General features: G+C 38.5%; 1 protein-coding gene and 1 long non-coding RNA gene across 2 annotated transcripts in view; one reads left to right on the top strand and one right to left on the bottom strand.

Moving 5' to 3' along the window:
• LOC131272944 (uncharacterized) overlaps positions 1–2,945 on the top strand; it is a 5,148-nt gene extending 2,203 nt beyond the window's left edge. The window contains exons 2-3 of the long non-coding RNA XR_011647187.1: positions 1,726–1,894; positions 2,870–2,945. This is a non-coding gene — a long non-coding RNA (uncharacterized lncRNA). The remainder of the gene's footprint in view (positions 1–1,725; positions 1,895–2,869) is intronic.
• Positions 2,946–18,702: 15,757 nt separating this feature from the next.
• LOC131275662 (transport and Golgi organization protein 1 homolog) lies at positions 18,703–36,177 on the bottom strand. Its single transcript, XM_058286715.1, has 12 exons — positions 36,100–36,177; positions 32,114–32,236; positions 29,849–29,959; positions 26,241–26,321; positions 25,970–26,048; positions 25,071–25,126; positions 24,890–24,977; positions 24,591–24,729; positions 22,041–22,141; positions 20,857–20,936; positions 19,761–19,917; positions 18,703–18,806 (listed from the first exon to the last, which is right to left on the bottom strand). The coding sequence occupies exons 4-12, from the start codon at positions 26,292–26,294 to the stop codon at positions 18,793–18,795; spliced, it is 768 nt and encodes a 255-aa protein (XP_058142698.1). The 5' UTR covers positions 26,295–26,321; positions 29,849–29,959; positions 32,114–32,236; positions 36,100–36,177; the 3' UTR covers positions 18,703–18,792.
• Positions 36,178–72,089: the final 35,912 nt, after the last annotated feature.

The raw sequence follows: 72,089 nt of genomic DNA, 5'->3' as shown, positions 1-72,089 counted from the left end.
GTGATGCCCACTCTGATTCAGATTTAGAATGGGAGTCAGATCCCATGGGGCAAGTGATTGGTGGGTCTTCCTTGCAGTTGTGGATACTCTGTTTAAGGGATGGGTGTTGTCCATCATCATCCTTGTGTTAGTTGTCCTGGGCAAGTCCACTGAACTGGAGAGTAGGTGTTGCAACTCTGCTGAGATTCAGAGCTCAAATGGCACATGAACAGACCCAAGATTTAAGTCTCTGGGACATATATTTAATGAGTATAGTGCTAAGTATAGGTTCAAATAAAAGGGGCAGAAGAGCCATGTGTAGGGAAATGATAAAGTAGTCTAACTCGTTACATTGGGGAGCAAATATTCTAAAATAAGGCTCACTGACAGGGTGCCGAATTCCTGATATTGTCTGCCCTGCCTATAGTGTCTAGATGTCTCTAGAGCCCTCAGAGGCACCGCTGTTTGAAGCACTGTTTACCGTGACTATCAATGAGATCCTGCTGAGATATGCAGAAGCATAAACTCTGGAATGACCTCCCATCTCACTTTGAAATCTCTTAGCCATAAAAACTCATTTGTATTTAATATTTCCTCCTTTTAGTCATGGTCTTTTTCCCAATGCATTGCTAGTAGCTAGTTGGTGCTTGGTAATAATGCATTGCTAGTTGGTTACCTGGCAATAATCCCTCGGTTCTAGGTTGGCTTTTCCCTAAGAGACAGGTCTCACCTGGGAGTGGTGGGTGGGATGTAGTGCATTTATATGCTTAGTTCGCCTTAGAAAGAGTCCACATTTGAGCAAAAGGATGCTTTTAAAGCATTTTTAACTGGTCTCTAGAAAAAAGAATGAGCAACTATTTCTATACCAAATAAGTGTAATTTATCTTTGGCTAAAGGTAAATTAGATTGTTCACATTTTTATTATTTATATAATTTTATGATAAGTTGGAATATTATAAAAGGAAGTATTATTAATAAAACTGTTTGTTTCACATACCATAATGCTAATTAATGGGGAATGGGTTATCTCTAACCATACTGGATTCCAGATTATTTTGTTTTAAAAATTAACTTATTAGAAAATTTTAAATTAAGAAATCACACTTAAAAACTTAACATCTTTTCATGAACTATATATATATATAATTTAGTCACAATATCATGTATAATACAATAATTTCTTGTGTTCTGTCTCCTATACATGACAAACATGAGAGAAAGACATGTGAATTTGTTGGTTTGGTTATTTGAATATTGACTAGTGCAGTCTCATAAATATGGATTGTATAATAGAATTTGATAAATAAAGCATGCACATTTGTTAACATCTTTGCATTAGAAAAATTCACTGTAGTGAAATTATTTACTTTAGTGAAATTATATTACATACTCTGTTAGGTCTCTGTAATGTATCTTGAGTGTATTTTGTAAGATACTAACATAATCATAAATGAAAACATATAACCTTTACTAATATAACATACTATTTTGCTATTTCCCATTTATTCACTAGGTGATACATTCAAAGAAAATTTCCTGGACCATAAATGAAGTGTAGTTATAATTGGTACACAGAATACAACTAAAAATTGTACATTAAAAATTAACTGATTAATTATTAATCAAAGAAATTGTTAGTTGTTTCTCATTTTAAATGTGGTTTTCATGCATGCTTTCATTCAAGAATACTTACTGAGTGCCAGGGATTGATAAAGTATGTTATAGTTTTATGATTTTTCTTACTAGTGGAAAATGAAAATCACCGTGACTTTGTGAAGCTCCAGGATATGCTCCTTTGTACAAATATGGAAGACTTGAAAGAACAGACCCGCAGTCGACACTATGAACGTTACGGGTGCTCCAAACTCCTTACAGTGTGCTTCACAGATGTGGGCCCAGACAACCAGCCAGTCAGGTGAGTGGGGGGTCTTGTGAAGACAACCAAATGCCTAATTTAGGATTCCCCCCACAACCATGAGACAGAATCGTTTGGAAATGAGAATAACTGTATTTCTTGCATCCTGGCTTTTAGGTTTTTAATCATCTTCCGACTTAGATGCAGATAGCTCCTAGGAACAGCCTAATACAAGGTCTCATTTATTTTAGTGTATGCAGAAACATGTATCTGAGAGAAAACTACATTATTTTGCTCTATTTTATATGAATTTCATATAAATATATTTCTTATTTTTATATGAAATATAAATATAAAATAAAGACTCTAAAAGGCAATTGAGAAAGATCACACCAAATTGGCAAAGAATATTGCAAAGGGCTGCCTGGAGGAAAGAGGAAAAGCAGTGACGTAATGTTATGAAAGCCCAGTGAAAAAAGTTTGAGGGCAGATGTGGCTAGCCACACTGGAGAGGTAGAGGATTTATGCTGTAAATTATGGCGGTGCATGACAATCCAGATGTATCAGTTATGGTTCTTTGAAGATAACCAAAACTGAACTGGCTCTTTTAAATGACATTTGGAAAGATGCCTGGCTTTATGTAAAATTTATTTGAGAATAGTCTCATAAATTAGAGGTTTCCCCAAATTTTATTGTCAAAAGATGTGGAGGTATGTGATATAATAGAAAGTGAATAGGAACAAGAAAAATCACTGATATAAGTGTTTCAAAATTCTACCACTCTTTATATATACTCCTATATACTTTAGTATAAACTTATGTTAAAGAGAGCACCTTGTTTTTTATGTCTCCTGATACAGAATGTTCCCTATATTGCATTGCTACATGAGAGTATAATGTTAAATGACCTTATGTGGGAATTGACATTCAAAATAGACATGTTTGTATATGTTTATTTATATTAACACATTAATATGAGAGTATAAAAATACCTGTTGAGTTCTATGATCAATAGAGTTCTATGATCAATATCAGATGGAGGAAGAAGTGTTGAAACAGAGGTTTATGCAGCGAGTAAAGGAACAAGAAACTGCATTTAAAGAAGCTGAAAAAGAGGCAAGTAATGCTAGTTTAATGTAATTTGTACTCATTTGGAGGTGTCCTATAAATTTGGGGGCTTCAATCTCAAGTGCTTTGTTAAGGCATTTTTAGCACTTGCTGTTCTTCAAAACTTAGTCATTTAACATGTTTTTAACAGTGCCTTTAAAAATTATAGTCTATAATGTTATTTTTTCTAGAGTACTTGTAGAATTTATTATTTCAATGGGTCCTAAAAATCATTTCAAAAAATGTACTTACCTTCATCTTTATAATTTGAGTTTTCATCATAAAGTTTAATTATAACAAATTCAAGCTTTCAATTTGTGCGAAGGGCCACTTAATTTCTACCATTCCTACTACAGTAGGAATGTTCTTCATGTTTACAAATAAGTAAATGTTGACTAATGCAAGCCTTAAGTAACTAGAGAATTTTAGTTGGTGAATTAAGTGTATTCCTTGTTCACTTCATTCCATTCTGTTTCCAAGAAAATGCAAAAAGAGGCTATTCATGACTTCTAAATTATTCACCATAAATAAGTTTTTGGTGGATGAATATATTTGGAACATAAATCTCTCTCTCGAGTATACGTGCTGTTCAGTTTAAGAAAATTGAGTTTTAGTAGGGGGTCTTAGTTCCCTAGAGCCACCATCAGAAAGAACCACAACCTGGGGCTCAAAACAATAGCATTTATTGTCTCACAGGTCTGGAGGCCAGCAGTCTGAAGTCAGATGTCAAAAGGGACATGCTCATTCTGAAGTGTGTAAGGAAGAATCTATTCCATGCCTTTTCTTGGCTTCTGGACATGTCCGGTAATCTTTGGCGTTCCTTGGTTTGTGTCAGAACTCAATCTCTGCCTCTATCATTACATGGCTGTTTTCTCTGTGTCCATCTGTGCCTCCTCTCCCTGTCTTATAAGGACATCCATCCTATTGAATTAAAGATGAACCCCACTCTAGTATGACCTCATGACCTCATTTTTATTTTGCTTTTCCAAATAATTCTATTTACCTTAACTTTTTTTTAAGATTTATTTTTACTTATTTCTTGGCAACCCACCGCCCCCCCCCCCCCCCGGGAGTTGTCTGTTCTCTGTCCGCTTCTGTTGTTGTCCACGGCACAGAAATCTGTGTCTCTTTTTGTTGTGTCGTCTTGCTGCGTCAGTTCTCCATGTGTGCGGCACCATTCCTGGGCAGGCTGCACTTTCCTTTGCACTGGGTGGCTTTCCTTACAGGGTGCACTCTTGTGCGTGGGGCGCCCCTATGCGGGGGACGCCCCTGCATGGCACGGCACTCCTTGTGTGTATCAGCACTGCGCACGGGCCAGCTCCACACGGGTCAAGGAGGCCCCGGGTTTGAACCACGGACCTCCCATGTGGTCGATCGACTCCCTAACCACTGGGCCAAGTACGCTTCCCTATTTACCTTAATTTTTAAAAATATTTTTTATTACAGAAGTTGTGATCTTACAAAACAATCCTGTGCATGTGCAGAATTCCCAGACAACATCATTTCACCAACACACCATGTTGTGACGGAATATTTGGTACCGATAACTGAATCAGACTATTACCACTATCCATGGTCCATAGTATACATTTGACACACTTTTTCCATACCTCCCCCATTATCAATACAGTACATCTTTGGCATTGATGCAAGAATATTACAGTATTGCTGTTAACCATGGTCCATAGGTCATACCAATTGTATTTTTCAGATGCTTATCCACATTTCCACTACTGTGCAAGAGTGACGTACATCTGCTCTAGCTCAAAGAGGGCACTCTTGCATCTGTACCTTCAACAACTATTCTCATCCACCTCTGGGTTCACTGGGATAGTCAGACCCTAGATTATTCCCTTCCATATTTTCTTTTTTTTTCTCTTTGTTATTTTTAAATGTTACAATAAAAAAATATGAAGTCCCCATATACCTCCCACTCCTTCACCCCACTCCTCCCATATCAACCTCTTTCATCATCATGGGACATTCATTGCATTCCATACTTTCAATTGACATTTACATCCCTAGACTACCCTTTTCAGCCTCAATCCCATTTATAAGCCAGCTGCTACTCACTATAATGTGTTCCCATCAACTTTATCCATTTCCACACATTCACAGTCAATTTAATTAAAACTTCTACATGCACTAAACATCAATAATAGTATGGCCTCATTTTAACCATCCTAATTCCATTTGTAATGTCCTATCTTCAAATAAGATCACCTCCTGAGGTACTAGGGATTAGGACCTCAACAGATCTATTTGGAGGGCACATTTCTCCCCTTACCAGTAGGTAAATTGGAACTTGGACTTTCTTTTTTAAAGAAGCAAGATGGCGATTAGGTGCAGTAGTTGACCAGACTTCTCAGTCAGGGACAGCCAAACTGTAAATCACAGAAATTCCATTAATTTAGATATGAAGGGAAAAGTTTGGAATTATACAAAAGTATCTTTTGGCATCCCAGAATGGGAAGCATAGCTGTGTCTCTTAAGGACTTAAACCCAAACTAGGAAGCAAACAGAAAACAAAGAAACCATTTACATTTTTCTATTTCTCCGCTAGGGCATCCATGGAGAACAAGGTGATAGGGAAATACTTGCTCAGAAAAGAACAATGGAATGCTTTTAATATGATAAGTAAACAGCAACTCCGACTGACAAGGACAGTAGAGGCTCACAGATGTAAAGTACACTTTCCAAGCATAGCTAGCAGATGGATCAGCCAAAATTCAAGCCCAAGCCTTAAAATTTTCAAATATCAAAAAAATTGATATGTTTTAATATATCCCTCATTAATAAAGAGCTTGTAAATGAGTTCATCATGTTTTCATGCTTTAATTTTTTATTTGTATTTTTTCAGAGAATTGTCTATTTGTCCACAGTATTTTCCTATTAGACTTTCTCTTATGTTTGCATTTCTTTATATATTATACTGTTCTTTTGTTTTATAAATTTTGCAATAACCCTCCTAATTTGTCTCCTGTCTTTTACCTTAATTCACAATGTCCTTTGTTGCATAGAAGTTTTATACTTTGACATGGTCTAATGCACTATTTCTGTCAATTACAAATGTTGCAATTCTTTGTATTGCTCTATGAAGGCCTTCCTTACCTGAAGATTGTAAATGTATAAAATGTGTTATTACAGCCCAGTTACAGTGCATCTCATTCTGCATCATGCCCGTGGTCCATGCCTCAGACCATGTACTTTTCTTGTGTTTTTGTTTCTTAATAAACCCTTTACTCCCTTTTATAAAAAAGAAAGAATGTATTGGAAATTTGGACCCAAAGGGTATCAGGAATGAAAGAAAGAGAAAAGGGGGAAAGAAACAAAGAGTAAGAACAAGCAAGAGAGCTGGGATCAGGGGGTCTGTGAGTAATAACTCCTCAGACTCCTTTATTATTTACAAGGGGCTCTCTATATACCCCAGTCTACGTGACAACAAGCAGGAACGTGTACCCTACGTGATGACAAGCAGCATTACCTATAGTCTAAGGAATTTTTAAAAATCTTATCTCAAGGTACAAAGTCTAAGTGTTTCATTCACTACAAAAAGTATGTGCTCATCTTTTCTTTCAGCCTTTAACAGCTTCATCCCATTTGTCGGGAACTCTTAATTACTGCATTCCTTAGGTTGCAAGAGTAGCCATGGAGACAGCACATCTCTCTTTGTGAGGCTGCTGTGCCTCAGTTTCCAACAGAAAGAAAGAAAGGAAGGGAGGGAGGGAGAGAGGGAGGAAGGGAGGAAGGGAACGAACAGGGAGTCCAGAAATAAAACTCATATGGAAATTTAATATGGTAATATGATAAAGTTACATTTCAAATTGACAGGAGAGCATGGTCCTCTCAAATGATATTCATATTATTCGTTATGATTTTGTGAGGAAATAAACAAACATAAATTGATATGTCCATGTTGATTCTACCCAAAGCAGTTTCCTGACTTTTATAACCCCATTACAGAGAGTAAGGAAAAAAGAAGTCAAGGAACATTGTTCTTTGACTGTAGATTTTAATTTAGAACCTCTTCAAGACACATATGGCAGGCAAATTGGGAAAAAGGAATATTATTTACACATTTAAATACTAAGCACTATTTATCAAACTAAATTGGGTTAGTAGATTAGTTGCCGGCTTCTAAGCTTATACAATTTTTACATCTTTTTCTACAAACTAACAATATCACAAGAGTTACACACTTATGCTTTGATTGTTTTTTCCCCCAATTTTCATCTGTCAAACAGAAAAGGTGAGCTTGGAGTACACACTCGTATTCCTCCACCTAAATTCAAGAATTACTATTTTGCTTTATTTATCCCTAGGTGTGTATATTTGCATATGTGCCTGGTGTGGGTGTGTATGTGGAAACATACTGAGACACAGGAGCTTCTTTTCCCCTGCACCATTGGAGAGTAAATTGCAGGGTGTATGACACTTTAATCCTAGGTACTTCCGTGTGTGTTGGCTGAGTAAGGACATTCTTCTACCTACCCAAATTAGCCATATCACAAGTAAAAATTAATAGTAATTCCAAAATATCATTAATATCCAATAGACATTCAAACTCCCCAGTGGTACCAAGTTGTCACTTTTATCTCTTTGGTTTTAAATAAGAAACAATCACAGATCACGTATTGCCATTGGTTGTTAGGTCTCTTTATTAATAAAGGACAGTCCCTAATTGAGTTATTTCTAAATGTAGATATTAAGGAAAGTAGTTTTGAGAAACAAGCAATAAGGATGATGATTTTTTTAAGATTAGTGAGTCATACAGAGAACTGATGATATTTTAAAGATGATTACTATAGTGAAATACAGGAAGTCATTAATACAAAGGTAATTTTGCAAACACAAGACACTACAAAATTCTATATGAGAGAGCTCTGATATTAAAAATATATTTTATGAAGCTTTTGTGGAACAAGCATTCACCCCTTACTCTCCCTTACATATGAATCTGGATATATGTATATGTATATTCATATATAAGTTGATAGAGTTAATTGGATAAACATATATACTAAGAGAATATTACCTGTTTAGATAACTAAGAAATATTGTTCAACTATTGTTTTAGTGTTTTGTACATCTTTATTAATATTCCTCTAGATGAGTTAATAAGGCATAAGTGGCATTCAGTTTTCTTATACTCCATCTTCCATATCAAGAAAAATGGGAGTATATTTATTCCTCAAATAAAATACATAACCATCTTTCAAGTATTAATATTCTCCTTAATATATGTAAGCCTACCCACTAGTAAAATTGATTCATTCAATATCTATGTCTCGCCTGCTTCCAAAATGTATTCTAGCCAATTTACAATAAAAATACAGCTACAGGAGAACCAATAAAAAAGAAAATGAAATAAAATCCAGGATCGGCGCCTTGGAATGCGTGGCCATAGGAATTGGCTTCAAGTGAGCAAACATACTTGGTCCAACTTTCAGGCACTGCAGACAATAAGGGAGAACCCAAGATACAGGGAGCTCATTATCAGATTAAGTCACCTATATACAAAAAGAGATGCATTTTCCCTAGCTTTACTTTCTATTTTCTCAAAATGGATTTATTAGTAAGGATCATGGAACAACAGTACATATCTTCAAAAGCACTGCTGCCAAGGATTGCAGCAGGGTCCCGACTCAGTTAGCATGTATCCTTCAAAGCATGATGGCTAGTTATCAGTAACCCCCAACAAACTATTGCTTATTAATTGATTGAGCATTCAATGAAAGCCTGATAGGCTTGTATTGAATATTGTTATCAAAACCTGTGAAACACGTGAAATTATAATCACTTTCTGCTGTTTTATTGAAGCTTTTCTGTTTCCCTGAAGTTTGTAACCTACCTCATGGATGGACAATAACCAGGGGAAAAGATAAGCATGTTCCAGGGATGTGCCCTCACCCTTTGCTTTGAGTCACAATCGCACATTTATTTCATAGCTACAGGACAAGTTTGCGCACCTTAAAAAAGTCCAAGAGGAGACAATAAAACTTGAAGAAGAGAGAAAACAATTAGAAGAAGAGATCATAGATTTTTATAAAATGAAGACTGCCTTAGAAACACTGCCAGCCTAGGTGTTGTACCAACTTAAAGAAGGACAAAGATGGTAAAAAGTAGTCCTCTGACCATCACGCCTACCCCAACTTCCTGTTACTGTTTTCAATGCGTTTCACTCTGTTTGAAGTTCTTCTTCTTCAAAATTAATCTGTTCATTTGCTGTACATTTCTCCAACTGGAAGGTGAACTCCTTGTGAGCAAGTTCTGTTGGCATGTTGTTAGGTGCTGAATTCCTACCACTTAAGACAAATACGAGCACAAAATTGGCGCTCAAGAGATATTTGCCAAAATGAAAAAATAAAAAGATCAAAGAATATATGGGATAGTGTTAAAAAAAGTCTGTTCAATGGGGAAATTCTTTTATCATAGCCCTGCCTGGGGCTCCCAGGCACAAGAAATGACTGTTTAATAGAAGCTAGAAGATTTGTTGGGGACTCATGCACATAAAATATTGCTATAATAAGCTAATTATTAGCTGAGAGCAGTGACATGAATGGGGATCTGCATCCCAGTGTCCATAGCTGCGTTATTGACAACTGCCAAAGATGGACACAACCCAGTTGTCCATCAACCAGTCAATGAATAAACATTGTGGTGCACTCACATGATGGAATATTATGCAGCTGTAAGAAGAAATGAAGTCGTGAAGCATATGACAACATGGATGAACCTGGAGGACATTATATTGAGTGAAGCAAGCCAGACACAAAAGGACAACTACTCTATGATTGTGCTATTATGAACTACATGTACTGTGTAAACTCATGGAGTTAATAGTTAGAATATATGTCACCAGAAAATAGAATGTGGTTAGAGAATGGAATCCTGAAGATTAATCTGTGCAAAATTGGTAATAAGGTTGTTAGGTAATCTTCGGAAATGAATGGAAAAAGGTGAAAGCACATCATAGTGTTTGTAACTAGCAGTGCTACTCTATGGGTATGACAGGTTGAAAGCGAAAGTCTAAGGTCTGCCTCTTCCTAGAGGAAAGCTAAAAAATTTAACATGGGACCGTATAGTATAGTGAAACCTCATGTGAATTATGGATGTGGTAATGTTGCTTATATATGACTGTTTTTCTTTGAAACTGAATAAATGTATGTTACTGTTATGTTCATGTCAGGCAAAAATACTACCAAAGCAAACTATGGACAGTAATATATAGTAATATATTAACAATCTTCTAGTAAGGGTAAAGGAAAGAAAAGAAATATACTAAGGGAAAGAAACTAGACAGAAGGTCCTACATATTGTTTGGCTCCATCTATACAAAATGTAAATATGAATAAACTAGAAAGATAGAAATAGAATAGTAGCTATGTTCAACAAGAGATGTATAGAGAGATTGAGAGATGATGAGTTTGTGTTTGTTTTTTCCTAATTAATATTATTATTATTGGAATAAGGAAAATGTTTCAATAATGTTTGAATTGATGGAGAACAATGTGATTATACCAAATACCATTAATTGTACACTTTGGAGGGATTGTATGGTTTATTAATATGTATCAATAAAATTGATTTGCTTAAAAAAATTGATGTAAAATAAAACTCTGCTTTTCTCCCCTGAAGAAAATAAAAGCTAATTCTTAGATTTTTTTTCTTTTCAAATTCTACTGATAATGCTTCTTTGATAGTTTTTATTACAATAAAGGACCCAGGTTTTTAAATTAGAACTCCTACCCTATGCTTTGATGTCAGACCTTGTTAAAACAATATTAGAAGAAAAATTTCAGAGAAAAAAAAGAGAGGTAGAATACAATGGGCAAGCGTGGATAGCATTTGCATGATAATCTCAAATCTTCTATCTTTGAGTATGTGTTAAAACTAAAGTCAAAAAGGTTATACAGACAAAAGTCACCAGGGTTCTAGAAACTAAGATGGTTTTTTTTTTCCATTTTCCTTCCTTTTGATAATTTCCTTCTGATTTTGTATCCTGAATTTTCACATTTAACATGGCTTTGTCAATTCACCTTTTTGAGTGGATTGAATGTCACCATGACATTAAAAAGTATCTTTGAGGTTGCAAAGAGACATAGAGAGAGATAGTAGATTATAGACAGTAGATTATAGGTTACCAGTGACAGGGCAAGGGGGCAGAGTGGGAAGGGAAATTTATTGCTTAATGGGTGCAGAGTTTCTGTTTGAGGTGATGAAAAAATTGGAGTAATGGATGTTGATGATACAATATTGTGAATGTAGTTAATGCTATTGAATTGTACACTTGAAAGTGGGTAAAATGGGAGATTTTAAGTTTTACATATGTTATAAAAATAAAGAGGATTTTAAAAAATTTCCTAGTTTAATGTTGTATATTCATCCTCCCAACTTGCCCAACTGGCAAGTTCTCATCTTTCTGCCCCTATTGATTCGTTTATATTTTCACGAATTTTGTACTACTAATATCATTCAATATGCATTTTTTCCTCTAGTTTTTTCAGTCAGCATAATTATTTTGAGATTAATCTTTGCTGTTATGTGTTTAAGTATTTCTTTACTTTTTATTGATGAGCAGCATTCCATTATACGAGTAAATTAACCTTTGTTATCAATTCCAGACTGATGAATACTTGAATTCTTTCCAGTTATGGATTACAAAAAAAGTTGCCGTAACATGAGTGTACAAGTCCTTGTCTAGATATTTGCTTTCTTTGGCCTAGGTAAATATTTAGGAGTGCAGTGTGTGTGTTATACAGTATTTGTTCATACATGTACCATATGAAAAAATATATTTCAATTTCTTATAAACATGATTGGCAGTTCTGACAAAATACTGAACACAAAACTATATTTAAGTTCAAAATTATAAGAAATTGTCAACCAAGTAGTTCTTGTAGCTTTTTTGTAGATTCCATTGGATATTTTACATAGACAACCATGTCATCTGCAAAAAAGATAATTTTATGTCTTCTTTTCTAATCTACATGCATTTTGTTTGTTATTTGTTTGCTTGCCTGTTTATGCCTGCTCTCACTGGCTAAAACCTACAAACAATGTTGACTAGAAGTAGTAAAAGCATGCCAAGCTCCTGATCTTAGGCTGAAAGCATTCAGTCTCTCAGCATTAAGTCTGATGTAAGGGAGAGTATTTTCTAGATGCCCTTTATCAGCCTGAGGGAGTTCCTTTCTATTCTTAGCAGACTGAGGGTTTTATCAGGATTGGCTGTTGGAGTTATGCAAACGTGTTTTCTGTGTTTGTTGAGATGACCATATTGCTTTTTCCTTTTTAAGTTTATTAACATAGGGAATTACATTTGTGAATATTTGAATATTATGGCAATCCCTCTTTCCTAGGATTTATCCTAGGATAAACAGCCTCTGGTTATGATGCATTACCCTTTTAATATTTTGTTGGGTCCAGATTGCTAAACTCTTGTTTATAATTTTTGCATCATAATGCATATTGGTGTCAAAATTCAGAATGTGTATTGGTCTATAGGTTTCTCTTCTTATCCTGTCTTTTTCTCATTTTATTTTTATTTATTTTTTAAGTTTTTTTTTTTCCTCTCCCTGCCCCACACCCCAGTTGTCTGCTCTCTGTGTCCATTTGCTGTGTGTTCTTCTGTGACTGCTTCTATCCTTATCAGCGGCACTGGGAATCTGTTTCTTTTGGTTGTGTCATCTGTTGTGTCAGCTCTCCGTGTGTGCGGCACCATTCCTGGGCAGGCTGCACTTTCTTTCGCACCGGGCGGCTCTCCTTGTGGGGTGCACTCCTTGCGCGTGGGGCTCCCCTACGCGGTGGACACCCTGTATGGCACGGCACTCCTTGCGTGCATCAACACTGCACATGGGCCAGCTCCACACGGGTCAAGGAGGCGCGGGGTTTGAACCGCGGACCTCCCATTTGGTAGGTGGATGCCCTAATCACTGGGCCAAATCCGCTTCCCTTTTTCTCATTGTAGTATTAAGGCAATTCTGGGTTGGGAAGTAGTCCTTCCTCTTCAACATTTGTTGGAAAAGTTTCCATAAATTTGGTATTATTTATTCCTTAAATATTCAGTGGAATTCACCAGAGAAGCCATCTCAGCCTGGAGTTCTTTTTTGGGAATATTTCTATGTAATTACAATTTCTTAATATGTATAGGGCAAATCAGGTTATCCTTCAGTGATTTGGATCATTTGTGGCACTCTAGGAATTTGTCTCTTCTATCTAAGCTGTCAAATCTATTACATAAAGTTTTTGTTTTAAAGATTTATTTTTTATTTATTTCTCTCCCCTTTCCTGGCCCTCCCCACCAGTTGTCTACTCTCTGTTTCCATTTGCTGTGTATTCTTCTGTGTCCACTTATATTCTTGTCAGCGGCACCAGGAATCTCTGTCTCTTTTTGTTGTGTCATCTTGCTGTGTCAGCTCTCCATGTGTGCAGCGCCACTCCTGGGCAGGTTGCACTTTTCTTGCACTCCTTATGGGGTGCACTCCTTGCTGTGGGGCTCCCTTACGTGGGGGATACCCCTGCATGGCACGGCACTCTTTGCATGCATCAGCATTGTACGTGGACCAGCTCATCACACGGGTCAGGAGGCCCTGGGTTTGAACCCTGGACCTCCCATGTGGTAGGTGGACACTCTATTCATTGAGCCAAATCCGCTCCACATAAAGTTGTTTTTCATATTCCTTTATCATCCTTTTCAATAACCACAGAGCTGTTAGAGATTTCACATCTCTCATTCCAATAATGGTAATTTGTATATTCTCTCTTATTTTCCTGATATCTATGACTAGAGGTTTTTAAGTTTTATTGTTCTGATAATTCTCTATTGTTTTTATGTTTGTGATCACATTGATTTCTATGCAATCTATATTATTTTCTTTTTTTCTGCTTATTATGGATTTGATTTGCTCTTTTCTAGTTTCTTGATAAAGAAGCTAAATCCATTGTTTGGAGATCATTTTATTTCCTGTTATAGATATTGGGTGCTTTAAATCTTCCTCTAAATACTGCTTTAGTTGCATCCCACAAGTTCAGATGTTGTGGTTTCATTTTCATCCAGTTCAAAATAAGTCATAATTTCCCTTTTGATTTCTTCTTTAACATGTTTTAGATGTGTGTTAATATTTTCCAAGTTTTCAGGGAACTCTCTATTATTGATTTTCAATCTAATTCCATTATGGTCCTTCTGAATTTATTGAGGCTTGTTTTATGGCTCAAAATAGGGCCAATTCTGATTATTGTTACAGATGTACTTGAGAGTGTTTATTCAGGTATGTTTGCATGCAGTGTTCTATAAAGATCACTCAAGTCAAGTTGGTGGATAGTGTAGCTCAAGTCTTGGCTGCTTTTGCATCAATTTCTAAGAGAGGATATTGAAATCACTGACTTTTAACTGTGCATTCGATTATATTTCCTTGCTGTTGTATTCATTTTTGCTGTTGTGTTTTGAAGCTCTATTAGTAATTGCACACATGGCGTTTAGACTAGTTGCAGCCTTTTGATTAATTGTCCCTTTTTATTAAATGACCTTATCTCTGTCAGTGTTCTTTGTCTGATACTAATATAAACACTCTGGCTTTCTTTTGACTAGTGTTATCATGGGACATCTTTTTCTACCCTTTTACTTTTAACTTTTATGTGTCATCTTTAAAGTGAAGTTCTTCTTGGCCATATAGTTGGGTCTCAATTTTTATCCAATGTTATCATCTCTGCCATTTATTTAAGGTCTTTAGACTATTAATATTCATGTGCTTATTGATATGTTTATGATGCAATTTATTTCCGTTTTTCCTCTCTGTTCTTTGTTATCGTTTTTTTCACTCTTTCTGCCTTCTTTTGGATAAATGTTTAAAGTGTCCTTTAATCCTATATCATCTCCTTATATGAGTTATTAGCCATGACTTAGTTTTTTATAATTTTAGTTGTTGCTTTGGGGTTTATAGTATAAATATTTTTTTGAAGATATATTTATTTCCTACTCCCCCACATTGTCTACTTTCCTTGTCCATTTGCTATGTGTTCTTCTGTGTCTTCTTTTCTTCTCTTTAAGTGGCACTGGGAAACAATCCTGGGACCTTCTGGACTGGAAAGAAGGTGCTCAATCCCTTGCACCACCTCAGCTCCCTGGTCTGCTGTGCCTCCTATTGTCTCTTCTCTTCGTTTCTTTTTGTTGCATCATCTTGCTGCGCTAGCTCTTTGCTTGGGTCACCTTGCTGTATGGGCCAGCACTCTTGTGCTGGCCAGCACTCTGCTTGGGCCAGCTCCCTGTGTAGATTAGCTTGCATTCATGTGGAGACCCCAGAAATTCAATCCTGGACCTCCAACATGGTAGATGGGAGCCCAATCGCTTGAGCCACATGCTCCATGTAGTATAAATTTTTTTGCATTCTATCATGGGCCATCAGTATGTGTGGGCCAGCTCATCGCGTGGGAGAGCTTGACCTAACCAGGCAACCCTGGGTGTCGAACCCTGGACCTTCTATATGGTAATTGTGAGCCCAATTGCTTGAGACACATCCACTTCCATGTAGTATAAATTTTTAACTTATCTCTGTTGGTAGAGGCATTATACCACTTCATGTATGGTATAAATCCTTTAATATAGTATCTTTCTACTTATTTCCATCTCACCTTTTTATGCTACTATTGTTAAACACATTAAATTTATATGTTATAAACCCCACAGTAGTTTGTTGTTATTTTAAAAAATGATCACCTTTAGAAGAAATTTTAAAAGAAGAAACGTATCTTATATATTGACTCATGTATAAACCATTTCCAGTGCTGCTGATTCTTTTGTATTGATCTAGATTTCTCACTGGCATCTTGTTCCTTCTGCCTAATGGACACCTTGGAACATTTCTTGTAGTGTGGATCTGCTGGAGATGCATGCTTTCAACTTTTGTATGTTTAAGTACTTATTAAATTTACCATAGTTTTTTATTCATTTGAAAAAACTTTGAGGTGATTTTTATATATTTCTGAATTCCATTTCCTAATGTTTTGTCAAATGTTATTAAAAATTCCTTATTTTCAAAAGGATTTTAAACTTTTCTATAATGAAAAAGCTGGTGATAATATTGGTATTGTTATTCTGAGTTGAGCGTGTGTTGTGGTATAAGGAATAAGAATGTATGTTGGTAAGATTGGCAACTAGAATTTTTAGCATAGAAGAAAAACAAATGCATAAAGATGCCCAAAGAAGTCAAGTAAAAATCCTGTAGTCCTGAATTTGGTTTGAAGTCTAAAATAAGAACTGATGATAGATTTTTATATTTCGAAAAAGAAGGAACATAAAATTTCTAGATACACTGACTTACCCAGAGCAATCAGCTCCCCTAGCTCTCAGATAATGATCACTAGATATAATTTCCCACTGAAGGAATTATGTCTGGGAACCCCAATCCTGGGAACTGCCCAAGATAATCCACTCAAAGAAGCTCTCAAAGACTTCTTTGTTGAGACAAAAGAAGTCAGATTACACTAATGAAAGAAGTTCTTGATGTGGGAAGAGAGGAGGGTGTGGGGAGTAGGGTACATGGGAACCTCTTATATTTTTTGATGTAACATTTTGTATGATCAATGAATCTAAAATAATAATAATAATAAAAAAAAGAAGTCAGGAGCAAGCTAGAGCCTCTTACTAATATTTTAGAATCAATTACAATAACTTTAGTGGGCTAAAACAAATCATGTCTATAAAATTCATGCATATATAATGATACGTAGAAAGAAAACTCCATCAGTTTTGGAGGATGCTAAGCAACCAATTCATTACTTTTCATTATTTTGAAAAACCACTAAATAAAGTGAAAGAATCAAGCATCGTGACCCCCAACTATATATGCAATGCACATAAGAATCTGAAACCCCTGGAAGTTTATTAGTTGAAAATTCCCCATATGAATTTGTTATGTGCCTTGGTTCATACACTTTTCCAATTTGGACTATTGTGTTTCTGCATGTGTGTGTGTGTTGGTAATAATTTTTTCTTTTCTTTTTTTATGTATCTTCTGACAGTAAAGAAGATAATCGTTCCTCATCAATGGTTCCATTTTATTTACTTAAATTAAATTGTTAGTTTCTCATAGTTCTCACTAATCTTTTCAGTTCTGGTTCCTTTATCTTGAAAACGACAATTGAATTTACAAAGCAATTAATGTACGTAGTGTAAAAGTCATACAATATAAGGTTTACACTGAAAAACAGGAATCCTCCCTTCCCACCTCTCCCAAACCCACATTTTTTTTCCTGCCACTTACTTCCCTATTCTAAATGACATTCTTATGTTGCAATTTGTTGATATTTCTACTTTAAGTTATTTTCTACTACAGTGAAAGATGAGGGTCTTTCACTCCTCTTTCACTCCAACTCTCTCCCACCCATGTAATTTTCCTCCCTTATTCTTCCAAAAGACCTATATTCATTTTTAAAAAATAATAGGTGCTTACATGATCATTCCTATATGAAGACTGTGCACCAGTGAACAACACGGTATACTTGAGTTATTTTTCTAAAGGAGACAATGTTTTCTCTGGTGTTGTAAATTGCCTCTTTTTTCATTTGTTTAGTTTTCGATGTGTTACTAGATAGCTGGAAACTTCTCTGTCCCAGCTGTCAAACTCCTCTGATTAGGTCACAGTAAGTAGCTCCCTTGTTTCTTTGGGGATATCCCTCCTGGGGCTCTGCCCTACTGCTCCCAGCTTCCCTGGGTGAACTCTTGGACTGCTGCACCACTGCTATCCCTGGAAGTTGCTTCTCATCATCCTAAGGATTCCCCTCTTCCCGAGAAGCAACAACTTTTACTTTTTTCGTTACTCCCTCATTTTTTTCTGGGCTTCCTGAGAAAAAATAGTTCATGGAAAGCAAATGTTTTTGACCTTGTGTCTCTGATAACATCTCTGTTATACCCTCCTATTTGATAATGCTGCTGGTTATGGCTTTTTAGGTAGGAAATTTTTCTGTTAAAAGACTGAAGGTGCCGTGCATTGTCTTTTTTTCTTCATTTCTTTTGGTGACTCATTCACAGCCTATTTTTCTTCAAATGTCTGTTGAACCTTACCTGTCTGTATTAAAAGCAAAGTGCTAAAAAGCCACGGGAGTGAAGCGGACTTGGCCCAGTGGTTAGGGCGTCCGTCTACCACATGGGAGGTCCGCGGTTCAAACCCCAGGCCTCCTTGACCCGTGTGGAGCTGGCCCATGCGCAGTGCTGATGCGCACAAGAAATGCCCTGCCACGCAGGAGTGTCCCCGCATAGGGGAGCCCCACGCGCAAGGAGCGTGCCCCATAAGGAGAGCCGCCCAGTGAGAAAGAAAGTGCAGCCTGCCCAGGAATGACAGCCCACACGGAGAGCTGACACAACAAGATGATGCAACAAAAGAAACACCGATTCCCATGCCGCAGACAAAGAAAAACAGGCAGAAAAATGGACACAGAGAACAGACAACTGGGGAGGGAGGGGAGAGAAATTAAAAAAAAAAAAAGCAATGGGAGGCAGTGATCAGAAATGACTAACACTGGGAATTCAGGGGTACTCTATTGTAGGTGATAAGGTCCAAAATGTAGAAAAAGGGTCATTGACTAGAGCGAGAGCCAAAAAACACAAGTGTTGTCCATCTACTAATGAAAGGATTTAAAAAATGTGATATATCACACAATGGAATATGATTTGGCAGAAGAATGAAGTACTGATATATGGTATGGCATGGATGATCTTTGAAAGCATCATACTAAGTGAAAGAAGCTTGTCAGAAAAAGACCACATATTGAATGATTTCATTTATGCGAAAAACTTTATTTATATGAACATTTAAAATAGCTATGGTATGCTGACGCCACTGGGGGTCTGTCAAATCTCAAACTGGTTGTCCTGTAAAGCAAAAAGGTTTTGATTATTTCAGTCTGATCCTATTTTTTCCTGTATACATTTTCTCTTTTATAATATTTCTGGGCCCCCTGAAGATATTTTAGTGAGTGCCCACATCTGTGTGTCTCTCTGTAATGAAAACAAACTTGTCTTCAGATAGCAGATAGAGATCTCTGAATTTAAATAACTGTGTACACATCTTAAAATTATTTATCTTGTGGAAGCTGAATTTTAATAAAAGAGGTCTTTCCCTTACTTTTTGAAGTAGTGATTGCAAATCTCTGGACCTACACTGTTGATAACCTTAGTTTAGTTTAATACAGTTCAAAAACATCTTTTAATAATTCTCTGTGTGGAAACATTTTTACTTAAACTGTGAGAAGAATGTCCAACCTATACCAGATATTTTGTCAGACATTTTCTTTAATGTCCTGTATCTCTTCATCCTCACAAGCCTCATACAACAAGTATTATTCCTGTTTCATAGATAACAAAACTGAAGGTCTTAGGAGGCTGCACAGAAAGTCTCTTTTGCACACAGGAGCCATTCCCTGGTGCTTCCATTACTCGTGGTCACACCTTGTGTAGTTTATCACGTGTGTCTTTCTGACAGGACATCTTCAGCTCTTGAAGTTAGGAGCAGGGCTTATCCCTTCCAGTTTCCTGGAACTATCTGCGGATGTTTAACATACATCCCCAGAACTGACATTTCTGGCTTCCTATAAAGAGCCTCTTTCCTTGTCTACAGGAGATACCTGCTGCCTGGCTCTGTGGGGGGAGATGATGCAGCCCAGTGTGTGTCTTAAGAAAGTTGAAGAAAGTCACAGTGTCCTCGGCCAGGTTTACCTCACATTGCAAAGCTCTGTAGAACTACCTGTGACATTTTCTAGAAGGAAGGGATGAGAGAAAGGAAGAGTCCATTTTATAAGTCCATTCATGCTGTTCTGATCATCTTACCAACTGGTGGAGGTGGAGGCAGCAGGTCAGACCCGAGAGGCCACCAGGGAGGCAGAGATGGCCCATATCGTAGCATCGCTGACAGAGGACCTCCCATGGGGTAGCGCATGAGGGGGGATCCTGGGAAAAAGGGGGATCCTCTTGCATCTGTATTGATCTGCAGGTAAAGTTTTGAAATATTTTGATGTCACAACAAAAGCACCATTGTCGCCTAAAGCCAAAACCCAATGCAGCAGGTGTCAGCACCTGGCACATCCCTTCCACAAGGTTTCCAAAGAGCAGAATCAGTGCCTGAAACTGTACTCCTCCCTCTCGGTCCCAATGACAGCCGAGGGGAGGGGGCCAATGACACCACACGCGTCACTGCCTGTGTCTGCAGAGGCAGGAAATGGCAAGAGCCTGCCTAGAGGATGAATATAATCTCCAGCTGATTAACAATAAGAAAAAAGCTTATCCCAGTGCTGGGAAGGTTCCCAGCCCTGCCTTCACCATCACCGTAATAGATGGTTATTTACAAAGGATGAACACAAAATGAAAGGAAGTGAAAACTCTAGGCTCTGCACAGGGGAGTCCAGATACTCTTTAGAGCCCTTTCACAATCTTATCATGTCTTCTCTCTGATTCTCAGAAGTCTGCAAGTTTAGGATGACCACCCTGCTGTAAATTTGAGGGAACAGGAGTTCTCAGAGGAATTAGATCACTTGCCCAGGGCCACACAGTCTGCCTGCAAGCCCCTGCTCGTACCCGCTCTGTTGCGTTCCCTGACAAAAGGGTCCCTGACCAAAGGGTCACCTACTCTCTGGAGGTTTTGCCTGCATGAAGTTCTCTCAGAGAGATGTGGAGTCCTGCAGCACTGGGAATGTATTTTCTGACAAAAACAATGTTACATATGGAAGTTGCTATGTAGAGCGAACTCATTTGGGACAGTGTCAGATTTCAGAGTTTTTGTTTTTGTTTTTTACAGAGAGAGAGATGGAGAGAGAAAATTATCACAGAACACACAAAATAAGTAAGGCCAGAAAACAGGATTTGAATAAAAGAGAAAAGTTTCGTTCAATATTTGTTCCAGTTGAAAACAAACAAGGGCAGCGTTTACCTTGCCCTCTGCCACCTCCTCAGGGGGGAGTGCACTTCCAGAGCTGCTGTTCTTCACGGGAGCTGCAGCAGGTTCAGGATCTGAAAAAGGCCAAGAACTGACTGAGGTTTATTCTGACCCGTGTCTCCTGTGAGGAAGGATAACAAACCCTCTACCTCTTTCTCCATCATCTTAAACCCTCGAACCCACTCAGTCCCTCACCAGAGGCAGAGGGTTTCCCAGACCCCCGAGATGAATGCTGAGAACACAGGGGAAGCCCGTCCCCTGAGCTCCACAAAGCTCTGGCTGTAGGTTCAGGTGGCTTCCTAACAAACCAGCCGATTCTGGGCAGGGCAGGTCAGGGCTTCACTCTAGCAGGAACTCAGCACTAAAACCAGGATCTCCCAATGTATAAAGGGAACTCACTTAGAATTTAAGCACACATTAAAAATTAAAATAACTGCCGTGGATGGGAAAACTATCAGGAAACCTGAGAAATTGGTCCTTTCTTCAAGTCACAGGAAGATTTTTAAAATTCTTTCAGTCAATATAAAATCTGACTTCCATATCTGACCAAGTAACATAGAAATATTCACGACCAAAAATGGACCTATATGCATGAATGCATGGTAATGAGAAGAGGAAAGACCCATGAGGCATTAATAGAAATTTATTACCTTGGTGAGTAAAATTACAGGAAAATATAATTTATGAGTAAAGTGTTGTGCTACACAATAAACAGGTAAAACAAAATGAAAGGAACCTCCCACAACAGTAAGAAAATCCTCCCTCTCTCCAACAGGCCTTGCAGTAGACTATCCACCAGGGGCTATGGAGAAAATTCCTATTTTCATCAGGGTAAGCAGCCCGCATACTAAAATGTTGTTTGTATTAGAGTTCTCACATAAAAGGGAAAATACACCCTTTGTACAGTTAACTTTAAGGCGGGAAGTAGGCGCTAACCAATTCCTCCTCTGGATTTCTACTCAAGTAAAAGTAACCTCGAGGTCCTGGTGGGGGTGTCCGCTGTCCATGGGGGGTGCACGTGCCACCCTGCCCAGGGGTCAGAAGCAAGAGCCATTCAGGCTGCAGTAAGCGCTTGGGATTGTTTCCAGGCATCGCAGCGATTACTCATTGGAACTAAAAGCCCTTGAAGTGGATTTTGCAGTAGAAGATGAATTGTGCATCCACGAAGAGCTCCCTACCTCTCTGTGGAAGTTTCCGTGCATCAGGGCTTCGCAGAGTCGGTTTCATAATCTTGCTTCCCTCCTGTGGCCTTGAGTTTTTGTGGATTAACTCCAACAAGCTTGATTATAGAAAAAGAATGCATTGTACAATACCAAAAAAGTCTTGCATGGCTTAAAATGTATATAAGGTTAAAATACACTATCATGATAGCACAAAGGCAAGAGGGGAGTAATAGAATTAAATATCAGGAAAAAGAGATGAAAATATGACCTGTTAGGAGATTAAATCAAGGATACAGATAATGACTGAAAAAAAAAAGAAAAGGAAAGGAAGAAATAACTCATAACTACCCAGTTTAATCAAGGGAAAATAGAATAACTACAAATCTAAAAGACAGGAAGAAAATAAAAGAGAAAGGATTGCATACACCTGATGACGAGAGGAACCCTAATGTATTCAGAGGTTACATTACAAGTAAAAGGAATGAGCCGACATTCAGTCTCCATGTCTATCCACCATTTTGTTTATATCCATCTCTCCAGAAGAGATTTCGAGGCAGGTAAATATCTGAGTGGGTAGGAGATTGCCAGGTGAAGAGCAGAAAATATATAGTGTACACAAAGGCCAACAGGCTTCCGGAGGCCCAAGGGACCTGAGCAGAGTGGCTGCAGCTTGGGATGCATCAGAAGGAGCTGCAGAAAATGCACAAGGAGAGGCCGCCAGGGACCTGCTGAGGGGAAGCTCCCCAGGCCCCATGAGGAAACTGGAAGTGCCCCTGCAGGGCATGGAATGCCCCGGAATCCACCAGAAGGCAGGAACGGAGGTGTAGCCTACAAAGAACACTCTAACAGCTATAAGGAGAATAATCAGAGTTGGAAAGTTGCTTAAGGATGGGAAAATGGAGATAAGGAGAGGAGTTAGAAAAGCTGGCCAATATATTCACTTGCTGTGGCAGCTGCAACAAATGACCAAAGACTGGTGGCTTTAAACATTTATTTTTAAAAAATTATATTCTCAGAGTTCTGGAAGCTAGAAGTCCAAAATTAGTGTGATGGGGCCCAAATTGAGGTGTTGGAAGGGCGGGGCCACACTCCCTGCAGAGGTGCTAAGGGGAGTCGGCCTCTTCCCGCTTCTGGTGGCTACATCTCTCCAGCCTCTGCCTCTGTCTTCACATCGCCTTCTGGTGTGTGTGTGTGTGTGTGTGTGTGTGTGTGTGTGTGTGTAAGGGCCCTCTGCCTCTGTCTAAGAAGGAAACGTGTGATGGCATTGAAGGCTCACCTGGATAATCCAGGATAATTTCCCCATCTCAAGACTTTTATTCACATTGGCAATATCTCTGCCACATAACGCAACAATCACAGGAGCCAGGAATTAGCACCCAATTTCTCTATAGGTCATAATTCAGCCTCTCCAGGCAGGAAAGATGATGGGGGCCTGAGCTAATGCAGTAGGCAGACAGGGGTGTCAGATGAATGTGGGAGAAGCTGAATCCATATCAGGAAGAAAAACAATTGCCATTTAGGTAAATCAAATGCTTAATGGTGGAAGAGATAAGCTCTTCTTAATGACTTCTGAAATGAGAAATGGTTCTTTCCAGTGGGTCAGACATTTAGTGAGCCACTCTGCAATGTTAGGAAAAATTAAGCTTGTGGTTGCTCAATGAGCACAGGAAGAGGGAAAAATTAGTGGTCCAGTTTCACAGAAGGAGGGAAAAATTAGTGGTCCAGGTCCAATGTTTAATAGCATCAGGCAGTAGCAGCCTGAACAATGAGCTATTTTCTCAGCAAGACATGCTTTCGGGGAAATTTGTGCTGCTGAAGCATCATGTGTAGGAGCAGAGAAAAATAGCAAGAGCTGCAGAAAGCCCATTTTCCAGGAAATAAAAATGGAATTTTATGCAGCAAGAACACAAAATGCTCCAGGAAAGTTTATATTTCAAAAGTTACCTCACTCCCAATTTGAGATATAACTTCCAGATGAGTAATGAGTTACCCAAATCTGTCAGGGTCACAACTCCCACCCTCCTCACCACAATGATGTTATATAATGTGTAGTCTGAATATTTGTTTTCTATTTAGTACAGAATGTAAAACATCTTCGATAGCTAAGAAATCCTTAAGGTCTGTGAAGATTTTATTTTACTAAAAAAATCACCTCACACCAGTCACTCAAGATTTTTAAGGGTCAAACAAATGGAGGAGAAATCCAAATCCAGTAACTTGGTCAGAGAGAAAGCAAAGGTGAAAAACAAAACACCAAACCAAACCAAAACAAAATATATAGAGCACTGGATATTCAGAAAGATGGAAGCAGTTCAGTAGCTGTAAATGGTGTGGTACCTGGAGCACCCCTCTCCCACCCACCCCCTCAATTATAGACCAGAATCCCTGTAAAAGAACAATGAAGGTGATGGAACTCAAGGCAAAATGGAAGAAGCACAATTCTGCATTGATTAAATATGGTAGACATATTATGGCTATTGTACAGAGAACAGATAAAATTATGTTCATGGGTCTTCAGGTTTGTTCATTACAACATTTGAAACAATGAACATATAAACCTCTTACTCTTGCATGGTCTTCTTTCTCTGCTCACGGACTTCCTGGAGAGACTCTGTTTTCACCGTCACGGATCTGCATTCCTCTTCCATTGACGCTTTCAAAGACAGCAATGAATTGTAGTCATTTTCTACTTCCTTTAAGCATTCTGTAAAGGACAAAACATTCTTTAGCTGCAACTTGTTCACTTGGACATGCAAATGTGGATAGGGGGCTGAGGACAGAGGTAGAATCCTGAAAGCATTCTTTACCTTCACAATGTAAAATCATTTCCACTGAATGGGAATTTCTTCTCAAAAGGAACCTACCTGCCACATTATCTTTATTGATCGTCAAGGCTCGCAGCCTATCCTGTAACAGGTTTAGATCTTCATTTTCTGATACCGCATTTTGGGCCTAAAAGTACAACAGGGAGAAAGTTTTGTTACAAATGAGGCATAGTAGGAACTCCCAGGCAGCAGTTAGGGTACTTTGTAGAAGGAATTATACCTGCAAGACATCCACCATCTGAGGCATTTGATTGTCCACCTTCCTGTTGCAATCACCTAAAAAAAACAAGAATTTAAACTTTCCAAGAAACTGAACAATTATTTCATCATGTTCAAACATTGAAAAAAAAGCATAATCAATAAGGAGGCAAGATTCATTAGGGTAATTTACTTTTAATATAATTGAAAATTTAGGAAGAATGAAGACTTTGTGTAGAAGGAAAAGTTCTCTCTTTTGACCTAGGGCAGGAGGGATGAGAATGGCTCCCTTCTCACCAAGATCTGCTTCTGTCTGGAAAAAGGGCTGATTCCAACATTCTCTCCTCTGTTCTGCCCTGAACTCTCCCAGGAGTGGACCTACAGTGTACCGCAAGTGACATTCAACTTGGGGAATAGCTCTAGTAACATGTCCACCACCAGCAGAGAAGGGCACTGTTGTTCCTTTATCCCCACCTCCAAGGCCAATACCCAGTGGGTGACTCTCAGCACCTCTGTGTTCTAACCCTGGCTGTGGGTCTCGAAACCACACAGATATTTGGAGGTAATGAGCACCAACAAAATGACCATCTCCATGAGTTGAGAAGCAAGTCCATCCTCGCATGAGACCTGACAGGAAAATGTGCAGGACGTAGAGGGGCAAGATCCATCTCATGCTGCTGTAACTTCCCCTCATGTATCTAATTTCCATAGGGATGGGGAAAGGGTTTAGGGTTCTGTGCTTCTCCAATGCTCCCTAGTGCCCAGCACCTACCTCAGACCGACACAGACAGACATATAAATAAATCCAAGGATGAGACTCTACAATGTCAATACTTAAGAGGAGATACATCAAGTTCAAGAGTATCAGGAGGGTACTTGACTAAAGGCAAAGTGGTCTAAGCTCCCTGACAATGATCTTACCTGTCAGTGTTCTATTTCTTAATGTATCTCCTCCTGTCTTTTTGGCCTTAGATTCCTCTTTGCCTTGTAGCAGGATCAACTGCAACAAGCAATTAGTTAAAGCCAAAGAAAGGAACAAGAGAGAATGAGAAAGAGTCTCCCACTTTTAATTAGATTTCAAACTGTGTTTGAATATTTCAAACAGATTTCAATTAGAATATTTCAATTAGATTTCAATATTATTTTTGGGAGTCAGAGCCCCCTCAATATTATCTTCCGGAGTCAGAGCTACCTTTAAATCTTTCTGAGATTTCCCCAAGGATTTGCTTTCTTCACTGAGCTCCATGTGCTCTTTACAACAGCCATTGATTTCCTGTTGCAAGAGAAGAGAAGAAAAAATACCCATATTAAATAAATTGGCATTTTTTCCTCAAGAGACACTAGTACCACAAGACTAGAGCAGGGAAGGAGAAGGCATGCCCCACTCCCAGCTTAGCACTCTAGAACCTAGCCTAAAGCCTTGATTAAAAATTAGCAGATCAGGTGCCTCACCCTCAGTGCTAGAGTGGGGATAGAAATGGGTATTTGCAGCCCCAGAAATAACTGTTGCCTTAGTCTGCAAAGTACCCTAAACTGCGTGGCTTCAACCAACAGAAATCTTCTCACAGTACTGGAGACTACAAGTCTAAAATCAAGATGTCAGCAGGGACAATGTTCCTTGCAATCCATATTGAAAAACCAGTTCTGTGCCTCTTCTAGCTTCCAAGGCATTCTCTGCCTTAGTCATCACATGGTGTCCCCTGCTCTTTCTGTCTGGGTCCAAATTTCCTCTTCTTATAAGGACACCCATCGTATGACCTTGGGAATCTTGGACCCTTGGAGTCATTCTTTCCTCATTCTACAACATCTCTGTCCCTCTCAGTCCAGGATGGCTGCCTGCTTTCCTGCTGATACAAAGTTGTCAAAAATCTTGTTGGTCTTCTGTCCAATTTGGGTTATCCAAGCCATTAGATGAGAGGACCCTCTGCATGTATTTCTTTGATAATTGCATCTCCCTTCCTGGCTTCTGTTCAAATGGTTTTTGGATCCGCAAGTCACACACCTCATCTTTATAGCAAATGGCTGTCCAGCCACATCCTAGGCCCTGTTTCCAGAGCAAACTATCTGGATAGGCTGAGGATTTTCCAAATGACATGTTGGTTCCTTTTTGCTTAACAGGTCATTCTTCAATTTATCTCTTTCTCCTCTTATTTTATGATAAGTGGCAAGGAGCAACCAGGCTGCATCTTCCATACTTTCTTGGGAAATCTCCTTAAGTAAATGTCTATGCTCATCACTTGCAAATTCTGCCTTCCATCCAACATCAGAACATAATTCTCTCACGTTCTCTGCCACTTTAGGGCAAGGATCACCTTTCCTCCAATTTCCAATAACACACCAATCATTTCCTTTAAGTTCTTACCATTAACACCATTAATACTCCTCTTCCTAGCAGAGTTCCATTCATGATGATCTACATATTCTCTAAGACAATATTATCTTTGTCTACAGGTCCCTTCTTTCTGAGCCCCCAACGGAATCATCTTTATCATCCATGTTTCTATCAACAATCTCTTCCAGGCAATGTAGGTTTTTTCTATCAAACGTCTCAAAATTCTTCTAGCTTTTACCCATTCCCCAATTCCAAAGTCACTTCCACATGTGTAGGTATTTGTTACAGCAGCACACCACTTCCTGGGACCAAAAATTGTCTTATTTTGCTAGGGCTTCTGTTGCAAAGTTCCACAAACTGGTGGCTTAAAAAACAGAAATTTGTTGTCTCACAGTTCTGGAGGCTGAAATTCCAAAATCAAGATGTCAGCAAGCCAGGCTTCTTTCAAAATCTATAGGGAAGAATCCGTTCCATGAATCTTTTAACTTTTGCTGTTTTGTTGAAAATCCTTGTCATTCTCTGCTCAGTCACCCCCATTGTGTTTTCCACTCTGTCTGTATCCGAACTTCCTCTTGTTTTAAGAATCAACCTACTCCGGAATGATTTTATTTTAACTTGTTTACATCCATTGGTACCTACTCTATTTCCAAATAAGGTTACCTTCTGAAGTAGTGGGGATTAGGACTTCAGCATATAGAATTTTGTAAGACATAATTCAACCCACAACAATTGTCTAGCAAGTTGAAACAGGGCCAATTTGGAGCATCCTTCAGAAAACCCTGTTGCACACAAGCAACTGTTTAATAAGCAGGAAAATCACATGATTTCTTTCCCTTGTCAAGTCATGAGCCTGTCAGTGTCTCCAGAAAAAACCTGTACCAGGCCTAGAGTTCCACATGATGACACCTCACCTGGTCAACTGAAGCAGTAACTGCTCAAGGAGGCTCTTCAAAACCTTGATTCTTTGGCCTAATTAGCCTGTCCATCATCACCTCCTGAGAGCTACTTAGGTTAGTAACTGGTTGTTATATGACAGAATAAAGAGTCACCTTCCTGAAGGCTACAAGAAATTGTGCATGAGAAATGCAGAAGAGATAAGTAATCTGCACATGCCTTGATCCTGAGGCCACATTTCAAAATCTGTGAATCTGTAAATGTGCATCGAAATCTTGCACTCACATCTCTTGACCAAAGAGATTTGAGAAGAGACATTTAAGATGTGATGCTTCTCAGGACCCTGATTAACATCATCACTGGAATTAACTGTTCTTTATCTGTTCCTTCTCAATCTTACGGTAAACCCTTTCTTTTTTATCTCAAAGTGTTTAACAGTTTATCTTTGCTTCACTACCATGAAGAGTCACGATGTTTAATTTTAATCCAAAACAAAACATTCCTACTAGAGAACTAATTCTCAGGAGCACATAAAACATTGTGCCTTATTCCAACATGATATCATAATTTTGTGTGTGTATGTGTGTGGATTTTTTGGTCTCTTTGTTTTTTAAGGAAGTACTGTGGATTGAACCTGAGACCTCATATATGTGAGCCAGGTGTTCAAATACTGAGCTACATCTGCTCTGCCATCACACAGTTTTTATATTCTAAGACACAAAACACTTATTTCTCATAAAAGCTAAAGCATAGAATGAAATTCTGAAATAAATATAGACAGCTTTGCCCCTGTGAATTCTGAGGCATTTGGGAAAATGATATCTTTTAATTTTTCTCTAGATTTTTCTTAGTCTGTCATTTGCATATAAGGTAGGAAGAAAAATGTATTAGAATTTCAAAGGAAACACTGGGGCTTAGGCTAAAAAGGAGAAACATCAACTCATATTTCAAACCTATCCCTTATATTTCAGGTTAAAGGAATTGATCCATTTTGCACCTAGTCGAACAATCACATAAAGAAGTAAAGAATGAAGGAAATACTTGAAGGCATAAAATTTCATGGCATCCACAACCTTTCTGTTTACAACATAGTTTGATGAATGCACGACAAGGGGAAAGCAAAGAAGATGGAAAGTTTTTAAAAGTGAAATAGCACAAATGAAATTTTTATAATGGTGATTCAAAACATTGCTAAATTTACTTAAAAATTCTTTCTTTTTCATTACGAGGGGTAGGACTATTCCATTTGGGGAGAAATCTCAAGAATTATCACTTAAAGTTTTTTTGTTCTGATTCATTTCTGGGAGGGCAATGCTGATTGGTGTGAAAATTATCCACCGAATTGTGGGAAAACGTACCTCTTAAGCCCTTAAATATAAATATAAAAAGCCATTAAAGCCATTCTGGTAGTAGTACTGGGAGTTCTAGAGTCAAAAGAAGCCTCGGTTTCCCAGACTCCCAAGACCCCCAACTCATACTGCTTTCAACAGCATGGAAAAACACAGGGCTCGAAAGACCTGGTATACAAAAAGGCTCAAAAGGCAAATAATGATTAACAGCAGCAAAACTCTTACCAAGTCCTGATGTTTGACATTTTGATGTCTCTTAGATTCTGATGTAACATGCAGAGATTGACTTACGTAATGCAGGAGTTTATTAGGTCCTGAAAGTGTTGTGATGTTAACCTAAGGCAAGCCATATTGAGGTCAGTAAAAATTAATTATTACATTTACTTATAATTTTAGACTGGTGCACTAAGGCAGATACATTATTTTGTAACTAAAGATCTGTTTACTTATCCCTTACACATGCACGAATCTACTTATTGCTCATAATGGAAAAGTAGGAGAATTTAAAAGAAAAATGCTTAAAGCTTCAGTTTCAGAAATCATTTACATCTCAACTGCAATAGCCATAATGAGGTCCAGAAGCACAAAGTGTTTTAAAAAAAAGCTGGAACCAAATAAATGTAAAATCTTTAGACTGAAATATACCTCTTTCCCTAACCAGAAAGCATTGTAGAAATTTTAGTGAGAATTAGCTAACTTCGAATTGAGAAAGAATTCCAACAAGCCAGGTCCTATGGTTTTCCCAGACCACTGAAATCAGATCATCCAATCGCAAAATGAATAGGACACTTCTAGGGAAAATGCATGGACAACAAAAGAAATGTTGGCCAACATCTTCCAGAAAGGACAAAAGTGCTTCCAAATCTCTAGTCATTCCCTGAAGAGATAAATGAATTATGACTCCGTAAAATTCAGCCTGGACCCCATTTAAACCCTTGTAAAGGGTCACTGGGAGCATATTTCCACATTTAAATGTTAAAAGTGGCCATCAAATGCTGAACCCAGCCCAAAACCTTGCTGAGATATTGGAATATTATTGTACATCCAAACATCATTTATGATAATGCTGTCTTTGGAAAATGCATCCAGAGACAATGGGAAAGTGATGTATATACCTCTAACATCACAGCTTCTCTCAGAAGGCAATGAGTTTCCTTTCTCCCCATGTCATGCTAAGCAGAAGACAAGGGAGAGCAGGAGGAGACATGGGCAGGCAGGTGAGAGCAAGAACAAGGGCTTCAACAGCCAAAAACTGTGCTAGAGCAGCAGGCTCAGGATAAAGACAGCTGATTTCTGGGAAAATAGGAACCGAGGTTGGGTGTTTGAAAGGAGAGAAACAGGGAGGGAAATAGGACATGCTTTCCCCTTCTACCTATCCATTCACCTTTGTATTGTGCACTTTTCCTTCTTCTGAAGGAAACTTAGATTTCTAAGGATTTTCCAATCTATATGCAAGGAGGAAAATTCATTTACCATGTTAGGACCATTTCAATAAAGAAAACAGGGAAAGTGCACCCAACTTTAGGAAGATTTGTAGACAAAGCATCTGGCCATTTTAACTGGTAAGTTGCAGTCACCTGCAAAGCTCATTTTATGCAAAATAATGTTTTCCAAATCATGTTTTAAAACTGAGGCTTTAAGGCCAAATGTACTAAGGTCTTACTTTCTATTCCATTAATGTTTTAAAAAGAGCCTAAATTACAAATCAAGTCCAAAGTCCCCTCTGTCAGTTAAATGTGCTAGAAAGATTAGGGAATATGAGAAAACATGAACAGGAGACCCTACTTTTATCTGGAGTCTGAAGTCATTTCATTCCTTAAGGGTGATGTTTAAATGTCAACTAAGTTGGTCCTAGTTCTGGCCTCAGGCTTTATGCTGTTGTTGTTTTTATAATGAATACTACAAATGTTTGCTTTGCAAAGGGATTTCTTATTTCTTCCATTGCTCAAAAATAGATCCTTTTAGATGACTACATGCATAGATATATGAGTTAAACAAGTCCCCTACTATTGTGCTTTTAGTTTGCTGCCAGGTTTGGAGTCTAACAAAGAGTATCCCATTAAATATCCATGGTCAAAATCTTAGAATGCATGTCTGACTAGTTCTTTAAGTTAGATTTCTAGAAATGCACTTATACTGAATGAAAACATAGGAACATTTTTAGGGTTTCAGATACTTATTATGAAACTGGTTTTGAGGATAGTTGTAAGAATTCACTATTCTAACAGTGTATGAAAGTGCCTGCCTGGTACTCAATGTTTACTTTTTGATATAAAGAATTTATACTTTGAAGATTTCTCATTGAGCTTATACAGTTCTCTTTTTCCCTGGGTTCTTTCTAAAAGAATTATTTTACAAGGTTAGCTTCAATTTCAAGCATTAATTTATATGTACATTATTAATCTAACACAACATAAAAGAACCATGTATATGAAAGTGCTACTTTTTTATAACTCATAGTATGCCTACAAGTTAATTTAATATACTCACAGCTAGGATAAATTTCCAGAAGAAAATAGCAACTGAAATAATTCCTAAGGAGGCCACACGGTTGACAGCATATCCATAAAAATCAGGTCCACATAGGAAATTGTAAGGCAGGATATCAAGTAGCTGAAATTATAATAGTTGAAACAGTGAGAAGCCTTAAAGAAATATAGAATACAGCAAATACATTGAATTATTGATAGTCACTTTAAATCTGCCTCAAACAGATAACCACACCCTTCAAAAACTCTTCAAAGGAAGGAGCTACTTAAGAAAAACTTGAAGTTGGCAGATTCATGGTTTTTTTTTGTGGTCTTGGTGTTGTTAAATATTGAAAATTTGGGAGTCCTTAGATAGGAAATGGCTTCTAGTTTACTACGGGCCCTAACTCTGATCCAATGTGTAACACTGTAGTGGGTTCTGCCTGAATGAAGTTTTTCTGAGATAAGTTGATTTTTACAATGCATAAAACAAAACAATTTAAAATACAATGGAGCGATGACTCAATTTAGAAGTAATCACCTTTTAAGATAGTATATAGAACGAATGTGATGATATTAAGAGGACACTAATAATTTGCAATTTCTGTAAGATTCTTGATTGTCATTCTAATACACGCTTATGTGAATGAAGACAAAGATTTCCTCTGTGTAAGTTCAGACTGCTCTTGATAAGTGCTCTAGATAGACTGCTCAGGATTTAACTGTATTGTTGTGAAAGGTTGATACCTTAATTCCAACTGTTTCACTGAAAACTGTACTTTACATAGAAATAGTCATTCAACAGATTATGACTCAACAATGGAAAGGAATGGTTTAGTGAGCCCACATTTTGATGAGTTAATCTCAAAAACACCATTCCAAGCAGAAGAAGCAAGAAGTAAAGTACATTTGACATTGGTCCATTTACATGAAATTTTTAACAGGCAAAATTTACCTGCAGTGAAGATAAGATTATCTGGGAAGAGGCACAGTGGCATTTTCTGAGATGATGGTAATGTAATATGACTTGACAGGGGTTTGCATTACACTCACATGTGCATTTTGCAAACACTAGTACATGCGCACTTGAGGTGTACCTATGTTTCATTCTCTGTAAATGGCTCATCATGAAGTAATCCATGAAAGGATATTGAGCTCTATTTAAGGATTGCCATAGAATTAAGGGGAACTATACTGATGTCTGAAATTTAGTTTGAAATGTACCAAATATAAGATGACGAGTGCATGGGAGAGGGGGTGAGGGAGAGAGAGACGGAGGAAGGGAGGGAAGGAGGGAGGGAATGAGGGGGGGCAAGTTGATGGGTGATGGGTAGGTGGATGGGTGGATGGATGGACAGCCAGATTTGTGATTAAGCAATTATAAAAATGTTAAATATTCAACCTTACTGTATTTGAACTTGTTGATTAAGAGGTACACAAAACCGAATGCCATACAAATGACCGTTCTCTTGAACAAGAAGTGTGGTAGTTCCAAAAATGACTGCTGCTAATAGGCTAGAGTTTGAATAATTTAAAGGACAAACCTAATTGTATTTTTATTCCAAAACCCTTTTTCACAGAATTACAAACTTCAAATAAATGCTGGAATAATCCCACAGAAGGAATGCTTCTTGGGTTTATGTTATAAGTTTATGGTATATCCATACAATATAAATATGTACAAAATGATGGATAAATCTCAAAACAATGATACTAGAGTTTTCTGCCAAACCCAGACAACTGACCAGCCCTGCTGCTGCCCTCTTTGGCTACTGTGGACCTCAGCTTTGCATCAAAAGTCCCAGCTGTGGCTTTGGACAACATGAAGGTCATTTAGGATTGCAGGGCTACATTTATTTGACCTTAATTTCATTAATACTCATAATGGAGGAGTTTGAGTGCAAGGTGACCAACTAGGCAGCTCCAAACAAATGGTCAATCAGCACACAAAAAGATGTTCAACATCATTAGCCATTAGGGAAAGTCAAATCAAAACCACAATGAGACACCATTTCACACCCACTCAAATGACTTTTCTTATAAAGTCAGAAAATCACAAGCTTGATAAGGATGTGGAGAAATTGGAAATTTCATTCATTGTTGGTGGGAGCATAAATGATGCAGCTGCTGTGGGAAACAGTCTGGTGTTTCCTCAAAAAGTTAAACACACAATTACCATATGAACCAGAAATTCCATTCATAGGCATATACCCAAAAGAATTGAAGGCAGGGACTCCGATATTTATACACTGATGTTCAAAGCAGCATTATTCACAATAGCCAAAAATTGGAGATACCCCAGATATATACTGACAAATGAATGGATGAGCAAAATGCAGTATATACATAAAATGGATTATTCTGCAACCATAAAAAACAATGAAAACTGTGAGGCCTTCTACAACATGCATGACCCTTGAAAACATTATGCTAAGTTAAGTAAACCAGGATATAGAAAGTCCAGCATCTGACCCTGCAATATCATGTAGGACAACTCAAAACCCCCAAAAATGCCCCCGCATCACATCTCCTCCCTCTCCCTGCCCTCAGCAACTACTATGGCCACTTTCTCCACATCGATGCTAAAATTTCTTCTACTACTCGTCACAACAGTTCTATAGTAGACTATCAGCAAGTCTACTCTAGTCCATATTTTATTCCTCCATTCTGTGGACCCTGGGATGGTGATGTCCCCTCCACCTCTAGCACAAGCAGGGCTTAGATTCCACATGGATGATGGATGCAATTCCTCTGCTTGCAGCTGTAGGCACTCTCGACTCCCTGGTGTGGAGGTTGGCCATCTTCGCCTCCCTGCTAGGTGACCTGGGTAAGACCAATGAACCCAAGAGGAGGAGTCTCCACTCTGCTAAGTGATACTTCAGGGTCAGATGCTGGATTTATATATCCTGCCACAGCCCAGTGGATGTGCTGGGGGAGAGTGCAAACTACAGGGTAGACTGTTGTCTATGTGGTGCGGCAGTGCCCCAAAATGTGTTCTCCGAGTGTGATTTATATAACAATAAATTGAAAGTGAAAGGTTGGAAAAATATATTCCACTCATATTTTTAATTGTAACTTTTTTTGTGTGCTGCATGTATCTTCAAAAACATACAATTTACAAAAATGATGTGGGGGGTGGGGAGTGGGTTATATGGGAACTTCTTATGTTTATTGTTTTTTAATGTAACATTCCCTGTGATCTATTAACTTCAATCGAAAGCATAGTAAATAAATAAATAAATAAATAAGCCAGGCACAAAAGGACAAATATTGTATGATTCCATGTATATGAAATTTTCTAGAACAAGGAAATTCACAGAGACTGCAAATAGATTAGAGGTTACTAGTGGTTAGGGGAGAGAGGTAGTGGGGAGTTATTGCTTAAATGTTAAAGAGTTTCTGTTTTGGGTGAAAGAGTTTTGATAATGGATGGTGATGATGATGGTTGCACAACATTGTAAATGTGATCAATGACACTGAATTGTGCTCATAAAGGGGTTAAAATGGCACCTATTTTATATGTCGAGGTCAGCACAAAATAAAACACAATTGCATTAGTGAAAGAAACAGGGAAAAAAAGAGTACATGCTCTGTGATTCCTTTTATATAAAATTCTACCCCAAAAATCCTAATCTATATTGATAGAAGCAGGTCAGTGGGTGAAGAGTTTTGTGGTGGGAGTGGGGATGGCGGGTGTGATTACACAGGGGCTCAAGGAAGTGTTTGCTGGTGATGGATATGTTCACTATCTTCATTGTTAAGTTGTTTTCATGGGTTTGAACCTAAAGCAAAACTCAGTCAACTGTACATTTTAAATAGATGCTGTTTGCTGTGCATTTTTTAGAGCTCAATAAAACAGTAGAAAAATCAAGGCAATGCACAAGCTATTAGATTTTCATTTTCTTGATTAAATAAATATTCAAGGACTTTCCATAATTATTGATATTCAGCTTAGGAACTTCAAGCCAGTTTATCATTGAGAATAAAAAAGAGATATCCAGAACTTACATCAGTAAGGTATCCTAGTTTTTCATTAGTGAATTCATAAACTGCTTTGATCAAATCCGTTGAGAAATATCTAAAACTACACCCAACCTGTAGAAAGAATAGGCAAAAGGAGAAAGACCAATTACAATTGCGTACAACAGATAACCATGAGAGAATGCTTGGCTGTGAGGAGACAGATAATAGCTGTCAATATTGACAGAATTGAGAAGCTAGATAGCTGCGGTTGTTATTACACTGGGATCTTCACTGCAATGAAAATCAAGTACAGAATATTGTTAGGCAGAAAAAAATAAAATAAAAAGGAATATATTTAGGCTGAAACCACTGAAGCTTTCTTTCAGCATTCAGCTTCATTCTGCACACAGGACACATAAGGCCAAACTTTTCAAGTAGACAGAAGATCTGCAAAGGGTGGACTGTAGGTACACTGTGAGATAAAAGCTATGAGAATCCAGTCTGGTTAGAAACACAATTCTGGCAAGAATTCACCTTTAAATTTCTTTTTTTTTTTTTTTTAAGATTTATTTTTATTTATTTAATTTCCCTCCCCCGGTTGTCTGTTTTCTGTGTCTTTTTGCTGCGTCTTGTTTCTTTGTCCGCTTCTGTTGTCGTCAGCGGCACGGGAAGTGTGGGCGGCGCCATTCCTGGGCAGGCTGCACTATCTTTCCCGCTGGGCGGCTTTCCTCACGGGCGCACTCCTTGCGCGTGGGGCTCCCCTACGGCAGGGGACACCCCTGCGTGGCGCAGCACTCCTTGCGCGCATCAGCACTGCGCATGGGCCAGCTCCACACGGGTCAAGGAGGCCCGGGGTTTGAACCGCGGACCTCCCATGTGGTAGGCGGACGCCCTAACCACTGGGCCAAAGTCCGTTTCCCTAAATTTCTTGAGTGTATCACCGGTGCAGCAAAAGGTAAGGATATCATTCTTTAAAAAAGTATATTTTACGAGTGTTTGAGGAGAAAATAAATTTTTAATGTATTCACAGTAATCCACACACCAGGCATTGGTTTCACATCAGTTAAAACCTTTCAATGTGATCCTAGCAATGGAAGAACTTTTATGGTGGTTGTGGAGACAGTGGCAAATGGAGGTTCTGAGGGGAGGGAGAGGGAAAAACAGGTGTGGACTTGGGATTGTCCCAAATGACAATGCAATGGCAGATATAGGTCACTGATTATCTGTAATAACTTGTGAAAATGTGCAGGAGAGAGTGTAAACTACAATGTAAACTATAATCATCACTTAGTGACAATGCTCCCAGATATGTTAATGAATTGTGGCAGATGTACCACACTAATGAAGGATGTTATTGATGTGGAAAAATATGGGAGGGCTAGGGAGCAGGACACGTGAGAATCCTCTAAATTTTGTGTATGTAACATTTGTGTAATCTAAGTTTCTCTTTCAAACATTAAAAAGTATATTGGGAAAAAAACCCTCTAGAGGGGAGTGGTTGGAGCTCAGTGTTTGAGCACCTGCTTCCCATGTACAAGGTCCCAGTTTCGATACCCAGTACTTCCTGAAAAAAATTTAAAAAGTTAAACAACTCTGTCTAGAGGAGCAAATGTAGCTCACAGGTTGGGCACACACTTTACGTGTCCCTCTGAACGACCTAACATTTTCACCTTCAGAAGCCGCTGTCACAAAGGGAACAATAGCTCTCAGCACAATCAGTAAGCATGTGGGTCAAACACCCACAAAAACCAAATGCCAAATGCCATCTTAGTCACATTCTGGTAAAGCATCCCCAGTCGTGGACACTAGTTATATCTGTTAACTGTTTGGACACCAGTATTCAAAGTGGAGCATTAGCAAGATTGACGGGGCACTAAAAGCTGCAGTTCTGAGGGTTAATATCTGAAACATGAAAAAAGTAATACTGCAGAGTGCAAATGAAGACACAATAACAATCATTTTGAGAGCTAAGAAGAGCTGATTTTAAGTTTCCTACATGGAAGGCTTGAAATGATAGAGGAGGTTGAGGGAAAAACCACCTTTTCATTCTAAGGAAAATCTGAATGAATGCAGCAAAGAAATCAGAGATATATGAAGTCAAGAAGGACATTTGCTTTTGTTTGAACTTTTTCCCTGAGACCATGGGAATGGGAATTATCTTTATGTCTACCACCCATCTTTCTGATGCTTGATTTTAACCCCTGTAACTCACCTCTGCCAAGGAATCATTAACTTGATTAGGAAAATCAAGTAGCATATTGCTTCAACAGAACAAATTCTCTATAAGTAATTCTCAGGAAACACGTAAATAAGAGCCACTCCCCTGTATGGAAATAATCCTGGAAAGTAGGATGGACAAGAGTCTGACAGAGCCTTAGCCTTTCTAAGGGAGACAAAGCCAGGCAAACAAATGGACAAGAGAGCAAGGCAGAGAAGACAATGCCAACAAAGCACCTTGGAAACATTCACAAACAGAGATTCCCTCTGGCTGGGCCTGGAGGATGCACTTCGTAAAAGTACAGAGAGTAAGAGTTGACCTGAAACTCTAGGATTTCCAGTGGGGCACATGGCCTTAAGGGACGGTGGCGGTGGGATACAAGACGTCAATTTATCCAAATGCTCAAAGTTGAGGTCAGGAGAGAGAGAGCTTATCCTGTGTGAAAAACGCAGCAAAGGGCGCCGCCCCCCTAATTGTTCCAAGAGTAACGGTTATTTACAAATAAGAAATACTTTTCTTTGTTAGTCTTCACAGAAACCGAACAGATTCTTCTTTGTATTTAATGAAGTGACCAGGATTCTGCTCCTATGTTTGAATGTACATTGAATTTTTCTAGGTCCCTGCCTGGGAATCTGGGATATACTAAGCAAAAAAAAAAAAAAAAAAAAAAAAAAATCTATTTCCCTTAGTGGGGTTTCTTCAAATCTCATTGTTTACTTTTTTTTTGGGGGGGGGGGGGAGGGGTGGGGAGAGTTTTCAGGTTTTTAAAAGTGAATTCTTACAGTTGAACTGGGTATTTCTCCATGTTTGGACACACCTAAGGACATCAAAGAAGGACCTGTGGATAATCCACAGTCTGCCTGTGACACATATCATGCTGGAAGGATGTTAACTCAGTCCCTTCCTGGTCATGTTCCTTGCCAAGCTCCCGTCCCCTCCCTGTAAACTTCCAAGCAGGCCACAGCCACTGATTTCCACATCTGATCGACTTCTCAGGGCTCCTATCAAACCAGCTGGCACTGACCTCCTGTGGGAAAACTCCAGAAGCAAAGGTCATCTGAAGGAGCTGAAGGAAAGGGATGACCCAGAAGTTGCTAAAAAGCCATGGAAAAACAGGAAAACACGGTGTGCAGACACATTTTGTTTTTTTGACAGACAATCATTAATGCCTTCCCAGGGTTGTCGGACTTTCAGGAATACTGTAGTTCTAGAAAAAAAGCCAAGTACACACAGGATGAACTCTAAACTTGCACAGCCTAAAGCAGGATCTTAAACAGAGCTTCCAGGAGCAAAAAGGCTAACATCGGAGCTATATATAAAGGAGGTCCTAGGGATTGAAGTCAGGACCTTGTACAGGGTAAGCAGGCGCACATCCACTGAGCTAAATCCGTCCCTCAGTGTGAATTGGTGTTTTCATTTTATTTTGAGGAGGTACCCGTGATGCAACCTGGGACCTGTACATGAGAAGCAGATGCTCATCCACTTGATCTACATCTACTCTCCAAGAGGGCCTTACTTTAAAAAGCTAGAGCTTAGCTGTTCAACGTTTCCAACATTTCAGCCTTTCTCATGCCTGGAACAAGCAGGGCTGCAGACCCAGAACTCGACGTGGGCAGCAGTTCAGTCTGGTTAAGAAACCTGCGCTGAAGTCCTGGGTCTGCGAGAGAAGAGCTGGAGCCCAAAGACCTCTAGGAACACCGAAATCCTAAACCACAGTATTTTAACCGCCCAATAACCAGGAAGGAATTTAGGCTTGCGCAATGTTTGCTCACACTGGCGGGTGGGTGACCAGGCACCTGCCAGGCCAAGCAGAGCAGGAGGATCCAGAAGAGCTGCTCCAGCGCCTCCATGTCAGCAGCTCCAGGGACGCTGGACCAGAAGCGGAGGCAGGATAGAGGAGGGGGGGCGGGGAGGGGAGGGGGCGAGGTGGGGAGGGGATGAGGGTGGGGCAGAATAGGGGGTGGGAATCTGGGTGGGAGAGAATGGGGGTGGGAATCTGGCGGAAACAGGTGGACACGCTGGAGAGGGTTTGTAGGAGGGTTAAGACACTAGTCAGTAGATTAGCAGGTCAACAGGGTAATTAATACCAAGTTAGCAGGACACAAGGAGTGGAAAAGGGACTAGCAGGAGCAGGAGGAGGACGAGAGCTCCACGTCCTCCGAGTCTTCTCCTGTTTGACCGCTCCCTTGGCAACGGGGCTTTTTAAACCCTCTCCCTCGTCCAATCACCTCCCTTGGAACCTTCACGCGCCCACACTCTTATTACACATGCCCCGCCCCCGCCCCTGAGCCTCACCTTGCTCCATCCCAAGGACAGCTCCTCTCTGGAGCCTTGGCGGACCCTCTGAATTCTGGTCCTTCCCCACCCAGCTCTTCCTGTCTTCCCCGACGCCCCACCCGACTCCTGGCTTTGTGGGTCCCTCCCTCCTCTACGGAACTCCCTTGTTCTCAACCCACGTTTTCAAGGTCACTCTTTGCTCTAAGCCTGGGGGCTTAGGGTATAAGAAACATCAGCACAGTCAACCCAGGGTAGGCTAGCTACAGAGCACTTCACGGGCACCCAGGACCAGTAGCTTCTCACTGCGGCATCTGCTGAGGTTACCAGTCAACTTCAAAGCTCAACCAAACACTTTGGTGTTGTGAGATATGAAAATGATTAAGCATTTTTATTTCTCTTCATGTTTATCAATAAGAAGGCGTTGACTATGTCATTTAAGTAATCTGTGTTTATCTGTGTATCTTTTTGGACACTAGAGGAACAAGTAAATTGGTATTTGGAATTTCATGAGATTAAAGTGCCTAGACAGAATGTTTTAGGAGTTATGCTCCCATAACTTGTTGAGCTGCCTTTTCTATTATTTTACTTTATGAATTTGAAATAAAGTTATTAAAATAGAGTGGGAGGAAGGGGCAGGAACGACCTTGAAGGGGTTGCCAGTGATCCAATCAGGACAACCTGAGCATTAAATTGAATCATGACAACAATGCTTTATAACACATTGAAAACAGCAAAAAGTAGTATCCACAAGCCACCCATACTCTTAAATGTTTAAATAGGAGGTTGGAAGAGGAGAAATCTCTTCTGTACAGGAGATTACCAAGAAATGAAGGTACAAGGAATAATGGAAATAGTAAATTACCATCTTCTGATGATCAATGGAATAATGATTTGAGCCCCAAATCATCGATGCATGCTAAAATCCTTGGGGGGAAGGAGATATGGCTCAAACCCTTGGGCATCTACCTTCCAAATGGGAGGTCCTGGGTTCAGTGTCCAGTGAGTCCTAAAGGAGATCAGCAAGTCAGCGAACTGACGAGAGAGGCTGTAGTGAAGGCTGACACAAAAAGATGATCACACAAGATACACAATGAAAGACACAGAAAGCAGGGAATGGAGGTGGCTCAAGTGATTGGGTGCATCCTTCCCACATGGGAGGTTGAGGGTTTAGGTCCTCGTGACTCCAAAAAAAAATGAAGACATGAAGACAGTGAGTATAAAACAATAGGGGTGGGGTGGAAATCAATAATCTTTAAACAATTTAAAAAAAGTCATTGGGGAAAGAAGGTTGGACAAAGGATATGGATAGTGGAGACCATTGTAAGCAAATAATCAAACTTAGTATCATTAATAACAAACTGTTTTCATATGGCTCTTGATCGCGAGACAGTGAGGACAGGATATCATCTAGATAGTAATAGGAAGAAAAAAAGAGGGAAAAATAGCATAGAAATGTCTCAACAAATAGAAAGCACATTACAAAATGTTGAATGTAAACTCAAATATAAGAGGATAACATTGAGTTGAAAGGATCAAAGTTCTTATTAAATGCTGAAGACTGTCAGAATATATCAAACCCACCAAGGAACAAAAACACAAATGTTTGCACTTTACATGAGATATATCCATAGATTAAGGATATGGAAATTTTAAAAATCAATCACTAAATAACTAAAATACCAATCAAGAGAAAGCTGCTCTGGTTGTGGTAGTATCACTTAAAAATATTTATGGGAAAAGCATTAGTAAACATAAGGAGGGTTTTCACAGAAAGATAAGAGGTTCAGTTCACCAGGAAAAATATCACAATGTAAACTGTGGCCACAAACCCATAAAGCAAAACATGGCAAAACTACAAGAAGACACAGACAAATCCATCCAGCAAAGTGGAAGATTTTCATATCACCTCTCAGTAGTTGTTTTAATAAGCAGATTAGAATTCAGTAACGATTTAGAAGATCTGAACAATAAACAAATCTAGCTTTATAGGCACCTGTGGATAGTAAGTACATTGACCCACTGTAGAAGCTACATTATTTTCAGCACACATGGTGTATTTACAAAAATTGAAGATAACTTGGCCATAAAACAAGTATCTATAAATTTCTGAGTAGCAAAAGCACAGGACACATGTTCTCTGATCATGACACAATTGGCTAGAAATCAGTGATAAAATATAACTAGAAAGCCTCCAAATGTTTGGAAACTGAAAAGTACACTTTAATTTCTGTGGTCAGTCATAGCTTCTCCCCTTTCATTTCTGATTTTATTTATTTGCGTCTTCCCTTGTTTTTACTATGTTAGTCTAGCAAGGGGTGTGTCAATTTTATTGATGTTCTCAAAGAACCAGCTTTTGGTTTTTTTGCTATTCTCTATTGTTTTTGGTTCTTGGTTTGCTGTTCTTTTTCTAGATTTAAGTTGTTGGTTTTGAAAATTTCTGTGCATCTCATTATTTATTGTCTCAAATCCTGTGTCTCTTCTGGGCTTTGATATATATCTTTTGTATATATATCTTTTGCTTAGCCATGCCTTCCATTTTCTTAGTATGAATTGTAATTTTTTGCTGATGTCTAGGGATCTGATTAGGATGGTGAGTTTACTCAGGTGCGCACTTTCTCTCTCTTTCATAGGGATTTAGTGGCAGGAGGCTATGTGTCTGTGCTGTTCTTTGATTCTTGTTTCTGTCTGTTCTGGGTCTTAGGAGTGCATCTGTTAGCTGCTCAAATGTGGCCCTGGACCCAGTAGTGGGCTGCAGACCCACTTTCCTGGGCCTTGGCAAGGGTGGCTGTAAAGTCCCAAAAAAAGCCTCTTATTTAGCTTTGATTTCCTCACATGCAGTTCCTTGGTCTACCAGGAGATGGCAACCTTTGGCAGCCCTCTCAGTTCAGTGCCTGGGTGGTGTGTGTGTGCTACAACACAGACAGGATCAGTTTGATAGAGGATCCTGCCTGGAGGTTAACACCCTTGTAATTCAGACTTTCTCAGAGTCAGGTTTCCAATCTTTGGTGGCAGCCCCCTCCTTTTTCCCTGGTAGGAAATAATTCCACGCCCCTCTCTGTCCTCAACAACCAGTTGCAGTCAGTACAGAGGAAGATCAAGAGGGCCCAGTCTCTGTAGTCCCTTACCAGTTCCCAGCACAAAAATAGCCCAGCCTATCCGGCGTGGAAGGGCTCGTGGGACACAGGAGCAAAGTTTGTAGGTCAAAAGCTGAGTCAGCCTTACACTGTGTCCACTTGTCTCCCCTTTCCTGGGGAGTTGGCTCTTTTGGGGCCCCTTTGTGTGTCGTTACTGGCCATGAGGCCTGAGAATTCAAAGTGTCTATAGGGTGGGGGAGGATGCCGCCAGTTGCAGCTGTGGAATGTCACTCACAGTTTTATCATTGCAATTCTTTGCTTCCCTCCCTTTAGGGTGGTTTCCAGCCTTTCCCAGATATAATTACCCTAGAAGATTTTTTTTTCTTTTTAAAAAAAAATTTATTATTTATTTCTCTCCCCTCCCCCCGTCTGCTGTCTGTGTCCATTCGTTGTGTTCTTCTGTGTCGGCTTGCATTCTTGTAAGCGGCACCGGGAATCAGTGTCTCCTTTTCTTGTGTCATCATGCTCCATCAGCTCTGTGTGTGTGTGGTGTCACTCCAGGGCAGGCTGCACTTTTCACCTGCGGTGGCTCTCCTCCTGGCACACACTCCTTGCATGTGGGGCTCCCTATGCGGGGGACAACCCTGTGTGGCACAGCATTCCTTGCGTGCATCAGCACTGTGCATAGCCAGCTCACCACACGGGTCAGGAGTCCCTTGGTTTGAACCCTTGATCTCCCATATGGTAGGTGGATGCTCTATCAGTTGAGCCAAATCTGCTTCCCTAGAAGATTTATTTTTCAGGTCATTTCAGCCTGTCCTCTTGCTATTTTTCTGGGAGAGAAGACAGTCCCATGTCTTTCTTGTCTGTCATCTTCCTGGATGTCAAAAACTATACTTTTAAATAAAGCAAGAGTCAAAAAGAAACCTCAATAGAAAAAAGGATTAATTTTGGCTGGAAAGATAATTAAAATACTGCATATGTGTATCAAAATATCTGTGATACAGAAAGCAGACTTGGCCCAATGGATGGGGCATCCGCCTACCACATGGGAGGTCCACAGTTCAAACCCTGGGCTTCCTTGACCCGTGTGGAGCTGGCCCATGTGCAGTGCTGATGTGCGCAAGAAGTGCCGTGCCACGCAAGGGTGTCTTCCCCTTAAGGAAGCCCCATTTGCAAGGAGTGCACCATGTAAGGAGAGCCGCCAAGTGCTAAAGAAAGTGCATCCTGCCCAGGAATGGTGCCACACACACAGAGAGCTGACACAGCAAGATGACGCAACAAAAAGAAACACAGATTCCCAGTGTCGCTGATAAGGATAGAAGTGGTCACAGAAGAACACACAGTGAATGGACACAGAGAGCAGACCATGGCAGGGGGAGGGACTCAGGGGAAGGGGAGAGAAATGAATTTTAAAAAAATCTGTGCTGCAGTGAAAATAGTGCGTAAGAACAATGTCATATCCTTTACATTAACGTATTGGTTAAGAAAGACTGTAAATGAATCCTGCAGCTTCTAGCTGTACAGAGTAAAATAGAAAAGAATAGATGCATGAACCCTAAACAACAGAATAAAAGAAATCAGAAAAATGAGAGCACAAAAGTAATGAAATATGGGGGAAATGAAGGACAAAATAAATAATTCAGCTATAATAGTTGGAAACTAGAATACCCTATTTTGAATAATAGCTAGAACAAATGGGGTGAAGATCACAAGGACAGAGAAATCTTTGGAACAGTACTATAAACTAACTAGACCTATCAAAAATCTGTACAATATCCATTCAATAACATCAGGATAAACATTCTTCTCAAGTTCACATGGAAAATTCTCAAAGATAGACCATATCCCATGCCATGAAAAAAACCTCAACATATTTAATGGAATCGAAATCATACAAAATGTTTTCTGACCAAAATATAATGCAATTAGTTATCATTAACAGAAAGAAATTTGGGCAATGCACATATATGTAGAAATTAAACAACACACACTGAAATAATCAATGAGTCAAAAAAGATATCACAAGAAAAATCAGAAAATAATTCAGATGAACAAACACGAAGTTAGAACACACCAAAACTTATCAGGTGCATCAGCACAAGGCTTAGATGAAACTTACAGCATACACCTGCCAATATTAAAAAAGAAAAAAGATGTCAACTCAATAATCTAACCATGCACATTATGGAATGGAAAAAGAAATGCAAACAAATGTAAAATAACCTGAAGAGAAGAAATACTTAAATTAGAGGAGAAACTAAAGAAATAGAGAAGAAAAAACAATAGAGAAAATCAACTAAGATGAAAGTTTGTTCTTGGAAAAGTTCAATAAAATTGACAAATCTTTGGCTAAAAAAATCAAAAGAAAAAGAAAGAAGACACAAATAATTGAAATCATCAATTATAACAAATGTACCACAGTAATGAAAGATGTTTTTAATGGTGGAAATTGTGGGAGGGGGAGAGGGTGGTATATGTTGGACTTCCTTGTATTTTTGATGTACCATTTAAGTAAACTAAGTCCTCTTTAAAAATAAAAAATCAACTAAAAAAATAAGACAGGACCAATCTTACAGGGTAAGAAAGAGTTTTAAAAATTATTATGAAAAGTAGTATACCATTAAATTAGGTGACAGGTGAAATTTTAAAAAGTACCCACAAAGAAAAGCTCACCCACAAAGCCTTGACTGGTGAGTAAAGAAGAATTAATATCAGTACTGTATAAACTCTTCCAAATGTGCATGGTTAGATTATTGAGTTGACGTCTTTTTTCTTTTTTAATATTGGCAGGTGTATGCTGTAAGTTTCATCTAAGCCTTGTGCTGATGCACCTGATAAGTTTCGGTGTGTTCTAACTTCGTGTTTGTTCATCTGAATTATTTTCTGATTTTTCTTGTGATATCTTTTTTGACTCATTGATTATTCACATCACTAGAAAAAGATGAATAACTGCAATTGACTCAAGAAGAAATAGAAATAGTTTAGTTGGACTTATAACAAGTAAAGGCATTGAGATTGTAAATCAAAAACTATCCAAAAAGAAAAATGTTTTGGAACTAGGTAGAGGTGGTGGTTGTCTCTAAATAATACTAAACATCGCTGAATTGTTCACTTTAAAATGGTTAATTTTATGTTTGTGAATTTCATGTCAACTTTTTAAAAAGTACCCACAAAGAAAAGCTCACCCACAAAGCCTTGACTGGTGAGTAAAGAAGAATTAATATCAGTAATATATAAACTCTTCCAAAGAAATGGAAGGGGAGGGAACACTTCCCAACTCATTATATGAGGCTAACATTACTGAGACAAGTAGACAAAACAAGACAAAATATTACAAAACAAAAAATGACAAACCAATATCTCTTAAAAGTATAAACTAAAATCTTTTTTAAAAAACTGCTAGAATACCAAATAAGCAACATATAAAATGAATTATATGCTACGACTAAGTAAGATTCCTGTGAGATTCCCCAGGAGTACAAGGTTTAACATGTGAAAATCAATTAATTTAATTCATGAAAACAACTGATTTAAAAGAAAACAAAAAAATAGTTATCTCGATACATGCAGTAAATCATCTGACAAAATTGCACACTGTTTCATGATAAAGACACTCAACAAATGAGGAATAGAAAAAGACTTTCTCAACCTCATGAAGGAAATCTATTAAAAATAAAAATTCACTGCTAACATCATACCTAATGATGTGAGACTGTGTGCTTTCCCTTAAGATCAGGGAAACGTCAAGGATGCCCGTTCTCACCACTTCAATATAACATTGTAATGGATGTCTAGCCAGTGAAATTACACAAGAAAAAGAAATAAAAGGCATCCAAATTGGAAAAGAAGAAATAAAACTCTCTCTATTCACAAATGATATTATCTTGTCTACAAAATCTTGAGGAATCCATGATAAAACAAACTAATAAAAGAGTTCAGCAAGGTTGCAGGATATAGGATATTATACAAAAATCAATTTTATTTTTATACACTTGCAATGAACAATTCAAAAATGAAATTAAGAAAATAACTCTAATTATAATATTAAAAAAATTTTAAATGAGGAATATGTTTAACAAAAAAGTACAAAACATATACTCGAGAACTACAAACTGTTGTTGAAAGAATTCAAAGATCTAAATAAATGAAAAAAAAATACCATGTTCATGGATTGAAAGCCTTAATATTGGTAAGATGGAAATAATCCCCAAATTGATCTACATATTCAGTGAAATCCCTGACGAAATCCCAACTAAATTATTTTCAGAAAATCACAAACTGATCATATAATTCATATGGAAACTCAAGGAACCCAAGGTAGGGCAAACAACCTTGAGAAAGTAGAACAAAGTTGGAAGACTCACACTTCCTGATTTCAAAATATATTACAAAATAACAATAATTAAGGCAGTATGAGCTAGCATAACATTTGACATGTTGATCAATGTAATAGGCTTGGGGAAGTAGAATTTCATGGTGCTGTTTTAGTTTGCAAATTACCAGATATGGTTAGGCTTTTATAATAGGGATTTATTTGGGGTAAAGGCTTACAGTTCTGAGGCCATGAAATGTCCAAATTGAGTCAACATCAGAGGCACTTTCTCACCAAATTCAGCTACTGTTGAACTTGTTGTCTGGCCAAATGGGGAAACAAGATGCCACCAATCTATGCTAAGGTCTCTGCCTTCCCTTCCAGAATCTACTGTCACCCAGAGCTCAACTCTGACATAACCAGTCATAGGGATGTGTCTTTCCAGGCCTCCTCTATGAGTCTCAGCTGCTCTGCTTTCTTCCTGAATTCAGCTTCAAGCTCTCAGGCATATGACTCATTTCTCCCTGGGCCTCAGCATTTTGAGCCTCTTGGGGGCTACTTTCCATGTAGTTCAGCCTTGGGCCAAGCTGGAGTCATTTCTTTCATAATACAGGATCAAATATGGCACCTTCCTTTTCCTCTATGTGACTGTCTCTCCTGTGTCTCCATTTATATCAGATTGGGCAAGAGGGTGGACACTCACTTGAGGTACTGAAGTAGTCCAATCAAAAGGACCAAAGCAATTTTATCAAGTAATCTAATCAAAGTTCTTTCAACTGAATTTAGCAAGTCTAAGGGTAACATACCCACAGGAATCAATTAGTTCAAAATCATAATCTTTCTTTTTTTGGATTCATAAAATTCAACCTATCACAGTGCCAAGACCATTCAGTGGGGAAAAACAGCCTCTTCAATAAATGGTTCTGGGACAACAAGACAGCCACTTGTGGATGAATGAATTGGACCCTTACATCAGACCACACACAAAAATTAATTCATAAAGGATTAAAGATCTAAATATAGTAGCTAAATCTATAAGTCTCCTAAGAAAACATATAGGAGCTTGGATTAATAATCTTTGTATTGGCACTTTATTCCTAGAGATGACACAAACAGCATAAACAACAAAAGAATAAACAAGATAAATTGGACTTCACCAAATTAACAACATTTATGCTTCGAAGGATGCTATCAAAGAGTGAAATGAGAGGTTCCAGGAAGGTGGTGTCACAGTAAGCAGGCAAGGAACAGCTCTCTCACAGAAAGAACGGAGACAGGGCCAAAAGCTGTCCATGGGACCTTGTTTGGGGATCAGCAGAACAGGACAGTGCTGCAAAACTCTCAGGAGGGTGAGGGACAGAGAGTCAAAGAAACCAAAACAAAAAACATGAGTTACTAAACCACTGCAGCAGCCAGGAAGGGTTCTCATCACCAGCCCTCAAAATTAAGCCTGGATAAAACCCCTGGTCATGGCAACTGACTGAGAGGGGAACAGATGTCTTCCTTCCTGTCACTCGTTAAAAGAAAAAAGTGGGGAAACGGACTTGGCCCAGTGGTTAGGGCATCCATCTACCACATGGGAGTTCCGCTGTTCAAACCCCGAGCCTCCTTGACCTGTGTGGAGCTGGCCAATGTGCAGTGCTGATGTGTGCGAGGAGTGCCCTGCCATGCATGCCATCCTGGGGTAGGGGAGCCCCATTCGCAAGGAGTGCGCCCGGTAAGGAGAGCCACCCAGCGCGAAAGAAAAGTGCAGCCTGCCCAGGAATGGCACCGCACACATGGAGAGCTGATGCAGCAAGATGACACAACAAAAAGAAACACAGATTCCCATGCCGCTGACAACAACAGAAATGGACAAAGAAGAACATGCAGCAAATAGACACAGAGAACAGACAACTGGGGTGGGAGGGGGGAAGGGGAAATAAATAAAATAAATAAATCTTAAAAAAAAAAGAGAAAGGGAAGGTGAGTCAGAAGGCTTCTCTTCAGTGAATTCAGCCAGCGCAACCTGTTTTGAATCTCAGCTCTGTCCAGACCAGAAACACTGAAAGCGGAGGTGAAAGAAACACATCCATGGAAAGGTTCTATGATGAGTGCCGTCTATCGGGCAGAAAGGGAATTGCAAAGAAAAAAACTGCATTTCAGTCTAGCTTTAGCCTGATCCCTGGGAGAAAATTGCCCCATTAGTGAATCTGTAGCATGATTTTGTTAGTGTAAATTGGGCAATTTGGGAGAGTTAGAATAAGTGGAACCAAAAAACAAAGAAAAAAAGTGAAGGAAAAATCCAGAAAATTGGTAACAGAGAGAAATTGACCAAAGTAAATTTCACCAATTAAGATGCCTAGACATCAGCAAAAAATTCTAAGCCATATTAGGAAACAGGAAGAGATGGTCAGATAAAGCAATAAACAAAATATCCTGATGAGATATAGGATTTAAGACCACTAATGAATCATAATCACAAATCTCTTAAATCAATTCCAAGAATGGAAGGAAAATGTGACTGAAGAGTTAAAGGATATTAAAAATAAAATTGGTGAGCATAAAGAACAATTTGAAAACCTACAAAGTAGCAGAACTCATGGGAATGAAAGCCACAATGGATGACATTGAAAATACGTTAGTGGTACAGAAGGGCAGATTTGAATTGCTCAAAGAAGAAATAGGGATGCTGAGGATAGAACATCTGTACTTGAAAAGACAGGTCAATAGAAAGAGAAAAGAATGGAAGAAATGGAACAGCAACTCAGGGAATTGAATGACACAGCAGAAGGCACAAACATACACATTGTCAGTGTCCCAGAAGGAGAAGAGAATGGAAAAGGGTAGAATTGAGGAAATAATGAACAAAAACTTCCCAACACTTATGAAAAGCACAAATATCAATATCTAAGAAGGACAACACACTCTAAACAGAATAAATCTGAATAGACCTATTCCAAGACAATTGCAATTCGGAATGAGAAATATCAGAGATAAAGAGAAGATTCTGAAAGCAGAAAGAGAAAAGCAAAGCATCACATACAAGGGAACCTCAATAAGACTAAGTACTGATCTCTTATCAGAGACCATGGAGGCAAGAAGGAAGTGGTATGATATGCTTAAGGTACTGGAAGAGACAAACTGAGAGCTGAGAGAGAATTCAGTATCTGGCAAAACTGTCTTTTAAAACTGAGGGTGAGTTTAAAGGCTTCACTGACAAAAAATTGAGAAAGTACATTACTTAAAGACCAGAATTACAAGAGATTGTAAAGGGAGAGCTGCAGACTGAAAGGGAAAATACAGGTAAGAGACTTGGAGAAGCATGTAGAAATGAAGATTATTAGGAACTATAAATTAAAATATAAAAAGGTTGACCATAGTAAGATATAACAACACAAAGCCAAAGCGCAAAATGAATGAAGTATGAAATACTTTTTTAGTAATAACATTGAATGGCAATGATTTGAACTTCCCATTAAAAAGACAGACTGATAGGATGGATAAAAAATTATGAGCCAATCTTTGAACTCTCACATGTTGCGTTGAGGTCAAAATCTGTTTGTTGACCTAAAATTGGTCAGGCCCTCCATCATAGCCTGTGTTTTCAGTCATCAGGTAAGAGAATTTTCTTCTGTTCCAACTACTGTTTTTTTCGTGTTTCTCTAAAGTTACCAGGGAAACAGTCAATTAGTAAGTTTTCTATTATTCTGCTGCAGTGTTTCCATGGTATGTGCATATCTGTTTCTAAAATTGGTTCTATCTTTTAATGAAATCTATGGTTTGTGTCTATGTGTTCTAAAATCGTAGTGATGGATACAAACTCTGTGAATATATTAAATGCTACTGAGTGCTAAATTTTAACTAGATAGATTGCGTGGTATGTGAATTGTATCGCAATAAAGCTGTTTCCAGAATAAAAAAAGAAGAGGTGAGGACATAGAGGGTTTTTTTTTTTGATGACCTTGAATTCTAGAGTGCACATTAGAATAGTTTGGAGGTTCAAAAGAGGAGTGGCAATTGAGGCAGAGTAGGGGATCTCTACATCCATATGTGGTTGAGAGCCTAGGGAAGGAGGAATTTCCTGCAAACTTGGAATATAAGGAACAATCATCACAGAAAGGCTGGTTCAATTCTAATTATAGATTATTTGATTCTGGAAGTTTTAAAGGTTAGCCAGGGATTTCTTGTTGATGAAGGGTGGGGTCATTCTCCCAGAAGCTAGTTGTCTGCTTCCCTTAAAATATATTCACATGAGCCTATAAAATAATTCAAGTTGGTATCAAAGTCCAAATCACCATCGTCACAAATATTTCATTTAAAAAAGTAGCACATGTGGAAAGAATAAACTTAAAGATGCATTTAATTTCCTATGAAATAGGAGACAAGGAGGATTTTGGATTCAATGGTAGCAGACCATGACCCATTTCTCTTCACTCCTAGGTGGCAAAATTTGCTTTTTTCTTTGTGACCCAGTTCTTATCACAAGCCTGTGGAGAGTGTTTAACAGCTCCAGCCAGACTAGTCTTAATTAGCTCTAACCACAAAAATATTCACAGAAAAAAGAAGTTTTCCTAATTATACTAAAAGTCACTCTTAATGAAACTGCAATGTAATAACCCACTGGAATAGCCCTTCCCTTATTAACTTTTTAAAACTTCCATTTCTGTCTTTTATGAATATTGAGGGGGAAGCATATGTGGTTCAGGCAACTGGGCTCACATCTACCATATGGGAAGTCCAGGGTTCAAATCCCAGGGCCTCCTGGTGGAGGCAAGCTGGCCCACATTTTGAGCTACCCCACAAAGAGTGCCATCCTGGGTGGAGTGCTGGCCTGAGAACAGAGCTGATTTAGCAAGATGATGCAATAAAAAGAGACACAGAGGAGAGTCAATAAGAGATGTAGCAGTCCAGAGAGCAGAGGTAGTGAAAGAGAATGCATGCCTCTCTTTCACCCTGGAAGGCCCCAGGATCAGTTCCCAATGTCATCTAGAGAGAAGACATGCAGACGCAAAAGAACACGCATCAAATGGACACACAGAGCTGACAATGAGTACAAAACAATGAGGGGGGAATAAATAAATATATCTTTCAAAAATAAGAACAATTATGAGAGAATTATGGAACCCATGTCATATAAAATTTGATTTCTGATTGGGATCACATGGAATTGATAGACTGTCTTGCCATTTCTACGATCAGTGTAAATCACAGGTGTTATTGCTGGTTTCAAATTGTTATCTTTGTATGGCATGTTATGCATATTTTCTTTTATCTCTATAGCAAAGTCTTTAGAGAAATATTAACTTTTACTCAATGGTTAAAATTCAGACTTCAGATTTTATTATTCTTTTATGCTAAAAGTTTAAGTAATCATTTTTCAGCTATGGACCCTTAGTGGACTACACAGATGCTGAATTTGAGGCCTATCTTCAAGAAGAACTGAAGATTGAGTGTTCTTTCTTTGAGTACCATGATTCTCGCATCCACGTGCATCTACTTCATTTCACCACAGGACATTCTCTGAAGTCCCTTGATCTAATGCATGAAGAGCACTGAAAATAAGATGTGGTTGGTACATCCATCAATATTGCAAAATTTATTGTTTATGTTGAGATAATAATGTATCTTGAAGGTATTTGTATACAGGTGCCTGTTATTCTAAATATGGCCACATATTGTAAGTAATTTTTCTGTCAATCTTTAAAGCTTTTGTTACATTTCTTTTTTTATTGTCTTTTTTATTGCCTTTTGAAAAAAGAGAAATAGATCACACAAAACATTACGTTAAAAACTAAGAGGTTCCCATATACCCAACTCCTCACCCCACCCCAGCTCCTCCCACATCAACATCCCCTTTCATCAGTGAGGCATATTCATTGGATTTAGTGAATGCTCCCTGGAGCACTGCCACACTGCCTAGACCATAGTTTACATTGTAGTTCACACTCTCCCCCAGTCCATCCAGTGGGTTACGGCAGGATAAACAATGTCTTGGAACGGTCCCTGCAATATCATTCAGGACAACTCCAAGTCCCCAAAATTCCCCATATCACATCACTTCCTCCCTCTCCTGCCCTCAGCAACTCCCGTGGCCACCATCTCCACATCAATGATACAATTTCTTCCATTGCTAGAGTCACAGCAATTCCATAGTAGAATACCAGCAAGTCCACTCCGATCCATATTATATTCCTCCATCTTGTGGACCCTGGGATGACAATGTCCACTGCACCTCTAAATCGAGAGGGAGCTTAGATCCCACATGGATAATGGAACATATATGGATTTTTTTCTTGACTGGCTGAGGCTTTAGGCAAATCTTGATGAAACTTATATGCGAGTTCCTCATTGATTAAATTTTTAATCACTTATGTTTTTTCATAATTATGTTTATGTGGAATGTTGTGTTGAATATGTATGAAAACCAGAAAATGCAATGGTGTAGTGATGGTTATACAGAAATTATGTATACATTTTATGTATATCTTTATAGATAGAGAGATATCACAAGGTTTGCTGTTAAAGGAAAAAGATTTCTTAAGTTTTACTTTAGCATTTATTAGAGTTTCTGTGACCTCCAGGAAATACCTTGAACTTTCTTGGGCTAAAATCATGTGCATTAAAAAAAAAAGAAAGATGAAAGACAGAAAGAAAAGGAAAGGAAGAAAGAGAGAAGGAAAGGAAAGGAAAAGAAAAGGAAAAGCAAAGGAAAAGGAAAAGGAAAAATTAAAACAGGGTAACAGTTCAAGCTACTTGCTTTCCAAACCTGACCCCACCACTTGCTAGCTCTGTGACTTTGGGCAAATTATGAAAACTCGATTTCTTCCTCTGTATTATTTGTGCAACTCTTCTGTAAGTCTGAAATTATTTCACATAAAAAGTTTAAAGGTGTATCTTTTTTCCACTAGGGAGCAAATATACATATGAAAGCAACTGTCACATCATCTGATTCTTTTCTGCACTCCACCCTGATGGGGAAAAAAACAGCCCTTTTCAAATTTATTCATTTAAAGAAAGGAAAACTTCTAAAGCTTGTTTCCTTTTATTAAAGAAGTTTTGGCTTTCACTATGGAGTGTTCAAACACGAAACTTTGTAATTCATCTCAATTGTCACCTAGTAGTTGAAAGAACTTAGCTTCCTAATGAAAATGAAGAGCTGCTTCAATTTCTTGATTGGCAGTCATTCAATAGTCAAGGATGAAGAGCTTTGTTTTAAATTTTCTGGGCAGCTGTTATCTTTAAGCTGTTCTCCAGAAATAGGAAATCCCCATCACAAGACCATTACTTAGAGGCCTGAGCAAGAGTCTGCCTTGCAGAGTGTGTCTCCTGCCTTCTCTTCCCAGTTGCTCAGTTCTTGCAATAGCTGCCTTTTGTTCTTCAAATCTGAACTCTTGAGATGTTTTTGTCATAGAAATTTCCTTTTTCTTATGTGTTAATGATTTACCATTACTGAAGGATATCTTTTCCCACCTTTCTCACAAATACAACCCAAAACAGTTAAGTTAGGCTTGAATTTACCTTAGCAGTTGTGTGCTCTTGACTGTGAAAGCTCTTAAATCAGATATTAACATAGACAAAATCACCAACATCTACATTTGTAATTTTGAAGCCCTGGACTTGCCCATGGATTTTTAAGTGTACCTTGAGAAACCTAAATTAAAAACAATCTATCCAAAACTGAATTATAAGATATTTTTTCTATATAATAGAACTTGACATTGTGTCCTATGATTTGGTATGAAAAAGTCTTTTGAAAGGAATAAAATATATTTTGGAATTTGCATACTGTTTTTTTCTACAAAGTTTAATTTTTTAAGATGTAAATGCATGGCGGCATGAGTGATCAGACTGTAGAACTGGAAAAAGACATGAATAAATATCAATCTCAAACATATAACATGTTCATGTGTAAAACAGGAATTATCTCCCTATTTGTTAAAAAGGTGTTGTGCACACACATGCAAACATATATATGCGCACAAACACACAAATTCAGCCTTTAGAGTATGGTACCAAAAACAGACTATATATTTTTGGGGAGTCTTTGAGAAAAAACTCAAATCTACTTGCAAAAATATCTAGGTCTATGAAAATGGGGCTTTGACTAAAATGGATTTATTGGAATAAGATGGCATGCATGAATGACAAGTAGGACAAATTTCATCTCTTCTACAGTTTTGAATAAAGATCTCACATTCTGACTTTCTTGCACACAGTTTAATAAGAACTGAAATTGTTAATGAGTTAGACTACTTCACCCTACTGCTGACATTTTATTTAGTCTTGATATATTGCAAGTGTAAGAGATTCTGAGAAGAAGAAGGCTGAAATTTCTAAACCTGAATTCTGATAGAAGATTAATATTCAAAGAGCACTGATGGAGACACTGTGGTGTCTGCCGCAGAATGAGGAGCCAGCTGTTGGCGGGAACCGTGGAGCCACACCCAAAACCGTGGTACCACCTTGACTGCAAAAGACCCCACTGCTGTAGAGAGAGCAAACTTGTTAAATATGGCTAAACTGAGTATCAAAGAACTTGTTGAATCTGCTCTAAGTTTTAGCCACCCTTTGGATTCTGACTATCCCCCCTTGTAGCAGTTCTTTATTGGTATGAATCATTGTCTGAAGCACAGACTTAGAGTAAGAAAACAATTTTTGAGTTAAAACAAAACTATCTGGGTCTCTTTGGTAATAGTGGAGAAGTTGTACCCAGAGGCAGAGGAAATAGGAGCCAGTGTCTGGAATTACCTGGTCTTAACACCAGGCACTCAAGGAAATATGTCATTATCACTAACTGGATACACATTTAAAGCTCAGAGAGCTCAGATACCATATCCCAGGTTAACATTTTAAAATATTAAAATGTAGGGTGTTACAAAAGATAATAAGGCAAAAAAAAACAGGAAATTATGACCTATCTGAAGGAATGAGACAAAATTCCAGAAACCATCATTGAAGAGGACAAGACCTTGGATATACTGGGCAAAGATTTTTTAAAAAATGATTCTCAGTTTGCTCAAAGAGATAAGGTAACATGAAGAAATAACTAAAGCATATCAGGAAAACAATGAATGAATAATATGAGAATATCAATAAAGAGAAGATTTTCAAAGGAACCAAAGAGATCTACTGGAGGTGAAGATTTTAATAAGTGAAATGAAAAATTCCCTGGATGGTTTCAACAGGAGATTGGAGCTGTAAGAAGAAAGAATCAATCGTCTCAAAGACAAGACAGTTGGAATGATCCAGAGTGAGAAACAGAAAGATAAGAGAATTGAAAAAATTAAATTGAGTCTAAGAGACCTGTGGGATACCATCATACACTCCAATATATGCATTATGGGAGTCCCAGAAGGAGAAGAAAGACAGAAAAGGACCCTCCAGCCTCCCATCAGTCCTAGGCAATGACTAATCTAACATCTCTCTCTATAGATTTTCCTCTTCCTTACCTTTCAGATGAATGAAAAAATATTATGTTTTAGATTTCTAGGCTTCTCAAGAAAATTCTTTGCAAAGGGATGACAGAAACAATGGGAATTTAATGGCTCACAGTTTTTTTTTATTTTTATTTTTTTAAAAATATTTATTTATTATTATTATTTTTAATTACATTAAAAAATATATATGAGGTCCCATTCAACCCCACCGCCCCCTCCCCCCACTCCCCCCACAGCAACACTCTCTCCCATCATCGTGATACATCCATTGCACCTGGTAAGTTCATCTCTGAGCATCGCTGCACCCCATAGTCAATGGTCCACATCATAGCCCAGACTCTCTCACGTTCCATCCAGTGGGCCCTGGGGGGATCTACAGTGTCCCGTAATTGTCCGTAATGGCTCACAGTTTTGAGGCCAAAAAAATCCCAAGTAAGGTGTCATCAAGGTGACGCTTTCTTACTGAAGACTGGCATTCTCAGACTGGCTGCCAGCCAACCTTGGTCCTTGCCTCCTCTGTCACGTGGCACTGCACATGGCGGCCTCTCCTGACTACTCAGATCTTGTCTGCATTCTGTTGAATTTCAGCCTCTTACTTCCATTATTTCTTGCTTTCTGTCTGAATTTCACTGTTCTTCTGAGGTACTCCAGTAATAGGATTAAGACCCATCCTGATCGAGGTGGGCTGCTCCTGAACTGAAGTAACCTCATCAAAAAGTCCTGTTTACAGTGGGTTCATACTCATGGGAATGGATTACATTTAATATGCTTTTCTGAGGTACATACAGATTCAAACCACCACATATAATATGTATTTTTTTGTGACTGGTTTCTTTCACTACCTGTATTTTCAAGGTTGATTCACATTGTCACATGTAAAAATACTTCATTCATTTAAATGGTATAATAATAGTCCATGTATGGATAGTCCAAATATTGCTTATCCATTCATCAATTCATAGACATCTGAGTTGTTTCTCCTTTTGGCTGTTTTGAATAATGCTGCTATAAACATTCATGTACATGTTTTTGTGTGGACATGTTTTCATTTCTGTTGGGTATATGTCTAGGAGTGGAATATCTGAGTCATATGGTAACACTATGTTTAATTGTTTGAGGAACTGAGACTGTTTTCCGAAGCACCTGCATCATTTTTATTCCCATTAGCAATGTATAAAGGTTCTGATTTCTTCACATCCTTGTCAACACTTATTATTATCTGACATTTTGATTCTAGCCATCTTAGTGGGCATGAAACATTATCTCATTTTGGCTGTGGTTTGCATTTTTGTGACAAAATAATGATTTCGAGCATCTTTTCATGTGCCTATTTTATATCTTCCTTGGAGAAATATCTATTGACATCATTTGCCCATGTCTTTTAGTTATTTATATATTATGTGACATATATGTATATATCTCACATATATCAGAAATGTTTTGAAAATATTGTCTCCCATTCTGTGGGTTGTTTCTTAACTCTCTTGATGGTGTTTTGAAACACAAAAGTTATATATTTTATGAAATCCAATTTATCTATTTTTTATTTTGTTGTGTTTTCATGTCATATCTAAGAATCTGTTTCCAACTCCAAGTTCATGAAAGTTTATTCTGATTTTTCATCTAACAGTTTTATACTTTTAGTTGTTATATTTAGGTCTTTGGTGTACTTTGAGTTGAATTTGTATATCATGTGAGTTAAAGATCCAGTGCCCTTTTTTGCATGTGGTTGTCCAGTTGTCCCAGCACCATTTTTGGAAAGGCTATTCTTTTCCCCATTGAATGGTTTTGATAAGTTGGTCATAGATATGGGTTTATTTCTAGACTGTCTGTTCTATTCCATTGATCTATATGTCTGTCTTTGTGCCAACACCATAGTGGTCTCATTACAGTTGCTTTGAAGTTGGTTTTGAAATCAGAAAGTGCAAGTCCTTCAACTTTGTTCTTCTTTTTCATGGTTGTTTTGGCTAATGTGGATCTTCTGCAATTCCACATGAATTTTAGAATCAGCTTGTCAATTTCTAAAATGAAGTCTGTTGAGATTCTAATAGGGATTCTGTTGAATGTGTAGATTAGTTTGGGAAGTGTTGCCATCATAAAATATGCTAAATTCTGGTTCATGGGCAGGGAATGTTTTCCCAATTATTAAGATCTTTGAAAATTCCTTTTGCCAATTTTATGTAGTTTTCAGATACAAATTTTGCACTTATGTTAAATTTATTCCTAAATATTTTATTATTTTTTATGCTCTTTAAGTGGAATTGCTTTCTTAATATTATTTTTGGATTGTTCATTGCACATGTGTAGAAATACAATTGTACGTGTGTGTGTGTGTATTGATCCTGCAACCATGCTGAACTCATTCTTTAGGTCTAATAACTTCTCATGAATTCCTTAGGGTTTCTTATGTACAAGATCATGCCATCTTTGAATAGAGATAATTTGACTTCTTTTCTTTCTCTTACCTACTCTCATGGCTAGAATATGAAATGCAACGTTAAGCAGAAATGCTGAAAGTGAATATACTTGTTTTTGCTTTTAATTTTAGGAGGAAAATCATTCTGTCTTTTCACCATTAACTCTGATGTTAGCTGTGGCTTTTTTTTGTAGATGTCCTTAATCAGGTTGAAGAAGTTCCCTTCTATTCCTAGTTTGTCGATTGTTTTTTATCATGAAAGCGTATTGGATTTTGTCAAATGCTGTTTCTGCATCAAAAGAGATGGTTATGTGATTTTGTTTATTTTTATTCTTTTTATATGTTACATTACATTAATGGACTTTTGTTGTTAAAGTAACTTGCATTCCTGGAATAAACCCCACTTGGTCATGGTACATAATTCTTTTTATATTTTGCTTTTAATTACTAAATATAAATATTTAATACAATGTTTAGTAATTTTAGCCTTAAACATTTCTTTTATATCAAACCTCCTATTCAGGTAGACCAAAGTACTTAACTTCAGGCAGACCATGGTTCTATCTTGTTATTTCTGCTTCTGTATCTTATTCAAAACATCCTCCTTACCTAAGGTTTCCATCCCTGCTTTGCTCCTCATTTTCCCAGATCCAGCTTGGGTTGCACCTCATTCTCCAGACTCCCCCTGACTCTCAATGTTCTAAATTGCATTTAGACTTCATTGGGACTTACAGCTTGATTTTTTTTTCTTTTTTCTTTTTAAAAATATTTTTTAAATTAATTTTTTTAATGTTACATTAAAAAAATATAAGGTCCCCATATACCCCCCACCCCTCTCACCCCACTCCTCCCCCCATAACAACAACCTCCTCCATCATCATGAGACATTCATTGCATTTGGTGAATACATCTCTGAGCACTGTTGCACCTCAAGGTCAATGGTCCACATCATAGCCCACACTCTCCCACAGTCCACCCAGTGGGCCATGGGAGGACACACAATGTCTGGTAACTGTCCATGCAGGACCACTCCAAGTCCTGAAAATGCCCCCACATCTCATCTCTTCCTCCCACTCTCTATGCCCAGCAGCCACCATGGCCACTTTCTCTATACCAATGCTACATTTTCTTTGATTACTAATTACAATAGTTCATGAATAGAATATCAGTAAGTCCACTCTAATCCATACTCTATACCTCCATCCTGTGGACCTTAGAATGGTTGTGGCCACTCCACATCTATATCAAGAGGGGGCTTAGATTCCACATGCATACTGGATGCAATTCTCCTGCTTTCAGCTGTAGGCACTCTTGGCTCCCTGGTGTGGTGGTTGACCTTCTTCACCTTATTGTTAGCTGAGTGGGGTGAGTCCAATAAACCAGAGTGTAGGAGTTGCAAGTCTCTTGAGGCTCAAGGACTGGCCATGACATGGACAGTCCAGAGATTCAGGTCCCCTGGGTATACCTTAAACCCCAGCACCAACTACAGTTCTAGTAAAAGTAACAGGAGAGACTTGTGGACAAAGATCACATCTAAGTCCAGCTCCATCACACAGAAACATAAACTCCAAAGTAGGGCCAACTGACATGGCACTGAACTCCATCTGCCATGACCATAGAACCTGTGGATCTCTGAAGCCCTCAGAAGAACCAGTACCTGGGGTTGTATCTACTTTATCTGTCTCTGGGTCTCTGCTGAGGTGTGTATAAGGGCGATCCCTCTGATAACCTCCCGGCTCTTTTTTGGAGATTCATAGCCATATAAACTCATTTGTCCTTTCCATTTCCCCCTTGATTCAGGTCAAAAAGCATTTTAAAAAAAAAAAGATTTATTTATTTATTTAATTCCCCCCTCCCCTGGTTGTCTGTTCTCTGTGTCTATTTGCTGCGTCTTGTTTGTTTGTCCGCTTCTGTTGTCATCAGCGGCACGGGAAGTGTGGGCGGTGCCATTCTCTGGGACTCTGCTGATGTGCATAAGGGCAACACCTCTGATAACCTCCCGGCTCTTTTTGGAGACTCATAGCCATATAAACTCATTTGTCCTTTCCATTTCCCCCTTATATTCAGGTCAAAAAGCATTTTTAACTCCTGGTATTATATGTAGATTGAGATATTCTGCTGGTCTGAGTTGACCCTTTTATTCAAAGTCATTTTCTAGTTACATCATCAGCTGGTACTTGGTAGTAATCCCTCAGCACCAGGGAGGCTCATCCCCGGGAGTCATGTCCCATGTTGGCGGGAAGGCAACACATTTACATGTTGCGTTTGGCTTCAAGACTGGCCACATTTGAACAACACGGAGGTTCTCAGGAGGTAACTCTTAGGCACCCTGCTGCTCTAGGCCTTGTTCTTATTTCAGGTGCATAGGCTCACAAGCATAGTCATTAGTATCAAGGGCTCATTGTTGGACCTTCATTCTTTTTTGGTCTTTGCCATTGCACTTGGGGGATTGTTGCTTTTCCTTTAGGCACTTCAACAGAGCTTCCCTGGCTAGGAACTCAGCACTCCCTCAGTTGTTGTTTTTAATTGTAACCACTATGAAAATATACAAACATTTTTATGTACCCTTTTTGAAATCAGTTAGCTCATATTCACTGCTCAGTCTTCCATGAGGCATGGCAGATCTCTTTTTGAGTAAATTTTGTATGATATTCCTGTTACTTCCATAACAGTAATAAGAATAACATAGTAAGCCATATTGGTAGTAAGGAATGCACTGATGTCATGGTTTCTTTTCAGCGACTTTTACTCTTTGCTGTGGTTGGGAGTATGAATGAAGTAAGAGTAGGAAAAAGGATCATCAGAGGCTGCCAGTACCCTTGGTGAGTCTTACAAAGTAAGTAAGATGAATGTGAGAGGACTCAGAAACAATTATGATAATATGCCATGAATGTCACCTCACAGTCTCAGAAAAGAAATTGAGCTTAAGCTAATTTTAGAAACTCTTGCTAAACTGTAAATTAAGTTACTAACAGGAGACCAGATTGTGTTTTCAAATGTGCTGATGCTTATTTGACTATGACTGATTTTCATTAGAGTTTTCTGGATGCTGGATTAATCTAAAATCCACAGAGGCTGGGTAGGACTGCCTGGTTAAGTCCAACATGCCATGTGCATATTTTCTCTCTTTGTGTGTGTAAACCATCATTCAGATGGTGGGAAAGATTTTGAACAAAAGGAACTTTCAGCCAAATTGGTGGAGCATAAATACTGGATTTTAAGAATGCAAAATAAACTAATGGCTACCTAATTTATAAAGCATTCTTTTAATTTTAATTTTTAAGGGAGTTTTAGATTATATAAGTGCTACATAAAAATATGAGGTTCCCATATACCCCACCTTCTCTCCCTCCCTCACTTCCCAATTAACAATATCTTTCACTATTGTAGTACACTTATTGTAATTGTTGTACTCATATTGAAGCATTGCTACTAACCTTGGGCTGCTGTTTTCATTATAGTTTAAACTTTGAACCACACAATTTTACAGGTTATGACAAAATGTATAATGGCCTTTACTCATCATTGCAATGTCATGCAGGACAATTCCAATGTCCCCAAAGTGCCCCATTTTATACCTATTCTTCCTTCTCCCTCTCCTCGGAACCTCTGGTTGTCACTGCTTTTATATGAATGTTACAATTCTCCCATTTTTAGAATATTAATAAGTCTACATCTGTCCATGGTTGCACTTCCCCTTATGTTTGTTCATTCCTCACTCTTGAGGATTTTAGGGTGGTGATACACACTGTGATTCTGATTGAGAGGGTGGTTAGATCCCATGGGACAAGTGGATGGAATTGATTTGTTTTAAAAAATTCATGCAAAATAAAGTAAGTCTCTATTATTTTTTTTAAAGATTTATTTTATTTATTTTGCTCCCCTTCCCCCCCAGTTGTCTGTTCTCTGTGTCCATTTGCTGCATGTTCTTCTTTGTCCACTTCTGTTGTTGTCAGTGGCATGAGAACCTGTGTTTCTTTTTGTTGCTTCATCTTGTTGTGTCAGCTCTCCATGTATGCTGTGCTATTCCTGGGCAGGCTGCACTTTCTTTCGTGCTGGGCGGCTCTCCTTACAGGGTGCACTCCTTGCGCATGGAGCTCCCTATGTGGGGGGACATCCTTGCGTGGCATAGCACTCCTTGCGCACATAGGCATTGCACATGGGCCAGATCCACACGGGTCAAGGAAGTCCGGGATTTGAACCATGGACCTCCCATGTGGTAGACAGACGCCCTAACCATTGGGCCAAGTCTGCCGCCCAGTCTCTATTATTGATTTCTCATCTAATTCCATCTAATTCCATTTTGGTCCTTCTGAATTTATTGAGGCTTGTTTTATGGCCCACAATAGGTCAATTTTGATTATTGTTCCAGATGCACTTGAGAATGTTTATTCTGCTATTTTTGCACATAGTGTTCTGTAAAGATCACTCAAATCAAGTTTGTGGATATATAGCTCAAGTCTTTGCTGCTTTTGTATCAATTACTAAGAGAGGGTATTGAAATTGCTGACTTTAACTGTGCGTTTGTTTATTTCTCCTTGCAGTTCTATTCATTTTTGCTCTTGTGTTTTGAAGCTCTATTAGTAATTGCACACATGCAGGTTAGACTACTTCAAGCCTCTTTATTAATTGACTCTTTTTATTAAATGACTTTATCTGTGTCAGTATACTTTGTCCTGAAATCTCCTTTGTCTGATAATATAAACACTCTGCCTTTCTTTTGACTAGTGATACCATGGTATGTCTTTTTCTACTCTTTTACTTTTTACTTTTATGTGTCATCTTTAAAGTGAAGTTCTTCTTGGCCATATAGTTGGGTCTTGATTTTTATCCAATCTTATCATCTCTGCCATTTATTTAAGGTCTTTAGACTATTAATATTCATGTGCTTATTGATATGTTTATGATGAAATTTGTTTCCATTTTTCTTCTCTGTTCTTTATTGTTGTTTTTTCACTTTTTCTGCCTTGTTTTCGATAAATTTTTAAAGTGTCCTTTAATCCTATATTATCTCCTTATGTGAGTTATTGTTTATGACTTACTTTTTTATAATTTTAGTTGTTGTTTGGGGTTTGTAATATAAATTTTTTTAAAGATCTATTTATTTCCCTCTACCCCACCCCCATTGTCTGTTCTTTGTCCATTTGCTGTGCATTCTTTTGTGTCTTCTTTCCTTCTCTTTAGGTGGTTGGAGTGGAAAAGAGGTGTTCAATCACTTGTGCCACCTCATCTCCCTGGGTTGCTTTGTCTCTGCTCTGTGTATCTTTTTGTTGTGTCATCTTGCTTCACTAGCTCTTCACTCAGGTAAACTTGCCACGCAGTCCAGCACTCCTGTGCGGGCCAGAACTCTGTTCAGTGAGCTCACTGTGTGTGCTAGCTTGCATTCACCAGGAGGCCCCAGAAATCAAGCCCTGGACCTACTAAATGGTAGATGGGAGCCCAATTGCTTGAGCCACTTCTGCTTCCATGTCGTATAAATTTTTAACTTATCTCTGTTGGTAGAGGCATTATACCATACTTTATGTATGGTATAAGTACCTTAATAGAGTGTCTTTCTACTTACTTCCATCTCACCTTTTATGCAACTACTGTTAAACACTTTAAATTTACATGTATAAACCCCATAATAATCTGTTATTTTTAAAATAATCATCTTTAGAAGAAATTTTTAAAGAAAAAAACGTATCTTATATATTTACTCATGTATAAATCATTTCCAGTGCTGTTGATTCTTTTGTATTGATGTAGATTTCTCACTGGCATCATGTTCCTTCTCCCTAAGGCACACCTTTTAAGATTTCTTGTAGTGTGGATCTGCTGGAGATGCATACTTACCACTTTTGTATCTAAGTACTTACTTATCTTGCCATTGTTTTTTATTCATTTGCAAAAAAAAAGTTGATTTTTATGTATTTTTTAATTCCATTTGCTAATGTTTTGTATGTTATTTAAAAATTCCTTATTTTCAAAGAAGATTTTAACTTTTCTGTAGTGAAAATGCTGTCAATAAGATTGGTATTGTCATTCTGAGTTGTGAGTGCATTGAGGGATAAGGAATAAGAATGGATGTTGGTAAGATTGGCAAGTAGAGTTTTTAGCATAGAAGAAAAACAAATACAGAAGGATGCCCAAAGAGGTCAAGTAAATACTTGTAATCTTAGGAGGCAGATTTGGCTCAACTGATAGAGTGTCTGCCTACCATATGGGAGGTCCAGGGCTCAAACCAGGGCCTTCTGATCTGTGTGGAGAGCTGGCCCATGCTCAGTGCTGATGCACACAAGGAGTGCCTTGCCGTGCAGGGGAGTCCCCCATGTAGGGGAACCCCAAGTGCAAGGAGTGTGCACCCACAAGTGGAGACACCCTGCATGAATAAAGCACAGTCTGCTCAGAGTGGTGCTACACACATGGAGAGTTCATGCAGCAAAATGAGGCAACAAAAAGAGACACAGATTCTCAGTGCCACAGACAAGAATGCAAGAGGACACAGAACACACAGTGAATGTTCATAGAGAGCAGGCAACTGGGGGGTGAGGGATAGGGGGAGGGGGGAGAGAAATAAACAACAAATATGTCTTTAAAAAAAAAACCAAAAAACCTGTAGTCCTGAATTTGATTTGGAGTATAAATGTGAGCTGATGGTAGATTTATATATTTCAAAAAAGAAGGAACATAAAATTTCTAGATCCATTGACATACCCAATAGCAATCAGCCCCCTAGCTCTCAGATAGTGATCACTAAATATAACTTCCCATTGAAGGAATCAGGTCTGGGAACCCGAAGTCTGGGAACTGCCTGAGATAATCCAGTCAAAGAAGCTCTCAAAGACTTCTTTGCTATGTCAAAAGAAGTCAGGATACCACACTAATGAAAGAAGATGTTGATATTAGAGGAGGGGGGGTGTGAGGAGTAGGGTATATGGAAACCTCTTATTTTTTAATGTAACATTTTGTATGATCTATGAATCTAAAAAAAGATAATAATAGTAACAAAAAACAAGTCATGAACCAACTAGAGCCTCTTACTGATGCTAAAAATTTAGAATCAATAACAATAACTTTAGTGGGCTAAAACAAATTTAGTATATAATATTCATGCATATATGATGATACTTAAAAAGAAAACTCCATCAGTTTTGGAGGATACTAAGGAACCAACTCATTATTTTTCATTATTTTGAAAAACCACTAAATAAAGTGAAAAAATGAAGCATAGTGACCCCCAACTATATATGCAATGCAGATAAGAATCTGAAATCCCTGGAAGTTTATTAGTTGATAATTCTCCATATGAATATGTTATGTACCTTGATTCATATAGTTTTCCAGATTGGACTATTGTCTTTCTGTGTGTGAGTGTGTGTGTGTGTTGATATTATTTTTCTTTTTTTTAATGCACCTTTTAATAATAAAGGAGATAATAGTTCCTCTTCAATGGTCCCATTTTACTTTCTTAAATTAAAAAGGTTAACTTCTCAGCAGTTCTCACTAGTCTTTCCAGTTATGGTTCCTTTATCTTGAAAATGGCAATTAAATTTAAAAAGCAATTAATGTACATATTGTAAAAGTCAAACAATATGAGGTTTACACTGAAAAACAGGAATCCTCCTTCCCACATCTCCCAACCCCACATTTTTTTTCTGCTATTTACCTCCCTACTTCTAAATGACGTTCTTATGTTGCAGTTGGTTGATTTTTCTACTTTGTTATTTTCTACTACTGTGAAAGGTGAAGGTCTTTCACTCCACCTCTTTCATTCTACCTCTCTCCCACCCATGCAATTTACCTCCCCTATTCTTCCAAAAGACGTATACTCATTTTTATTAAAAAGGCACTTACATGATCATGCCTGTACAAAGACTGTGCACCAGTGAACAACACTGTATACTTGAGTTACATTTCTAAAGGAAACAATGTTTTCTCTGGTGTTGAAAATTGCCTCTCTTTTCACTTGCTTAGTTTTCAATGTGTTGCTAGATAGCTGGGAATTTCTCTGCCCAGCTGTCAAACTCCTCTGATTAGGTCACAGTAAGTAGCTCCCTTGTTTCTTTGGAAACATTCTTCCTGGGGCTCTGCCTTATTGCTCCCAGGTTCCCTGGGTGAACTCTTGGACTGCTGCACCGCTGCTATCCCTGGAAGTCCCTTCTCATCCTCCTACAGATTCCCCTCTTCCATAGGAGACACAACTTTTACTTTCTTCTTTACTCCCTCATTTTTTCTGGGCTTCCTGAGAAGGAAGAGTTCATGGAAAGCAAATGTGTTTGTCCTTGTATCCCTGATAACTTCTCTATTATATCCTCACTTTTGTTAATGTTGCTGGTTATCCTTTTTAGGCAGGAAATTTTTCTGTCAAAACCTGAAGGTGTCCTGCATTGTCTTTTTTCTCTCCTAGTTCCAGTGTTTTTCTCTGTTTCTTTTGCTGGCTCATTCACAGTTGATCTTTCTTCAAATGTCTGGTGAACCTTAGCTGTGTGTATTAAAAGCAAGGCATTAAAAAGACAAGGCTCAAGTAGTTGAGTGCCTGCCTCCCACATACAGGGTTGGATCCAATCCCTGGACCCAGGATCTAAAAAAATAAAAATAAGAAACTAGAAATTCTGAGAACATCCTTATCAACTGGTGAACTTTACTTACTGGAGGTAATTTTCACTGAGCGACCCTAGACCTCTTTTCTTAAGGTTGTCAGTTTCCTGAGATAAGAAGCTCCCTGCCTCCCATGAGGAGTTGGGAGCTGGTAATAATGAAGGACAGAAAGAATTGAATGCCCATTTGATATGGGGGAACTTGTAAATATCACACACTAAATCCATTGGCATGTGATATTTAGTTGCTCAAGTGCAGACTCCTAAAAAGCAAATCTCTATACCTGAACCAAGTTGCTATGTTTTTAGAAGCAAGTGAAGTGCAGAGGGAGAGAGAAGGGTTTGAAAGGGAGTGGTGCACAAGGGGAGAAATGAAGATACTAGAGTATACATGGAGGGTAAGAAAGTTGAGGAGACTTTTGTGTTTGCAGCCACTTAAGCAAAGTATTTCAATAGAGAAGGAGTAAGTGATCTAAAAAGCAATGGGGGGCAGTGATCAGAAATGCCTAACACTAGGAATTCAGGGGTACTATGTTGTAGGTAATAAGGTCCAAGATGTAGAGAAAGGGTCATTGACTAGAGAGAGAGCCAAAAACACAAGTGCTGTCCATCCACTAGTGAAAGGATTTTTAAAATGTGATATATCACACAGTGGAATATGATTTGACAAAAGAAAGAGTGAAGTACTGATATATGCTATGACATGGATGAACTTTGAAAGCATCATGCTAAGTGAAAGGAGCCTGTCACAACAAGACCACATATTGAATGATTTCATTTGTGAAAGAACTTTATTTATATGAACATTTAAAGTAGATGTGGTATGCTGACACCACTGGGGGTCCTCTCCAAATCTCAAACTGGTTGTCCTGTAAAGCAAATAGGTTTTGTTTATTTCAATCTGACCATAGTTTTTTCTATATACATTTTCTCCTCTATGACATTTCTGAGTCCCTGATGTTATATTAATAGGTGCCCACATCTGTTTGTTTGTGTGTAATGAAAACAAAGTCTTCAGATGGCAGATAGAGATCTCTAAATTTAACTGACTGGTATGCATCTTAAAATTATCCTTTATCTTGTGGAAGCTGAATTTTAATAAAGAGGTCTTTCCCTTAACTTTTGAAACAGTGATTGCAAATCTCTGGACCCACACTGTTTATACTCTTACTTCAGTTTAATGCAGTTCAAAAAACATCTTTTGATAATCTTAAGTGTACATAAATTTTTACTTAAACTGTGAGAAGAGTGCCCAACCTATGCCAGACATTTTATAAGATACTTTCTTTAATGTACTATATCTTTTCATCCTCACAATAACCTCATAAAATCAATATCATTCCTGTTTCATAGATAACAAAACTGAAGTCGTAGGAGGCCCCAAAGAAGGTCTCTCTCTCTTGCACCTCGGAGCCTTTCACTAGTGTTTCCATTAGTAGTGATCCCATAGTAGTGCTGCTTAATGCATGTGTCATTCTGACAGGACATTTTCAGCTCTTGCAATTAGGGGCAGGTCATATCCCTTCTAGAGCAGGACACCCAGAAGAAAGTCACAGTGTCCTCTCATTGCAAAGCTCTGTAGAACTAAGACATTTTCTAGAAGGAAGAGATGAGAGATAGGAAGAGTCCAATTTACTAGTCCGTTTGTGCTGTTGCTGATCATCTTACCAACTGGTAGAGGTGGAGGCAGCAGGTCAGACCCGAGAGGCCACCAGGGAGGCAGAGATGGCCCATATCGTAGCATCGCTGACAGAGGGCCTCCCATGGGGTAGAGCATGAGGGGGTGTCCTGGCAAAAGGGGGATCCTCTTGAATCCATATTGATCTGTAGGTAAAGTTTTGAAAAATTTTGATGTCATCGACAAAAGCACCATCACCGCCTATAGCCAAACCCAAAGGAGCAGGTGTCAGCACCTGGCACGTCCCCTCTACCAGGATCCCAAAGAGCAGCAACAGTGCCAGAAACTCTACTCCTCAGAGAGACTTCATTTCCAGAACCTTCGCAGCCCTGCCTCCACCTTCATCATAGTAGATGGTCATTTACAAATGATGAAACAGAGGAATGGAAATGAAATCCCAGGCTCTGCACATGCGGTTCTAGATACTGTTTAGAGCCCTTCCACAATCTTAGTAAAGGATGAACACCCTGCTGTAAATTTGAGGAAACAGAAGTTCTGAGAAGAATTAGATCAGTTCCCAGGGTCACACATTCTGCTTGCAGGTCCCTGCTCATACTCCCTCTGCTCGCCTCTCTGACAAAAGAGTCATCTAGTCTCTGGAGGTTTTCCTGTGGGCATGAAGTTCTCTCAGAGAGGTGTGGAGTCCTGGAGTTCTAGGAATGTACTTTCTGACAAAAACAATGTTACATATGGAAGTGAGCTATGTAGAGGTAACTCAATTGGGAAAGTGTCTGGTTTTGTGTTTTAAAAAAACAAGAGAGAGAGAGAGAGAGAAAATTCAAGTATAACATAACACACAGAAAGAGGTAAGGCCAGAAAATCGCGTTAGAATAAAAGAGAAAAGTTTTGTTCAATACTTGTTAGAATTGAAAACAACTGAGGGCAGAATTTACCTTGCAGTCCGCCAGCTCCTGAGAGGGGAATGCACTTCTGCAGCTGCTGTTCTTCATGGAAGCAGAACCAGGTCCTGCATCTGACAAAGGCCAAGAATTGGCTGAGGTTTATTCTGACTTGTTTTTCTGTGAGGAAGGATTACAAACCCTCTACCTCCTTCCTCCACCATCTTAAACTCCTTAACTCACTCAGGTCCCTCATCAGAGGCAAATAGTTTTCCAGACACCCCAAATGCAAGCTGTGGATGAGGGGCAAGCCCATCCCCTGAGCTCCACAAAGCTCTAGCTGTAAGTTCAGGTGGCTTCCTAACAAATTATTTGATTCTAGGTGGGCAGGGCTCCACTCTAGCGGGAACTCAACACTAAAACCAGAATCTCCCAATATATAAAGGGAATTCACTTATTTTTAAGACACATTAAAAATTAAAATAACTGCCTTGGATAGGAAAATGATCAGGAAATCTGAGGCATGTTTTTTTTCCTTCAAGCCACAGGTAGATTTAAAAAATTTTTTCAGTCTATATAAAATCTGACTTCCATATCTGACCAGGTAACATATGAATATTTATGGCTAAAAATGGACTCATAGGCATTAATGCATGATAATGAGAAGAAGAAAATCCATGGGGCATTAATAGAAATTCATCATCTTGGGGAGTAAAATTACAGAGAAAGACAATTTATGAATAAAGCATGCTACACAATATAAATAAAGGAACCTCTAACAATAGTAAGCAAATGCTTCATCTCCCAATACAGGCCTTGCAGTAGACTATCCACCAAGGGAAATCACAACAATTTCTTCACTGTTCAGGACAAACAGCCTGCATACTAAAATGTGTTGTTTGTATTAGAGTTCTCACGTAAGAAGGAAAGTATACCCCTGGAACAGGTAACTTCAAGGTGGGAAGTAGACACTAATCTGATTCCTTTTCAGGATTTCTCTTCAACTAAAAGTAGCCTGGAGTCGTACTGGGGGTGTCTGCTGTCCATGGGGGGTGGACACCCAACCCTGCTTGGGGAAAGGAGCAAGAGACATTCAGGCTGTAATAAGTGCTTGGGATGCTTTCCAGGCATCAGAGTGATTACTCACTGGAACAAAAAGCCTTGAAGTGGATTTTGCAGGAGAGAAGGAATTGCACATCCACATAGAGCTCCCTACCTCT

Source organism: Dasypus novemcinctus, chromosome 23 (assembly GCF_030445035.2).
Source record: "Dasypus novemcinctus isolate mDasNov1 chromosome 23, mDasNov1.1.hap2, whole genome shotgun sequence".
NCBI classification, from domain to species: domain Eukaryota; kingdom Metazoa; phylum Chordata; class Mammalia; order Cingulata; family Dasypodidae; genus Dasypus; species Dasypus novemcinctus.
The sequence above is the reverse complement of the archived record's forward strand: the minus strand, read 5'-3'. Positions and strand labels throughout refer to the sequence as shown.

Bases quoted from the DNA above. Each gene is read 5' to 3' on its own strand.
- LOC131275662 (XM_058286715.1), bottom strand. From the start codon at position 26,294: ATGGAGCTCAGTGAAGAAAGCAAATCCTTGGGGAAATCTCAGAAAGAT. The intron at 24,730-24,889 runs GTAGGTTCCTTT...TGTCCTTTACAG, and splicing joins CAATAAAGATAATGTGGCAG to AATGCTTAAAGGAAGTAGAA. The intron at 22,142-24,590 runs GTAAGAGGTTTA...TCTATAATCAAG, and splicing joins AGAAAGAAGACCATGCAAGA to CTTGTTGGAGTTAATCCACA.